General features: G+C 38.2%; 2 protein-coding genes across 7 annotated transcripts in view; one reads left to right on the top strand and one right to left on the bottom strand.

The window, feature by feature from the left end:
- Nucleotides 1-7,837, top strand: part of LOC121313113 (phosphatase and actin regulator 1-like) — a 330,299-nt gene extending 322,462 nt beyond the window's left edge. For 3 of the 4 annotated variants that reach the window (XM_041245294.1, XM_041245292.1, XM_041245293.1), the window contains exons 12-13: nt 5,192-5,268; nt 5,585-7,836. In XM_041245294.1, the coding sequence (XP_041101228.1) occupies nt 5,192-5,268; nt 5,585-5,600 (93 nt within the window). In that variant the 3' untranslated portion in view covers nt 5,601-7,836. Of the gene's footprint in view, nt 1-5,191; nt 5,269-5,584 lie in introns of all 4 variants that reach the window. The other variant, XM_041245291.1, reaches the window with a different exon arrangement.
- A 14,906-nt stretch (nt 7,838-22,743) lies between these two features.
- tbc1d7 (TBC1 domain family, member 7) lies at nt 22,744-60,153 on the bottom strand. Of its 3 annotated transcripts, none has more exons than XM_041245289.1 (8): nt 60,053-60,153; nt 58,140-58,262; nt 54,278-54,358; nt 48,291-48,481; nt 45,502-45,639; nt 41,690-41,835; nt 28,825-28,954; nt 22,746-23,498 (listed from the first exon to the last, which is right to left on the bottom strand). In XM_041245289.1, the coding sequence occupies exons 2-8, from the start codon at nt 58,249-58,251 to the stop codon at nt 23,412-23,414; spliced, it is 885 nt and encodes a 294-aa protein (XP_041101223.1). In that variant the 5' UTR covers nt 58,252-58,262; nt 60,053-60,153; the 3' UTR covers nt 22,746-23,411. The 3 variants fall into 3 exon arrangements, with proteins under 3 accessions (XP_041101224.1, XP_041101223.1, XP_041101222.1); XM_041245288.1 differs by having other exon boundaries at nt 22,747-23,498; nt 59,836-60,153; XM_041245290.1 differs by lacking the exon at nt 28,825-28,954 and having other exon boundaries at nt 22,744-23,498; nt 59,836-60,153.
- Between the last annotated feature and the right edge of the window lie 11,936 nt (nt 60,154-72,089).

The raw sequence follows: 72,089 nt of genomic DNA, 5'->3' as shown, positions 1-72,089 counted from the left end.
CCCACTGTTGAAGAATCATTGGTAAGGCTGTGAATCTGAAGGAAAATGAAGACCAAAGAGCATTCTACAGAAGTTAGAGATAAAGTAATACAAATGCATAGATTAGGGAAAGGGTACAAAATAATATCCGTGTTTGGATATCCCAGTGAGCACAGCTGGATCAATAATCAAGAAGTGGAAGCTGCATCACACCACCCAGGCACTGCCAAGAAAAGGCCATCCCTCAAAACTCAGTGCTCAAACAAGGAGGAGACTTGTGAGAGAAGCCACAGAGAGGCCAAAAATTACTTTGAAGGAGCTACAGAGTTCAATGGCTGGGAGTGGAGTAATGGTGCACCAGTCAACCATATCAAGAACACTGCATAACACTGGCCTGTATGGGAGGGTGGCAAGAAAGAAGCCGTTACTCAAAAAGTACCATCTGAAAGCACGTCTGAAGTTTGCCAGAAAGCATGAGAGCGATGTGGGAAAAGGTTTTGTGGTCAGATGAGACCAAGATAGAGCTTTTTGGCCAAAACTCAAAGTGCTATGTGTGGCGCAATCCTAACACTGCCCATGCCTCAAGACACATCATCCCTACAGTGAAGTATGGTGGTGGCAGCATCATGCTGTGGGGATGCTTCTCATCAGCAAGGAATGGGCATTTTGTTACAATTGAAGGAAGAATGGATGGAGCAAAATACAGGAAAATACTGCAAGAAAATCTGCTTCAGTCCACTAAAAAACTGAAGCTTGGGAGGAAATTCACTTTTCAGCAGGACAATGATCCCAAGCACAGGGCCAAAGCAACATTGAAGTGGCTCAAGAACAAAAAGGTGCATGTTCTACAGTGGCCCAGTCAAAGTCCTGATCTCAATCCCATTGAGAATCTGTGGCACTATTTGAAAATTGCGGTCCACAAGCGTCATCCAACCAACCTGAACAACCTGGAGCAAATCTGCCAAGAAGAATGGGCCAAAATCACTCCGACACTGTGTGCAAAGCTAGTACCTACTTACCCCAAAAGACTTAAAGCTGTTATTGCAGCAAAAGGTGGCTCTACCAAATATTAATGTGTGGGGGTTGAATACTTATGCAAGCAAGATATTTCAGTTTTTTATTTTTCTTAAAAACATTTCCCAACATAAAGCCAATGTCACCTTACAATAATTGATTCTGAGTTTAAGTGTTTTAAAATAAAATATCAAACATAACGACATTTCAATGTACCTTTTGTAATTCAGTAATATGAGAGAATTGGTCAGGGGTCTGAATACTTTTTCAAGGCACTGTATACGTGAGGCTGTGTATGCAATTCAAAAAGACAAATAATTTTGTGCATACATGAATTCAATATTAAGCCATACACTTTAATTCATGTATATGTACATACATAAATACAGATCTGTAAAGCAAAAACTATTCAATTTGCCCAAATGTTCAGACAATTCCTTCAAGGATTGTCTTCTTTTATCCCATTTGAAATATTCTTCATTTGAAGGAACCCATAAAAACCTGTGACCTGAAACAAAAGCACATTACAAATTGAAATAAATGTTTTATTTTATTTATCTATTATATGTGCACATCTATAGTTTATACACATTGTGGAAGGGTAATGGGTAATTCACTGTCATACACAGGAGACAGACAGGTGTAATTGAAACACCACACAGGTGCCCAGTTTTATTTCTTTACTGACTCTAGTCAGTGATTTGTTTTAGCCCGCAGAGGGTGCTGTTGTCTGTGGCCTGACTATCAACAATGATAGACAGGACCATGGAAATACCAATCCTGGTACTTAAGCCAGTTGCGGGCGCACTCGCATGTGCTCAAATAATAATGGAAAAACAAAAGGCGAAAATAAAACACTGTAATCAAACTACAAACAAAAGGTGCTGCACTTCGTAGCTTTACCACGGTCGTCGTTACCCGCACGACCCGAGTCACCGTCCTACACTCCCCGCTCCCTCAGCCTACTAGACACAGTACTTCAGGGTTCTGCCCAATGTTTCCCCGCTACCACTATGATTCTCTCGTTCCTGCCGGGTTGGTTTCTCCCGGCCGTTCATAGTCCCGGAACAGCGCTTCTAAAAGGGCAGACCCCACAAGTGATCAGGTGCTTGTCGCGAAGATTTCCCGGCTGACTCCCTTGTCGCAGCAGAGTGTTATTTTATAGGGCTAACAATTCCCCCAAGACCCACCTATCGGCCACTCAGAGAGAGAGAGGGAAAGCCACACCCCCTCTCTCCCACCTCCCCTTGTCACTGCCGTGACCCATAGGCGGGTGTTGGACGACTGCTGCCCTCTTCCTGCAGCCCCATGAACACGCCAGCAGAGTCAGCACAGATCTCCCCCTGTTACACATATATATATTTAGAAAAGTAAGCTCTGGTTACAGGAATTATGACAGTCTTAACTGAAGTTCTTTAAGCTTGTTTTAAATCGTTACTTTTATTTATTTATTTATTTTGTAGTCAACAAAAAATATTAATAGGCCACTGTCATCAAGTCTGATGCACTGTAACAGCTTATGTCAGAGATTTTTTAAAAAAAAATGTTTTTAAAATATTACAATATACCTTTCAATAAGCAGTCTACAGTCTTTCGTTTTATGGTTGAGTGGTTTAGTTTTGGAAACTCAATTTGGACATACTTTTACCCAACCTATAGCATTAGAATATGATGTAAATAAATTATATAAAACCTTGCATGTTGCCTTGGATAAAGGCGTCTGTTAAATGTCTAAATAATAATAATAATAATAATAATAATAATAATAATAATAATAATAATAATAATAATAATAATAATAATAAATTAAAACATTTTATTTTGTTTAATGGTTGAATACACAATAATGTATACATTTTAATGTACTACAATTAAGGCTTCTGGTTTTTGGTATTTTCGTGGTGTTTCCCTACTCACCTTACAGGTTTCTTTATTACAATTGAGAAATGTGTTCATTGTGAAATTAGTAACTGGTGTGATTCTTATTATGAATCGGTCTTTTATATCTGATTCGAATGTGATTGGAGTCAGACTACAGTTGTTTCATTAGGAACTAGTGGAGTGGCGATAAATAAGTTTTGCCAGCGCTTATGTATTTTAAACTAAATACGTCAGTGTGGCAATGTGGCCCGCCCCTGTGTGTATTTCAATGTTATATGTTGCGTGTTGTGTGTTAATGTTGGTCTATAGTAATACACAGGATATAAATGAGTCTGTGGAACACAAGTTGTTTAAAATGTATATTTGTATTTAGGCATGAGGATTTCACAGCACTTCACGTGCAGGTAAAATGTAATATGCGAGCACGGGGAATTGCACTTTATTAATTCACGTGCAGTTGTACCTAATGATTGATTAGCAATCGAGTCTCAGTACAGCTGCATAAAAGCAGCATGTTTTGTGTGTTCGGTGAGTGGACAACAGGATTGGAGACAGAGGTAATAATCATAGTAATAGTTCAAATATCAGCTCACTGAGTTTGTCTGTGTAGTCCGTTTTGTTTGTCTCTTTATTTTGGCAAAAGTACCGTGTCTTTTTTTTGTTTGTCTTTACAACCTTTATTTTCTGTCTGTTCATTATTAAATGCTGAGCAAAACCAATCGCTCAGCTCCACCCAACTCCACCTCTCTGTTGTTTATTTCCTGGTTCCTGTTTCTGGTCTGACGTCACCCAGTACAGCCGTCTTCGTGACAGTCAGTTATTAAAAAGAAGAAGCGCTACACTGTTTTCACAGGTGATAAAGAAATGTTTTAATCGTAGCGTGAGGCAACTTTAAAAGCCCATCTTATTACTTAGTAATTATTCAATATTTAGCAGACACCTTTAAACACGCCGTTTTACATGGTTTGTCAAAAATTTGAATACATTGTACTACATAAAAACATTGTGTTACATTGTACACATCCCACTTGGTGGTACAGTGACAACAGTTGCTTCTCAATTGTACCCGCTTCACTCTCCGCTAACATGGGACTCCACACATACTCTTCTCCCAGGCTTCACAGTACGGACTAGGCCTTGCCATTTTTTGAACTCTGTGAAATAATTTAACTAAACTATAACATAAATAACATGATTTAACATTTTAAATATGTATATAACTTACTTGAAAACCATTCGGTCAATGCAATCGCTTCGTTTGTTCCCACTGCGGTCTCTTTTTCGGTAGCCATGTTTTTTTTTTTCTCTCAGTTGGAGTCTAGAGGTCACACGACGTAAATCTGGATCATGACCGGTTGTTTCACTGAAGTTGCCAGAAACGTTGCAACAAAATCAAAATGATCAAGTTTTGAGCAACCTGGAGGAAATTGCTTGACAACGTCGCAGGAAACTAGTTGCTGCAACTGTTGCCTCAAACAAGGTGCTTGAAAGTTGCCTCATGTTACATCGGATTTACAGTAGTCCAATCTGGAGAGTACAAGAGCTTGAGCTTGGGTGGCATAAGTAGTGAGAAAAAGATGGATTCGATAGATGTTGCCAAGAAAGAAGTGTCAAGTGTGTGTCAGGGAAGAGATGTGTTGAAAGAAGAAGAGTGAGGGGTCAAGAATAACACCTAGGTTTTTAGCAGAAGGAGATAGAGAGAGAGAGAGCGGTAGTCAAGATATAGAGGTCAGAGGAAATAGAGGAAGCAGAAGGAAAGTAGAGGAGGTGAGATTTAGAGAGGGTGAGTTTGAGATAGTGAGAGGTATTCTGAGATGTGGGAGGAGATGTGGGAGTCAAAGGAGAGAAAGGAGAGGAAGATCTGGGCATAACTGAAGGCAGCTGCATTGCAGCAGCTCTGCAGATTACTTTTAAAATGCAAAAAACAAACCAAGATGTACTGGAATCCACAACAGAAGTGCAGTACGAAGACCATTGGACACTGAATTTATTCCTTTTCAACACGTGGCATCATGTATTTCATTTGATCTGATGTTCCCTGTACATGGATCTTTTGACAGGTCCAAAGTTAGTCATTGTTTTATTTATTGAGACAGTAAGGTAATACTATGGTATTCATTCTGGGTTTTATATATTGTATATGGAAGTCCAGAATTGTTCAAGACAAGTTTTACAGAGTACAAGAAAGCACCATGTTCTATTTGAACTCATTACAGAAAAAGTACAGTTTCCTGGGGTATATTAAATAAAAGCCTATATTTGACCTTGATAGACTTTGTACTACTTTTCTCATCCCAGAAATGTGCTTTTATTGCAGGCAGCTATCCGGAAAGAGCTCAATGAGTTCAAAAGTACTGAAATGGAGGTGCATGAGTCAAGTCGGCATTTAACAAGGTACAGATTGATCTGAGAGAGAACTTCTATTCAAAGAAAACAAAAACAAATAAAATAACAGTTCAGTTGTAAGTGCTGGTCCCTTGAAACAAGATACCTTGTGTGCTCTGTTAATTTATATGTGTTACACGAAGCAACTGAATAACTGCAAACACAAACTGGTTAAGAACCAGTAGCAGATTGACTTTGATTTATAATGAACTGTACATGCCCTGAGCAAAGCAAACAAACAATATAATGTTGCTAGTGCTAATAAGAAAATTGATTCTCAAGCTTTGATGATCATGCCTTTATGTGTAAAACTCTTTCTTTTCAGGTTTCATAGACCCTAGAAGTCTGCTATAAGAAGAAATGCCATATGGGCTTTTTATTTTCACAAAGAACCTTAAGTGCTGGAATTGTAATAGGTGCCCATGTCTACAATAAGGCCAGACGTCTTTTGAATTGCCTTTTTTTTTCTAAATACAACCAGTATATCCTTTAACATTATGTAAAAAAAAAAGACTACTGTTGGTTCTGCCACATTAAAACACATACTAATATTCAGGAGTCCCTGACAGAAGCAGGGAACAGATAATGTGCCACATCCAACAACGACTGGCTCTCTGCTGACTTCATAAATGTCTTGCTCCATCATATTAAGTATATATGTGAGTTTGTCTAATCAATCTTATCAGCGCAATGTTTGTGAAGCAAAACCTACCTTTCCTTGGAAGTGTCTGTAAGTCATCATGAGCTACATGCTTCGCCCAGCTGTGTTTAGTAACAGACCATTTGGCTCTTCACTGTCTTCCGTCAAAGGGTCAGAGCCTGTGTTTAATTTAAGGAGGGATGGCTGTGTCTTAAAACTGAGTATCATCACACAGCTCTCTTTTTTTCAATGTCGCTAGAAGGATTTCCATGCACTGTTTCAAGTCTTATCATAGATTCAATGTTCCTTACTAACATTGTTGGTGAAGTGGGATTGGCTTGAATTACACAATTCAGAAGTAATGATAATCATAACGATATTAATGCTAATAACAATAATACTAATAATACCATTTATTGCTAACTGTGAATTGAAAGTGCAGACAACTTGTTTGTTTGCCAGTGTTCCTGTATATTGTGTTCATACTACTGTCCTGTAAAGTTATCCTAACAATTTAACATATTCTTGGAGGTCTTTGGAAGGAGAACACTGCGTGCTATATTTGAAACTAAGATAAAGGAGAGTTCCCTATTTATTTAACTTTTACTCATTTGTTTTACAGTTGGTTGTTTCAAAATTACTTTTTTTATTAAAAATGTTGTTTGGTGTTCTTTTAATGAAAATAAACTCAAGCAAAGGTTTTATGAATAGAGCCCCCAGTTTGTGAAAATGATGTCATTTTATTTTATTTATTTTTTATTTTTGTCTGTGTGGTGGGGGAGGTTTGGGTGTAGAATGCCCTGCAAAATTGAAGCAGGGCGATACATGTATTTATTACACTTGCACTAAGACACTAAGATTTTGCTGAACATGAAGTTAACATTAGAAAACGAGCAAGACACTTATGCTTTTCCTGATCATTTCTACATTGGCACGAGGATTGTTATGTGGGAAATTCCTGAAAAATGTTAGCATTATTAAAAGAAAGGCATTTCTAACGGTTGTATTTAGACACTTGTTGCTGTATGAGAGTGCTTGCTTATTTTACAGCGTGACTGAATGACAAGCAGGCTTCAAGAAAGGAGAAAGTGTGCCTGCAGCTAAAACAACCTTTACAAAATGTAAAGCTGGTACCAAAAAGGTCTCTTTTTGAATAGTGTGCAAATAGTTAAAACTGAATTTTTGTAAACAGTCACCAAGTGAGTGGTGCACTGGGGTAAAAGCTTAGTACATCTGATAGTTTTCTGAAAGTGTTCAGTTCATGAAGAGAAAGGGTGTGAAATGACAAGAACTTGGCATACATATTTGAACATAGACAAGTTTATTCCCTGCACATTCACATATGTATTGTATAAAAAATTTGAAAAGTATATATATATATATTTACCACTGAAAAAAAAAAATCAAGATTTTGAAATAAATTTTTCTGTCATGTAAAATTTATTGTGGCCATCACAATCTTTTAAATTTTTGCAAAGTTGTAGTTACTTTTCTTTTTGCTTAATTACAAAGCATAGCCTAATGAACTATTTAAAATGCCCCAGAAAAAATATAAACAGAGAACCAAATGAACTGCCATCGTCACTCGATTAAGGGACACTATTTGAGCAATAACAAGTGAATTTCTTTTTTGTGCTTGTATGTGGTGCTGGTGGATGGAGTGGGTCATTTAACTGTCTTAAAATGTGTAATGACTTGTTAAATTAATGCCAGTTATAAGCTTAGAAGGTACAGATCCCAAAGGCACTGTTGCTCGTTGAAGGATCATTCAAAAGGTACAGTAAAAAGGTAATTGCACCCAGGATTCCTGCTTCAGTTAGAAATGTACAATATATTATTGGGTAAGTTGTTAAAAAGAATTGAGAAAACACTATTGGTTTGGGTGTTCTGAAGAATTCTATTTGACTAAAAGATCTGGAAACACCAAGTACAGTCATTTTAAAGCCATTTTATTTAGCTGCTCTTGCTTTCATGATGAAAATATACATCATCTACAACATTTACCAGAAACAGTACAGTGTCCTTGACCTCAAAAGGGAAGTTTGGCTGGTTTACTGCTTTAGTTTGACCTCTAAAAGGATTTACTCAATTTAAATATAGTCAAAGTCTATTTTATTTATAAAGATGAGCAATGTTATACTTTAGGTATTCTCCACTGTTTAAATGTCTACCAGTTGTGACATCCCATGCTTTCAATCCAAAACGCACGTTGGTCATGTTGGGTAGTACAGTCTGTATAATGGGAGAACAGGCCCAAACCTGAATTGTTTTGGTTAACAACCATGCTTTTGACATTGAAGCAAAGATGCTTCACATAAGATCAAGAAAAAGGTAGTGTTCTGTATTTTATTCAGATATCATGCTAGACCTGATAGCAACAGAAGTTATTCTGAAACTTCAACAGTCTTAGTGCATAGATTGTTAAGAGCATGACGTATGTGCGAGTGTATAAAGTATAGGTTTCTTGAAGTATTCAGGGCCCAGGGCAGGTACAGCAAGTCAATGTGGAATTTAGTCAATCCTATAGCCAACAGGTAGCCATCCCTAAAATGTAACCCAAAATAACTGGGACAAAGAGCCAATGTAACCTGAGACTTAGAGTTGTGCTGCAGGAAGTTTTTATATAACCATGCTTTATTTTCAGTACAGCAGCATCTCCAGGCGTCAAAGACAAATATAACTGGTTGTTAACACAGAAATGGAATCCTACTTCAAACAATAGGGATATACCCTAGAGGCAGATACCGTATTAAACAATAGCATTTGCAAACTGAAAATTTCGTCATGGAAATATAGCATTGTGTTTTGGGTAAAAGGGTTAAAGTGCCAGACATACTGTACATACTGATGGTAATCGGAGACTATCAAATACAGCACAAAGATTAGGAAGCATAAAAACAGAGATAATACAACTGAAATGGATGCTTAGTGTGGAATTGTTAATAACCAGAAGGAAACAGTCTTAGTCAAGTATTATTTCCATACTGAGAAAAAAACAAAACAATTTCACTTAGTATGAAAATTCTATGCCAAAGCACGGTGTAATGGAACTTCAGGGTGGAGGATTAAGACCTTTAAAAATAAAGCAATATACAAACAAACATATTCCAAGAATAGAGGATTGACGTACAGCAGCACTATTCAAGAGAAACTTTGGAACTTGGATTTTAAAAGACAATAAGGGTTGGGTAAATTCTCCCAAAATGATAGGTGGATCCACTGTGCTTTTAAGAGGGTTTAAACAGACAGCTATTCAAAATCTGCCAGCCTTGCAATGCACAGAGTAGTATATGCTTTGGTATGGTTATCATTTCTTTGTTATCCAGAAGGGGAAAGTGGTTGATTTCCAGTATGTAGTACAGGGCCCAAGATCAGATTTCAGATAACATGTTCCTTGTGCTGCTTTGTTTAGGGACCCCTGGGGATCAAAATGAGGTAGGGTGTCAGTGACAGATCAGTGACAGGGCTAAGATGTAACATGATTTGTAGAAGCATGGCATGAACAATATTTTCAGAATTCCAGTAATTTAATAAAGGGATTAGGGCTTATTTTGTTTTATAAAATGTGTTGAAAATGGTCCCTTTGCTAATAAAAGTGGAACCAAGGTCAAAACAAATGTATGTTTTAGTTATTAGCTCCATTAATTAGTTTTTAGCGCTGTGACTAATATGTATTGTATTAAACTACTGCTTCACAGAAATATTGATTCTAAATGTGAAATATGGTAAACATAATCACCATGGCATGCAATTGTCAAAATACAGGTTCTGACCACTTTATTAGAAACACCTCTCTGAACTGGAACTGCTCCAGTTTTAGAACAAATAAGGATGCAACAAGAGAGGCAGATTTCACATGGTTCCTGTAAACAAGTTATATTATGCTATGAAGTTTTGACAAGATGATATTTCAGAGAAGCTGAACATTGACCTTGGCAAATATATGGTAGTTTTTTAGCATGAAAAATGTTACACGATATACATTTACAGACAGAACACTTCTTCCCCTAGTTTTCTAAGCCAAGTAGAATCCCAGAGTCATAGCTGGTGGAGATAAAAAGGAGGTCTGCCTGTGAACCATATATATAACCTGCCGATGTGGTTTCATAGAACAGCAGGGTTTAATAAAATGTATTACTGCCTTATAAATACAGCCACTGATGTTAAGAAACAGGTCCTGTAAACAAAAATTCTTAGGATTAATGATCTAGAGTAGATCCCTGCGCGCTCCCATCCCACACGTAGTAGCCACTCCCACCCGCTCGATCTCAGAGTGTTTCTTGCATTTTTATCCTGCACCCATTCGCAAAAACCTTAGGTCTGGCAAAAAAGGTTGGTTAATATATTATATATAAAAACGGAATTCAGACATTTAGAACACAAAGAATAAAACAAATCTTGTCCCCCTATACGTTGCACTGGGCACTGGGCATGAATATCTCAGGCACCATAATAGCCAGCTTCCTGGTTCAATTGCCTAAAAGTACAGATTTAGAGCTTTCATATGTCCGTATCAGACGTTCCAAAGCACAGCTACAGCAAACCAAAATTTATGCTCGAGTCATGTGACATGAGTCAGACGCCTAGGTTTCGTTTCTTGCCTATTACTCGGAGCTTCAAAAGATGCCATTCCACTTTTAACGTCATTTAAAAGCACATGCTTTGCGCTTTCCATTGATGTAAGGGATGGCACTATGTATATTTCTTACAAGAAACAGCCTTCCCCTACATTCAATATATAAATATGGATTCAGTGCTGTAACGCGCGTCCATTTCCCAGAAAACAGCAACGAATGTGTCGTCACATAACAACAAAACCTTAGAGTGTGATTCTCTGACCTGACTTGAGCCAGTGTACTACACCGGATTCAGAGCGAGGGAAACAAACATGTATAGGAAAGAGAAGTTCAAACTAAATAATTAACAATTTCCCGAATAGGCTACTTTTGGTAAACTGACGAGAGATTTTGTTTTTTCTCACAAGTTACTGCAGTCTGTTTCTTTTTGCCCACCCAATCCTGACCGCAACAAAGTACATTTTGCTCCTGTGGGCCCCGCGGGATCCCAGTTCTCCTGCAAGACTCTAATCTAAAGCATCCCGAGGCCAGCCTAGTAGGGGATTGGAATATGATTGCATATCTTTAACAGATGTTAAAGATATGTAAGAATACAGGCTTATGAAGGGATGTAGTAAAGCAATTAAAACTGTTTAGCATGTACCTTCACTCCTTGAAATTGTTTTCTTTTTTAGAAAGGTTTACTGCACTTGTGGCTCTTATATTTTAGTGTTTAATTGGTGTTTCAGTAAATCTTTCAATTTAAGTGACATTTAACAGAAGCTTAAAACTGCAGATGCCAACTGCACTCTTTACACTGTTAAATCAGGCCTGAGTTAATTAAGCGACAGTGTCTGTCGATGAAGGGTGTACTGTATGTTAGATGACTGAAGTTATGTGTCCCAAGTCAATGGCGAGGATACTAATGAAGGTCAAGGTCAACTACCACACAGTAAAGCCTTCATCGAGAGGGCACTATCGCTATAAGAAAAAAAATTAAAAACACTTAAAACCTTGAACTTGTAATGATTTGTTGGGCTACATTTCTGCTGAGTTTTAGGAAATAGTCCCAAAAATGTTCATAAAGGATCACATACATAATTAGAGAAATAAACAAATAAACTATACACAGCTGCCAGTCATCTGAATGGAGCAATATTACTGAATTGTCTGTGTCTCGGTTTGTTGTTGTTGAAAGATGCTGAGCTCCATTCAAGCTGACAGGCTGGGATTGGCTGATTTGTCAGTTGCGGGTACAGGACTTGTTGCTTTCGTCTGTGCATGTATGTATTGGTTGGTTTTGGTGGATAATAAAATTAATTTGGACCAATTCTGTCTTTGTTTAGTATTTTCTGTCCAATATATGTGGACTGAGCTTTTAATGCAGCAAGTCAAAATGAAAAGAAAGGGCACTGGCACGGATTGATTTTAAGTTTGATACACACTTAATGCGACAACGTTCCAGGGGGCATCTACTGTCTAGAAGCCCACTAGAGCAGGAAGCCAATTGGCTGATGCTGCTGAATCGTTTTCTAATATAGATACATGTATTAAAGCCACCTAATAGTCACAGCAGTGGATGTGAATATGTAAGCTAGCAGTAGATCCACTGCATCAAAAAACTTCAAACTCTTATCTGTACAGAATTTGTGTTTGTATAGGAGTGAATGTTCTGACAGTCTCCCTGTGCTCTTCCAGTATTGTAATGTAAAGAGAAAAAAAACCTGTGTGAAATCTGTAAATAACTGAAGCTAACTGGGTCTCAAAATATGTTCTAGATTTTTCTTTTTTTGTACAGACTGAAGCTGCATGTACTTGTTTAACTTATTGTTTGTCTCTAAAGATGTATGCAGTTTGTTATAAAGAAACCATATTTTTTAAAAAAAGTGTATTTTGTTTTTAATCAGTTCGCTTTCTATCTGTCTTTATAACCCAGTTTCTGCGGCATATCACTTTTTAAGCCCCTGTAATGGAATATCGAATGCATTAACACAGAAAGATTGTGTAAACTCAAACTTTTCAAAAATCTTGCACCAGCACCTTCGCATTTATTTTGATCAAAATATTTTGGTTTCTTATATTTCATTTGTGTTGTCACTACTGAATGTGTAGTAGTCTTAGTAAAATTAGTACTAATCAGGGTTTGTAAAACCAACTGCGAGCGATTCAGTCATAATACATCCAAGCCCAATGTAGCGTGTCCACATTGTTAAACACTTCTTTAATTTCAATGAGTATTATTATTGTAAACTTCATTACTGCTTTGACCCACTGAGATTAAATGACCCAGTGAAACAGAATACAAAAAAAAGACAAAGGTGATCTACAGTAACATTTGATAGAGTGGTGTCTTGTTAATATTGTACATCGGTCACAATCATATTGTGCTGTGCCAACCTGATAGATCCATGTGCTGAGAGTTTCACTTTGTTCATTAAATATAGAAACAAAAGCGGAAGAAATAAACCAAAGGAAAAACATCCTACAAAATCAAACAATTCTGAATGGAATATTAAGGAAAGAAAGGGTCTAAGACCAATATTTCAGGGAACAGGAACTGAAGACCAAATTGGGGAAAATCCTCAGATAACTGTAACATTCATCATAAATTGGTTCTAAATAAGTATTTAAAAACAACCCAAAACCAGCAATCAACCCAAGTCATAAAACCATATATGAACACACACAACCAAAATAAAACTAAAACAAAACACAAACCACAGGAACGACTACAGTGTGCAACACCATTGTCCACAACTGTACAAAAATATTACCTTGGAATTAATTCAAGTATAAATCACAGCAGAGTGAAAGAAACATTTGACCGGAGGTCTCGTCCGTGGGTGCCTGATGGCTATCTGTGCAAGGCCAGCTGAAAATACATGAACAATTACATGTACACCAGTGCCACAGATAGGAAGTGGCTATGGACCACCTCCCCCCAAAAAGATGAGGCCGCCAATCCATGAATGAATAATAATAAACAATTAACACGCTCCACAGTGGCACTTTGCCACCTATCCCCCAAATATTGAATTTAAAGACACTCCCATTCTCCAGAGCATGACTGCGCCGGGGGATAGAGCTCAGCCTCTCCAACCCGACCACGCACCCCGCAGAACTAAATACGAACCTCTCAGCACTCAGGTAAGAAAAACCCCCTACTCACATATTTTTATTTTTATTTTTTAGGGAGAAACCTCAGGAAATCCATGGCTGAGGGCAGGCCTTCCTCCAGGCTCTAAGCCAGGGGTGTCAAACTGAAGGCCCGTGGACCAAATACGGCCCTTGGAGGTACTTTATCTAGCCCCAAGCAAAGTTCATTCATTAGGGTTTAATTTGGCCCGGCCCAGTTTGAGTCTGTTGGGTTATTACACATAAGAACTCCAAATCCCATCAGCCATCAGAAAAGTAGCGGGAAGATCAGAGCTAAAGAAACAGAAGACAGCGAGAGACAGCCAATCATATCTTGTGCTTGGTGCTTAAGACATGTTTTCTGTTAGACACTGTAGCCTACTGGCCATCAAAAACAGTAATAAAACTAAAAATGTCCAAGAAAAGAAAGATCGATAAGGAAGGCAGATTTTTTCAGGAAAGGTGGGAGTCTGAATATTTATTTGCAGAGCAGCAAGAAAACCCCATTTGCTTGGTATGAAAGGGAAGTATTGCGGTGATGAAATAATTCAATTTAGGGCATCACTATGAAACGAAACAAAGAAAAATATGGTGAGTTTGAAGGAAAGCAAAGGCAAGAAAAGCTGGCCCAATTAAAAAGAACCCTTGATTTACAGCAGAACATGTTTAAAAAGGCAAGTTACTTTGTGTCAGAGCTAATTGCAAAGTTGTCAAAGCTCTTTTCTGAGGGTGCTTTTGTAAAAGACCGCATGCTTAAAGTCACAGAAATAGTCTGTCCTGAGAAAAAGCATGTGATACCAATGTCAGTCTTTCAAGAAATACTGTGGCTGAAAGTATGGATGACCTGGCTACCGATCTTCAAGAGAGCTCACTGAAAAAGCAAGCGATTTCGTAGCCTTTACTCTTGGACGAGAGCACAGGATTATTAGTGATATCGCTGCGTTATATATTTTTATCCGGGGTGTTGATGCAGACTTCACTATTACTCAAGAGCTTTTGGATGTTGCAGCTGTGCACCTCACTACCACAGCAAACAATATATTTGAACAGCTTGAGAAGTGTGCGCTCAACATGAAATTACAGTGGGAGAAATTTGTTGGATTGATAACAACAGACGGAGCGCCTCCCATGTGTGGTGAAAAAAATGGGCTTGTTGCTTTGGTGTGCAAAAAAAACTACAGGAGGTGAATTGTCCAATGACACTTATAACTTACCGTTGTATTCTACACCAGCATGCGCTGTGTGGGAAGGTGCTGAAAATGGATCGCATAATGGTCACGGTTGTGAAAACGATAAATTTCAAAATGATTGAATCACCGGCAATTCCAAAAGTTGCTTGATGACCTTAATGCTCAATATGGTTATTTGCCACACCACATCAAAGTTAGCTGGCTTGAATGCATTAACACAGAAAGATTGTGTAAATTCAAACTTTTCAAAAATCTTGCACCAGCACCTTTGCATTTATTTTGATCAAAATATTTTGGTTTCTTATATTTCATTTAAAAAAAATTCATTTTTCATGTAAAGCCACGGTGCATTACTTACAAGATTCTTTGAATTGCGTCGTTGGAATTTTCATGCACAATAAAGGGAAAGAAATTAGCCAGCTTTCAGATGCAAAGTGGTTGTGTGATTTGGGATTTCTATATAACCAAACAGCTCAACAATTTAAATGTGAAACTGCAAGGCTGTAAACAAGTCATAACTGAAATGTATGACGGTGTTAAGACTCTTCAGCTAAAGTTACACGTGTGGGAAAAACACATGCAGCAAGGAAACCTTTCCCATTTCCTAACGTGCCAAGCTGTATGTGATTCTATGGTGGATTTTACTTTTCCTGGTAGTGCATTTGCTGCAAAACTAAGCATGTTGTGCGTGGTATTTGAGCACCGTTTCTCAGATTTTCGCAAGTAGCAGTTCCAGTTCCAGCTTTTTTCAAACCCATTTGGCATAGATGTGGAAACTGCAATAGATAGAATTTATTGAATTGCAGTGCAACAGCGCACTGAAGGCTAAGTTTGATTCTGTCTCGGCTGAGCAGTTTTATCCGTTCCTTCCAGCCACTTTCCCATAGCTCCACATTCAGGCTGCATGCGTCATGTCAATGTTTGGCAGTACGTACTTCTGCGAACAGATGAAGATTAATAAATCTGCTCAAAGATCTGGTCTGAAAGACAAGCATCTACACTCTGTAATATAGATCGTTTCAGCACAGAACAAAATATCCCGATATTGACAAGCTTGTCTCACGAGAAAGGTGCCAGATTTCTTCAGTAAATGAGAACGCACAGGGCAGCAACTAGGTAAGACAGATAACATGTGTTTTAAATGAATAAGTCATATATAAAATACACATGTATTAAAAACTGTGAATATAAACATCCATTTTCTACATCACCTATTAAAATGCATGTGTATATGTAAAAGGTGTGTATTTTGTGGCCCGCGAATCAAACGTTAAATTAAGATATGGCCCTTTTGGTAAAATTGAGTTTGACACCCCTGCTCTAAGCGGTCAACTCTTGTTTCAGCTTCCCAGCGTTTGACTGAGCAGCCGAAACAAAAAGAAGCAACAAGAAAGAATAACACACAGCTTTAATGCGCTTGCTGATGACGTTTTTGTTAGGGGCGGATTCTCTTTCCATAAAAGCAACCAAGTTTACAATGAAAGAATAGCAACGATACAAAAAAACACACAACAGCACTCTATTACAATTTCATTGCACGCTAGGCATTTTGTCTAGAGTATCCACCCTTTTAATTAAATAATTGAATTATATATTTCTATATTTCCCCAAAACACACATACTGCATGATTTAACAAATAATTGGATAATATCCCTTCACATTTTAACCTGTACTGCCTAAACATCATTAAAGTTATTCAATAATAACAATAAAAACCCAGGGGAATGCCAACCCGCAATAACATCAATCTAGTTTACACAATGTTATAGTAAATCAGGATTCTTCAAATTGTATTATCAAGTAATACTAGTATATTGTAGAAACAATTCAATAATTGATCATTTCACGAGGTATGAGCTGGGGGTAGAGATAGGGCAGAAGAAGCATAAAGGAGCTGTTAGTAGGACAGAGTGCCGGCTAGAAAATACCGGACCTAGGATAGAAGAGCAGGCGAGGCCCACTCTAGTAGCAGACCAGCAAAGCTGGACATGGAAGCTAGGATAGAAAGTGGTCACTGACTGAGGGCAGTGATGCCGACACAAGCCCAGGGACGAAGGACCCAGCAACCGAAGACAGGATACAGAAAGTGGTTACTGACTGAGGGCGGCGATGCCGACACGAGCCCAGGGCCGAAGGCCTAGCAACCGAAGACAGGAAACAGAAGTGGTGACTGACTAAGGGCGGCGATGCCGACAATAGCTCAGGGCTGACGGACCTAGCAACCGAAAACATATATGGGGGTTATGACTCGTGGAGCCGCCCTTCAGAGGAAGATGGTCCCGGAAAACTGGGACACGAAAGGAGATAGAGAGGGAGAGGTACCCAGCATCTGAGACTTCTGTAAAGGGGCGCTCGTTAGACCCCCAATTGGCTGAGACTTAGAGGTATAGAGGTTAGTATGGGACTCAAGCATGAGTAGCCACGTCCCGAACTGAGACAGTATAGAACAGCCTTGAGTGAGGCAAGATAAGTGCAGGAGCTGCGAAAGAACAGGGTGTGGCCGGGGGTCCGCTTTGACTCACACGGTGAGAACCCCCCTGAAGGTCAAGGGAGGCTGAAGCCTGCCCTGAGGTCGGGGAAGTGATGATCACTTGCCCCCCAGAGACGACCGATGCGAAGGCATGTATGAGAAGGTGGAGGAGGGGAGGAGGAAGAAAACGAAACGCTAGACAGCAAAGGTGCAAGTGATCAGGGCTTAAATATTAAATAGGTACTAATTGACAGGAAATTGGAAACCCCCCTTGCTGCATGCCTCCTGAACTACGCAGGCTAACATTTAATGTTTATCTGGGTTGATTATCGAGGATTTACTATGAACACACATTTATGCGCAGACACAAGGAATATTTAATCAGTAGTATTTTATTAAGTACACAAATAATAAACAGAAATCAGAAAAGTCAGAAAGTAAATCTCTCAGTATCTAAGCACAAAACACAATTAAAAACTCTCACTGCACTCATGCTGGCTAGCAGGCAATTGAAATATGACACCGCTTATCTCCTCACACACAAGGCATCAACTACCTAGTACGTTGCGCGCACACACACATATGCATGCACCCAGCCTATCTGAAATGATGCAGACAATCTTAGAATATATCACATTAAGTTTCCTAATGGTATATAGATTAAGTTGAGCTGCATGTGCTGGAGGGTCCAGGTCCGCTGACAGCGTCGCCTTACTTCCATGGAGATCCGGGGCCGCCTCAACCAAAGAAGGCTTGGGGGCTCCGACATCAACCCCGCCCACCAGGGGGAGGGGGGGGAGGGTTTATGGGGGGGGGGGGGGGGGGGGGGGGTTGGCTAATTTGTGGGGACGCTACGAATGAAAAAAGGAACCTTCCTTGGGGGAGGTATGGGGCAGTGAAGAGCTCTGCCCTTTATAGATTGGCAGGGATGGGGTTAAATTCCCCTACCTGCTTGGGTTTATAGTAATTAACAATCAATCGGCACCCAGGGAGAGGAGGAAGCAAGCTGGTGTTTGTGCTTGCTGTTTTTTGGTTTGGTGTTTTGTGATTTTTTAAATTTCTGATCCAGTGAAGTCATCGCCCAACCTGGAAACCTTCATTTTGTAAGTTTTGCGTTTTTATGCTTAAATACCTTTGTTTTGGCCCTTGTACCCTTTTATTTTGTGTTTATAATAAAAGTATTATTCTTTTGAACTGCAGTCTGTCTCTGGGCCTCTATCCACTCGCCAGCCTGTCACAGCCCCCTTCTCAAGACACAGCAGTTTGCCCTGTTTCTCAAGACACACAGTTTCATTAATGAATCCAGTTACATTTCTAACACACGTTCATGTATTATTATCATATTCAGGGAATATGTCCCGCAATATACCTTATGGTGTTTAAAAAATCTAAGTATTTTCCTTGACAATCTTTCACCACAGTAGCACAAGGGAAAACATTTCCAGAGCCACCACCAGCATAGTTGTAACCTTTTTAAGAACAAAAACCTACCAGAAAATACTATGCTGTAAAAGTAGTATAGACAGGAGTACAGTCGGACAAACTGAAAAACCTACTACTACTGTAAGCTCAGGAATAGTTCATTGTTAACCTTGCATGAGAGTGAGTGAGACTTAATGGTAAAGCTTGCAGATTAGAGTAAAAATCTATTTGCTGACATTGCAGACCACATGTCAGCTTTTAATATTCACTAGGTCCACCATGACAAAGCTGACCTTGAAGATGATGCATCAGCAACTTCTTACATTTTCTTGACACCCTGGGATCTGTCAAAGTGCAGTTAAATCTAGGACACCAGAGCTTAAAACACGAATTCCAAGTCGTACACACAGCTATCTACCCAGTTATCCTTGGCTGGGACTTTCTTTCAATGCATCATGTCTGCAAGGACTTGGCACACGGACATTTAAAGTTCTATCAGGACATTATTCCTCTTTTACAGCCAGAGAACATAAGGACATAAGAAAGTTTACAAAGGAGAGGAGGCCATTCGGCCCATCTTGCATGTTTGGATGTTAGTAGCATATTGATCCTAGAACCTCATCGAGAAGCTTCTTGAAGAATCCCAGGGTGTCAGCTTCAACAACATTACTGGGAAGTTGGTTCCAGACCCTCACAATTCTATGTAAATAAGTGCCTCCTATTTTCTGAATGCCCGTTTGTCTAATCTCCATTTGTGACCCTTGGTCTTTGTTTAATTTTTCAGGTCGAAAAAGTCCCTTGGGTTGACATTATCAATACCTTTTAGAATTCTGAATGTTTGAATCAGGTAGTCTTTTTTGTTAAAGACTGAATAGATTCAATTCTTTTAGCCTGTCTGCATATGATATGCCTTTAAAACCCAGAATAATTCTGGTTGCTCCTCTTTGCACTCTTTCTAGAGCAGCAATATCCTTTTTGTAGCGAGGTGACCAGAACTGAACAAAATATTCTAGATGAGGTCTTACTAATGCATTGTACAGTTTAAACATTATTTCCCTTGATTTAAATTCAATACTTTTCACAATATATCCAAGCATCTTGTTGGCCTTTTTAATAGTTTCCCCACATTGGCTAGATGAAGAGTCAACATCCTAGGTCTTTTTCATAGATTCCTTCTGCAATCTCCAATATGATATTAATCATGCACATTTTTATTGCCTGCACTATCTTACACTTTTCTCTATTAAATGTCATTTGCTATGTTTCTGCCCAGTTCTGAATCTTGTCTAGATCATTTTGAATGACCTTTGGTGCTGCAAAGGTGTTTGCCACTCCCCCTATTTTTGTGTCATCTGCAAATTTATCAAGTTTGCTTACTGTACCAGAATCTAAGTCATTAATGTAGATTAGGAATAGCAGAGGACCTAATACTGATCCCTGTGGTACACCGCTGGTTACCACACTCCATTTTGAGGTTTCACCTCTAATCAGTATTTTCTGTTTTCTACATGTTAACCACTGCCTAAGCCATGTACATGCATTTCCTCGAATCCCTACTGCGTTGTCTGAGAATTAATCTTTTATGTGGGACATTGTCAAAAGCTTTCTGGAAATCTAAATAAACCATGTCATATGCTTTGCAATTATCCATTGTTGATGTTGCATCCTCTTTGAGTATTATTTGAGCCTCATCCCATTTCAGTGCAAAGTTGTTATGATTTCAACTGTAACTGTTCCACCATGTTCTGAAATTACTTATCACAAGAACCTGTCTACCTTTCAAAAAGAGATCAGCTTGGACAGTTATATTCACTGGCCACCGACTGGAAGTGTTGGAAATTGTTGATGTCATTATTGCTGCTTTGTCATTAACACAGACTAAACCTTCAGTTGATCTGGCTGCTTCGTGTCTTAATTCTGCAGTCAAAGCCCGTCTGGAACAGCTTTTGCCTTAATTTGCTGATATATTTAGTGCTCAGTCATGACTACGGAAAGACTGATCCTGTAGTCCTGGTGTGGAAAAAGAATGGCACATGTCGTTTCTGTGTGGACTACAGGCAGCTCAATGCCATCACCATAAAGGATTCATATCCTCTCCATGTGTATAGCCCAAAGGACAATGAAAAGTCTGCTTTCTCAACAGGCTCTGGATTGTTTCAATTCCATGTGATGCCCATGGACATACGTAATGTACCAACAAGCTGATGGAGTTGATTCTTCGCAGTTATCATTGGTCAGTATTCCTCATATACTTGGATGATATTATTGTCTCTAGTCAAAGTTTCGAGCAACACCTTCCACATCTCAGGGATGTCCTTCTGTACAGCGGGGCTGAAACTAAAAACCCTCCAAATGTCAGCTGGCAAGACCAACAGTGATCTTCTAATCATCTAATTTCCAGCCAGGTTTTCAGCGTGACCCAGCTAACACTTCAAAAACTAAGACCTGGCCAACACCAGAATTCCCAACTGAAGTCTGAGCTTTCTTGGGCCTCCGCTCATACTATAGGCATTTTATTAAGAATGACTTGTAATACCAACCAAGTTTCAAATACTGCCGGGCCTTCCTGTGGCCATTATGGTCCTGATAAACCTCACGACTGCATTTTAACCAATAAATCTAAATTATTAGACAGACCACAGTGTCAAGGAGAGTACAGCAAAAAGGCTTGGTGGTCCAGTGGTTAAAGAAAGTGGCTTGTTATCAAGAGGTTCCTGGTTCAATCCCAGCTCAGCTATAATTTACTGTGTGTGACCATGAGCAAGTCATTTAACTCTGTGCTGTCATTCAGATGAGATGTAAGTTGCTTATGATAAAAGTGACAGCTAAATGATAATAATAAGGCATTAATAGCAAGCAGAATATGGGAAATGTCAATGATTGTATAAATGTTCACAGTACATAATTGCAAAAAAAAAAAAAAGGAAATTGCTACGTCTGCATAACACAGTGCAACAATTTTTTTTTTTGTTCCTGGGTAGTAAGTGTTATTTCTTAATTGCTTATGCCTCAAAAGTATAGAAAATGGCTATTATTCCCCACAAACTTTGCTTTTGTGACCAGGACAATGATATTTCAAAATATGTTGACTTTATGTGAATGAAAAGACACACATTTGCCCGTTTTCCCATTGGAAATAGTGATATTTTGAAATATCACTGTCCTGGTCATAAAAGCAAAGTTTGTGGGGAATAATAGCCATGTTCTATACTTCTGAGGCATAAGCAATTAGGAAATAACACTTACTACCCAGGAACAAAAATTGTGTTACATAGTGTAATAGTGCAGAAAGTTTGAAAAATGTAACTTGTTTGTGTGAATATTAGAGGAAGGGATAAATAACAGACATCGTTTTCTTCCCTCTACTTGTTAATTGTTCAAGGATAGCAATTAGGACAGCTAGTATAAATATATGCCATGTGGTGAAGGCAAGTCTCTAGCTTTGAACTCCAGGTAATTTTTTTTTTCTTAAAAAAAAAAAAAGAAACAGCCTTCCTTTCACTGGTAGAAACTTGTTAACAAAGGCACATTAATTAAATGCAGCTGTATTTTAACTGAGTGGTTGCCACGTTTGTGTTTCAGCCTACTTAACAGTTTCAACAATATGCTATTTTTCGTGTGCCCTATTTTAAAATAATTCTCAGACAAATGGTGGTACATTATACTATCACATGTGAGCAGTTATTCAGGACTATTAATAGTCTAGAAGCTAGTCTATTGATTCTAGACCATTTTAATTTAGAATGCCACATTGTATCAAACATGTACTTTTAGATAAAAACCAAATACGTTATTTATTTATTTATTTTTTGGGGGGCCAATTATGTTAGCCCTTATTTTCTTCCCAATTTGTAATGTCCAATAACTTTTTCCACTCTAGGGCATTTTCTTTTAAATGATCTTGCAAAGAAAACATACCCATAGGCATGAATGTGATAGACATACGAACATACAGAGAGCACATGTATTATTACACAAATTAGTGTTTTCCAACAATGTATTGCTCTATATGAATTCATTGTGTACTGCCATCTTCTGGGTTACAGTGAAATTGACGAAAGGAAACGCCAATATTTATTTATTTATTTATTTATTATCACTTGTTAAGACTGTTTTTACCAAGGTTATTTAAGTGATGCATGTGGATGACAATTTAGAATTGCATATCAACTAAAATGCACAATTCACAATGCATGAAAATGCAAAAAAATAAAGTATTCCTGACAAGCAAAAGACAGCTGGTATATGGGGTATATAACTTGGTTATGTATGCTGAATAAGGGGTTATATCTTGTACACACAATTGTTGTTTGATGGAATACACACCATGCAATGGTGTGAACAAATCATTTATTATTTAATGAACTGGTATGCATAAAAGTAAATCTACAGTGATTAAAAAGGGGCAGCAAACAAACTGTTTTAAAATTGTAAACACATCAACAGAACACTTATTATGCACAGCTGGTACATTGTACATGCTGACTTGAGAGCTCTGGTTCTTATGGAGTTTTCCCCATTTGTAGAGAGGGTTTTAAAATGGCAAAAAATATGACAGTATCTAATATACAAGAATAACTATAGTTTGAAAATGGTGTTGTAACAGATGTACAGTAGATTATTTGAAGCATTTTTTTTTTATTTTTTTTTTATTTTTGTTAATTACAACACAGAAACAAGCTTCAATATTTACAGTTGATTCTCTCAGTTAAGTGACTGTCTGTGCCTGGTGCCAGTGCTACACAGAGTGCATTGGGGTCCCGCAGTGTTTATGCCATAGATCAATGGCTTTGCTGACAATGGCATCTGTGTTCTCTTGAGGCATCTGAAAAAAAAAAAAAAAAAGATAAAGTATGCAATTTGCTTGAACTACTGAGAAAGATGAATGCCACTTGGAGATAAGGGATTAAAGGAAATGCAAGTACAAAGCAGAAAGTACTGATTAGAGGAGAAACCTCAAAATGGAGCAAGGTAACCAGTGGAGTACCACAGGAATCAGTATTAGGTCCTCTGCTATTTCTAATCTACATTAATAGTAAGCAAAATTGTTAAATTTGCAGATGACACAAAAATAGAAGTGGCAAACACTGTCACAGCAGCAAAGGTCATTCAAAATGAACTAGACAGTACTCAGAACTGGGCAGACACATGGCAAATTGCCATTCAATAGAGAAAAGTGTAAGGTACTGCACACAGGCAACAAAAATGTGCATTATAAATACAACACTGAAATTGAAGATGGACTCTATAAAAAAGACCTACGAGTTTATATTACTCAGAAATGTCTTCATCTAGACAATGTGAGGAAGCTATAAAACAGGCCAACAAGATGCTCGGATATATAGTGAAAAGTGTTGTATTTAACTTTTTGCGGGTTCGACATTATAATTTTCCCTTTCCAGTCCAATGTCGGACCCTGTCCGACATCATCAAAAATACGTCAAGCACAGGTCTCTAGTCGTTTTTTCTCCAGAAAAAGCAGAGAGAACCTTTCAATGGCTGTCTGAGACCGATAGGAGCCGAAAAAAATAAAAAAGGGACGTATCTGAGCAAAACACATTGCCCCTGCACCACAGAGATAACACAGACAAAAACAAAGGATGCTTCTGCATCCAGCACTCAAAGATAACACTGTGTAACACAACTTTTGTTCCTGGGTAGTAAGTGTTATTTCGTAATTGCTTATGCCTCAGAAGTATAGAACATGGCTATTATTCCCCACAAACTTTGCTTTTGTGACCAGGACAGTGATATTTCAAAATATCACTATTTCCAATGGGAAAACGGGCAAATGTGTGTCTTTTCGTTCCCATAAAGTCAGAAAAAAACAACATATGAATCCAAATTAACATGTATTCATACTAAAGTAATACAAAGATGACTACAAAAGATTTAGAAGTGAGTAGTTTTTCGAGATTTACAATTATACTGTATTTACATGTATTAGTAAGACCTCATCACAAAAACCTTATGAAATTAAAAAAAAAGTAAAATACCTTGGGAAATACACAGTACTGTGCAAAAGTTTTAGGCAGGTGTGAAAAAATGCTGTAAAATAAGAATGCTTTCAAAAATAGACATGTTAATAGATTATATTTATCAATTAACTAAATACAAAGTGAGTGAACAGAAAAATCTAAATCAAATCCATATTTGGTGTGACTGCCCTTTGCCTTCAAAACAGCATCAATTCTTCTAGGTACACTTGCACAACGTCAGGGATTTTGTAGGCATATAGTCAGGTGTATGATTAAACAATTATACCAAACAGGTGCTAATGATCATCAATTCAATTATGTAGGTTGAACCACAACCATTAACTGAAACAGAAACAGCTGTGTAGGAGGAATAAAACTGGGTGAGGAACAGCCAAACTCAGCTAACAAGGTGAGGTTGCTGAAGACAGTTTACTGTCAAAAGTCATACACCATGGTAAGACTGAGCACAGCAACAAGACACAAGGTAGTTATACTGCATCTGAGAACGGTCTCTCCCAGGCAGAAATTTCAAGGCAGACAGGGGTTTCCAGATGTGCTATCCAAGCTCTTTTGAAGAAGCACAAAGAAACGGGCAACGTTGAGGACCATAGACGCAGTGGTCGGCCAAGGAAACTTACTGCAGCAGATGAAAGACACATCATCCCTTCGCAATCGGAAGATGTCCAGCAATGCCATCAGCTCAGAATTGGCAGAAAACAGTGGGACCCTGGTACACCCATCTACTGTCTGGAGAAGTCTGGTTAGAAGTGGCCTTCATGGAAGACTTGCAGACAAAAAGCCATACCTCCGACGTGGAAACAAGGCCGAGCAACTATGCAAGAAAACACAGGAACTGGGGTGCAGAAAACTGGCAGCAGGTGCTCTGGACTGATGAGTCAAAATGTTAAATATTTGGCTATAGCAGAAGGCAGTTTGATCGCCGAAGGGCTGGAGAGCGGTACACGAATGAGTGTCTGCAGGCAACAGTGAAGCACGGTGGAGGTTCCTTGCAAGTTTGGGGCTGCACTTCTGCAAATGGAGTTGGGGATTTGGTCAGAATTAATGGTCTCCTCAATGCTGAGAAGTACAGGCAGATGATTGGCCCCAGACTTATTCTGCAGCATGACAACGACCCCAAACATACAGCAAACGTCAGTAAGAACTATCTTCAGCGTAAAGAAGAACAAGGAGTCCTGGAAGTGACGGTGTGGCCCCCATAGAGCCCTGATCTCAACAGCATCGAGTCTGTATGGGATTACATGAAGAGAGAGAAGCAATTGAGGCTGCCTAAATCCACAGAAGAACTGTGGTTAGTTCTCCAAGATGTTTGGGCCAACCTACCTGCTGAGTTCCTTCCAAAACTGTGTGCAAGTGTACCTAGAAGAATTGATGCTGTTTTGAAGGTAAAGGGTGGTCACACCAAATATTGATTTGATGTAGATTTTTCTTCTGTTCACTCACTTTGCATTTTGTTAATTGATATATATAAACTATTAACATGTCTATTTTTGAAAGCATTCTTTACAGCATTTTTACACACCTGCCTAAAACTTTTGCACAGTACTGTATGTATAATGAAAATAATCTACCTTCATGAAAACAATCAATAGCCCTAAACCTGCCATTATTATAATGCTGCTTCCCTTAATATCCTGTATTGAGTCATACCCTAGACTTTTGAAGGACGCAACAAGTTGTTCATTTTTATTTTTCTAAGGTTACTGCCAGGTGGGTATTTTTGACTGAATCCTGCATGCACCGTTGTAAGATATTGTGGCAGAGCAAAGCTCTGCCCTTTTTAAATTGGCAGGGATGGGGTTAATTTCCCCTACCTGCCTGGGTTTATTATGTTCAGGTGGCTGGGGTTGATTAGTTGATTAAATGATTAACAATCAATCAGTGCCCAGCCACCTGACATAAAAGGAGGCCTCTACTGCTCATTTGGGAGGAGGGAGCTGAGGAAGCAGGTTGGTGTTTGTTCAATTTTCTAAATCCAGTGAAGGCATTGCCCAGCCTGGAAATCTTTATTTTTGTAAGTTTTGTGTTTTGTTATTTGTGTTTAAATCTTTATTTTGCCCTTGTACACTTTCATTTTTGTGTTTATTTATAATAAAACTGTTATTTTTTTAAACTGCAGTCTGTCTCTGAGCCTCTATCCACTTGCCAGCCTGCCACATTTGGTGTCAGAAGTGGGAGATAGTGCCTCCAGGAGGCTCGGAGCAGTACTGGAATGTTTTTTTTGGGGGACAATTTTTTTTTTTTTATAATAAAAAAAATAAACAAACATGGGAAAGAAGAGCGGACAGCGGCAAAGGCAGAAGGAAATGCAGCAGCTGAAGAAATGTAAGCTGCTGCAGCCACCGCTGGAGGACCCGGCCAGCCTCTTCCTCTGGTGTTCCTGGTGCGGGAAGGAGGACCACCGCTGGCGGTCCTGCCCAGACGTGCCACCGGCAAACTGGTGTGCCTGGTGTGAGGAGGACGGCCACAACTTGGCAGGATGCCCCTACAATCAGGCCCAGGAAGAGGTGAAGTATTCACCCCAGGCATCAGGGGCCATCGCACTACTAGGAGATCTGGGACTGGTTGATGCACCCTGAGGCAGACCTCGTCCACGATCTCCCCATAGTTATCAACACGCTGTGGCGTCGAGATGGGGAGAGGTGGGAACAGTGGGAGGAACACCACCACCCGGCGTCCTTCCCAGGGGTTGCCCTCATGGTGGTTAATTACCTGGCGGTAGACATGGGAGATGCCCCAGTCACTCCAACAAAGAGGGTGGAGATGCCTTCCCGAGAGCCAGGGAGGGGTGAGCCGCCGCTCCCAAGAGCCAGGGAGGGGTGAGCCGCCGCTCCCGAGAGCCAGGGAGGGAGGAGCTATGGCCCAAGGATACCTGCCTTGCACTGCTCAGGGATGCCACGCCCGCTCCGCTCAGGGATGACGCATTTGGATCGCCTGGGGTTGCATGCTGCTCCGCATCGCTTGGGACTGCTGGTGTCTCCTTTTTGTTTTCTAGGGTTGCCGAGGGTCCGCTGCCACCGCCACCTCCGTCGCTAGAGGGAGTCAGGCCGCCTCCGTCGCCAGAGGGAGCCGGGCCGCCGTCGCCTCCGCCACCAGAGGGAGCCGGACCGCCGTCGCCGTACTACCTTGGAGATCCGGGGGCCCCTCAACCAAAGAAGGCTTGGGGGCTCCGACATCAACCCCGCCCACCACTACCCACCAAAACAGCCCAACCAAGGGACATAATTGGACTCGAGGGGGGAGTTGGCCGATTGCGGACGGTGTACGTTGTACATGGGGGGGGGGGGGGGGGAGCAAAGCTCTGCCCTTTTTAAATTGGCAGGGATGGGGTTAATTTCCCCTACCTGCCTGGGTTTATTATGTTCAGGTGGCTGGGGTTGATTAGTTGATTAAATGATTAACTTAATGATCAATCAGCGCCCAGCCACCTGACATAAAAGGAGGCCTCTACTTCTCATTTGGGAGGAGGGAGCTGAGGAAGCAGGTTGGTGTTTGTGGTTGTTGGTTTGGTGAATTTTCTAAATCCAGTGAAGGCATTGCCCAGCCTGGAAATCTTTATTGTGTCTTTTTAATGGAATTAACGGAAAACGGCATATTCTTCCACAACTTCGGTGCGTAGTAACAGAAGTGCCTTTTTTATTTTTACCTCATTTTGAAATATGCGTATGTGTTACTGTTGTTAAATTTTGTGTGATTACTGTTTTAAATTATTCATTTCTCACTGCCATGATTTAAATGTGAAGTCATCAAAACAGTATAACGAGAAATCATAACATAAAAATAACTTAAGTGAATCTAGTACAATCATTTATAAGATGAGACCTTCAGGTCTGCAGGGACCGCCACTGGCTCGCGGGCCGTGCAATGAAGAACAGTGCACTAGGGAATGAGGGTGAGATTATTTCTGTAATTTTCTGCTGTTTTACGTCAAACATGTCTCAAGGGGAAACATTCTTTATTGCTATGTATAGTGTTATCATTAACCTAAAAAAACTCAATCATAAATTGCATTCAATAGTGTTCAGAGTTCAACAGTTTCCTTGTGGTATTATGACTTATCTAGTCTATGAAGACTACCAGCAATTCACTGTAATGAATTATAATATATACTGTAGCAATGGCAGATAGTTCACAAGTGTATGCAAAGGAACTTACATTTTCCAAAAATTGTGCAATGGTCTCAGCTTTATTCAATCCCATAAGAATGATTTTATAAGTTAATAAAATCTCCATGGCGACAAACACAAGAATCTTGCAGGAGCCACTAATCACTTTATCCCAAACTCTGTAAGAAAAAAAAAAAAAAGACAAAGAGTTGGAGTGAATTTAATAGTTCAGGGAAACTATCAAAGTCCACCCAGTGTGCCTATTATAAGAGAAGTGTTTTGTTCTTCTTTTAATTTATAAGTCACTTCAATTGCCTAATTCATCAGGCTCAGCAGTAAATGTTCTCTTTGTGATATTTGTTTATCCAAACTGAACAGTGTTTTGTTACTGCAGACAGCATGATTTGGAATCACAATGAAATGTAATCGCAGAGACATTCCACTTGTCATATTATTACAAGTACTACTTGTTTTTATAGATAAGAAAAATATAAAAAATCATGATAAACCTATTTACCACAATATAGTAATCTGTTGGTAAGATTTTATATTTAGTAGCACAGATCACTCATGAAAATTACCTTGCCATTATGCATATCAAAGTAACTGCATTACATGTCAGTTCTTTCTGTGCACTGCATGATTGATTTATTAACGTCTTACAATGCATTAAATGTAAATATAAGGATCCTGAGGGTACAATATGTTAGCTCAAACACCTACTTAGTTATAAACTGCCTTACCCGAGGATTACATTTGAATTATGGCACTTCTACCCTTACATCAGTTTTTTAAAAGTATATAAAATAAAATAAGACTATGATAAAATGTGTGCAATTATTTAATGTTAACACTTCATATCTTGAGTTGTTTTTTGTTTTGTTATTTGGTACATTTTAAGAAGAATAGTGGTGCCTTAATTAAAATTGAATCCCAAAACCCACTTCTAAGCAGACACTATTTTATTTATATATATATATATATATATATATATATATATATATATATATATATATAGTAACAATTTGTCCCTAGTGGTTTTCTGAGGGTAATACCTCCCTCAGTGCTATGAATCAATGCAGGTGAAAGAGGCAGATGAAGGACACCAGGATTTTTCTGAGAACTTGCTGGATTTATTGCACACAGTGTGAAAGTAAATTTACCAAAAGTATGGGAAAACATTTTTCCTAATAGTGGACAGGGAAATCCTTACCCTGTCACAATATATTATAACTATAAAAGGTGCACATTACATTACATTACCTCTTAGTAGCATTATCCCTGCACCACTTTTAGAGTGATAGAGATTTTATAGTAGATTTTCATATGCATCAATAAAGAATAGAAAACTAATAAGGTACCATTGTCTGTGCTATAGTCACACTAGGGTTGCTACGATTAAATCGAAAATCGATTTTTTCACTCAATTCCATTCCTCATTATATACATCGAGATAAATACTGGATAATCGATTAAATAATTACATTTATGTAACACTGTGGCAAGGTGCTTGCCCCTTTTATTGTTTATTGTTTGAGACTGCTGCCTCCTTACTGGCCGGGGGCTCCCCTCCTACTGTTGCCTCCCGAGGGTCCGGAGCTCTCGCTGTCTCTCCTTTTTTTTATTTCAGGAGGACCCAGAGCTGTCTCTGCCTGGGGGTCTACAGCCGTCACCTCCTGAGGACATGCTCCTACCCTGTCCTGTACCACCCAGGGCTACCGAGTGTTTCACCTGGGGTCGCCAGGTCCCCTTCGCCTGGAGTTGCCAGAACTGCTTCGCCTGGGGTCGCTAGCTCGCCATAGCCTACGGCCCAAGTTACCAGTGGGAGGCCAGGGGAAGCCTCCACTCCCACCCCAGAATGTAGACTTTTGGAGTTTTCAGGGGGGAGGTGGCCGTTGAGACAATGTGTGCTCCGCACAAAGGGGGGCGTATGTGGCAAGGTGCCTGTCCCTTTTATTATTTATGTATGATTATTATTTATTTTGATTATTATGATGTATTAGTCCAGCAGATATGTGACATTTTTGGGTGGAATTGTGCACTTTTTGCTACAAGCATAAAACTTGGTACAGTTCTCAATTAGGAACCCCTGAATGATTTAGGACATGGAGGCACCCAAGAAAAGTATTTTTTACAAGTTATAGGTTGTTGTTTTTTTTTTTTTTTTAGGCAGAACCCAGATGCGATTTTCTGCCATTTCAGACATATTCCTTATTACAACTAATTAAGCATATATTAAATATTTCTGAAACATTAGTGAAACATCAATAAACAGCACCTTTATATAAAGTGTTACCGACTTTTGAATCTGTTATTTGGTAACTATACACCATATTTAGCAAGAAGTCAGGGATTAGGAACCCATTACCAGTCTCCAGTATTTCAGAGGACCCATTCTCATGGGGCACACCCCAGACGGGGACGGGAAGCAGTGGAGTGTCTGTGAGTTTGCCAGACAGCCAGCCAGAGTGACAGCAGACTCACAGAGTTCCACATATGTACCAGGAAAGAAAACTGATTCTCCCTAAATTGTTGTTGTTTCAGGTAGCACAATATTATGGATGTTATATTTTACCTACTTGGAATTGTATTTGTTTTATGTATTAAAGAAAAGTGCTAGCGATCGCTTACGTATACAACGTTTGTATGCAATTGCAAAGCAAATTCAATGGCAATGGCCTGATACTCATGGTGAGCGGAAGTTTGTCATCCAGCTGTGGGGCTGCACATTGAGAAGACTTTCCTAAAAGCTCTTGGAGATTGGCTGAAAGACAGTGGATGGACAGAGTCCCTTGTGGAAACAAAAGTAGCATCACCAGGTACTGCAGACTCATTCCTCAAAGCTGGTCACGTTACAAGGGCCTGCCACGCTCACTAAATTTATGTATGTTCTCTCTACAGCCTAATGCAGAAAGCACATACACATTTCACCGCATTAGTACCAGAAAATACAGAGCCTCTCACTTGATGATTGATGGACTACAACAGCTGATACAAGCCCCCCCTTTCACTTCTGGTGGATTACCTTTCACTTGGAGCTTTTGTTGCTGATCTTTGTCAGGTCCCTACATGAAGACAAATTCACACTGTATGTGTAGGCACTAGCTGCAATGGCTCTTTGGTTCTTTGCCTTTGACCATCCAAATTATTCAGATGGCTGTATGTACATTCGAGATACGAGCATTTTACCTGAAACACACCCAGAAATTGCAGTGGAGTTTGAAAATTGAGACTTTGTTATTCACAAAACTAGTCGGAAATGTTCTAGGATCCCCGTAGACCAAGCTCATGAATAGAACAATGCCTCTATTAAGGGGGAGGGACATTTGGACTCACTGAAAACACTGCAGCACTTCATAGGTGGCCCAGGTAGCTAGAGTGATTCAGGAGTTAGATGTGGCCCTTAATATTATACAACAGGTATAGATGGAGATCATTCACAGCAACATGAACAGAAGAATGGGGTGCAAGCTACTTTTGCCAAGGATGGGCATTCTCTGGTGCAGGTCATTCAAGGCAATGGGAATCCTTTTTTGGAGTAGTGATCTCCTTGTGCCCAAACCATGGATATCGTTAATCCATCAGTGAAAGAGACACTTAAAACAGTGGAAAAGCTAGGCAGGGATCAGTATGAAAGCTTCATCAAAAAGAGGCTTGTACATCCCACAACACCCCTGTCTGATCCAATCAAGCAAAATAAATTGCCCCTGATGCGTTGTCCACAGGTGAAGAGACCATCAAAATATAATTTGCAAGTGACAACCCTAAGGAGTTACTGCAATCTTTTCTCCAGACTTTATACTGAATGTCAGACATGACCACCTTCAATTTCGCATCTAGGGAATGTGCGTCCTTGTGCCAAATCAAGCTTTCTGCAATGTTTAAAAGATCTAACCATGCCTTCAGACAGCAGGCCAACTGGTTACAGCACAAATATGGATGGTGAAGCCATTACTAACATGCTCAAAATGTGCTTCATATGCTCAGATCGTGTCCTTGTCCTACCTTCAGAGGCTACTTGAGCATGCTGCTAAATGTTTAGTCCTTGTTTGAGATGATTACAGGGGTGATTCACTGAAAACCACTGCCAGAAGAAGAGGAAAGGAAATAATACGAGTGGAAGCCAATATGTCTGTATCAAACTGGAAAGACTTTCTTCAAATTGATGAGAATAAGGTAGAACTTTTCAGCTTTTTAGAGTCATAATTGAGTGACAAGAAAATCATCACAGCACATGACCAAAATGTTCTGTGCAAGCAACCCTGTGACACATCTGTGAGCTTGCTAAATACTGAGTCTAAGTGACATTTGGAACAAGAAAGAATTTCCAGTACTTTTCTGCCCATGAGATTGCTGTTGCAATTGGACCCTAGAAGTCCAGATGTCTACCCATGTTTCGCAGTTTCACTGGGTTTGACACAGCATCTTCCTTTAACACTTTGCGGTCCTACATCGGACCTGGTCCGACATTACGATTTTCCCTTTCCAGTCCAATGTCGGACTTTGTCCTACATCATCAAAAAGACGTAAAGCACAGGTCTCTAGTCGTTTTTTTTCTCCGGGAAAAGCAGAGAAAACCTTTCAATAGCCAAGTGAGACCAACAAGAGCCGAATGAAGCCGAAAAAAAGGCATACCTGATAGCCCCATGCATCACATAGATAACACGGACATAAACAAAGAGCTGCTTCTGGATCCAGCGCTCAAAGAATATCACAGATTGCAGATCTTTTAGAGATGTTAGAGTAATAAAATAATGACTTGGAACGCATTATTGTGGAGTTTGACTATAAAATGAGTACTCAGGAGAGGATTTATCAGTATACATGTCTATAAAGAGGTATGTGAGAAATACAGCGAACAAGGCGTGGGGCTTGGCTGGAGATACAGTACAGTCCTTTTGCTAGTCAGTGCCTTTTAAACCTGTTTTAATTTTAAACAACGCATGTAAAATAAACAGCACGTATGAAAATAAATTGGACCTGACATGTCTGACAAGCGCTGAATAAATGGACTGTAAAGGGTTAATGGCATTGGGAAGAAGACAGAATGGCAAGTCTGGCAAAATTATGATGAGTTAACAGGCACCTTCTTTAACCTCTTTAGAGATTTAGAGGAAAGCTGTACAAAATACATGATTTCTAAAAGTATCATTTTTTCACTTTGTGTATTAAACACATGGCATTGCATTTTCGTAAAAATTATTTAAAGATGCATCTTTTTAGAATGCATGACCTTTCAATAGACCCTTTGAGCAAATATAACATTATTTTGGTCTATTTTTGTCATTTTAAGTGCCTAAATGAATAGTTTGACTTCTTCATTGAAATGCGCTATATGTACACCAAACACATGGCGGCCAAAAAACCTATCTATGCATATTTTTTCATAATGCCTCCACATCAATTTCTTATTAGTGTGTGTGTGTGTGTGTGTGTGTGTATATAATTCTACCATGTTTCATGCTTGTAACAAAAAGTGCACAACTGTTTCAAGGTAATTGTCTAATTAAGGCTCCAGCCACAGTATAAAAAGACCCACTCCGGGCTTACAGAGACAGTTGTTGTGAGGAGGAATAAGGATAAAGAGTGAATGCTACCAAGCCAGTGAGCAAAGGTACTCTTTATATAGAGGAATTATATGTAACTTACCTGTTGTTTGGCTAACATGCCCTTTTCTTTGTGTTTTGTTAAGCAGTTTGTTTTATTTAATAATAAACAACCTGAGCACAACCATAGCGTACGTTCTGTTGTTTGTTTTAATTTCCTGGTCAGATGTAACCAATCACACACACCACTCTAGACAAAAACTCATAGTTAATAACATTATTTAAGTTTATCAATGAAACAGCATAGAACGCCCTGCCTTGCTATTTACAGTACTTCTGCAAAGGCAAGCAGTGGGTGTGTTCTTCTTTTCCTGCTTAAGTGTTAACTAGCGTCTGATTTGCTGATCCCATCCTGACTACCAGCGAATAGGTTTCGAAAATTTGTAAGTACGCGCCGTTTGATGTAAACAAAAAGCGAGCCACCTTGGATCCAGGTAGACAAGCTTTTATTCCTGGCAAACAACATGTAAATAAATTGTGCACGTTGAAAAAAACTGACTGTATACAGTTTGCGTTTCTTTGGAATTTCAAAATGTTCAACTTGGCAATAATACTGTTTTTTTAATGTTTTTAGGCTTTTTACAATCAACCAGGCAATGTGCTCCATCTGGGTTTCCTGATTGATGACCACATCTAGTCAATGTAAGTACAGTGCCTCCCACAGCTGATAAAACACTTTTATGCCGGTACTCCTACAGCACCACGCACAAAGCTATATTACAGTTAACTACCCCTCACATTCCATGCACAAGCTTTTACTGAACAGCAATGATCTTAAAATAATCACGTCGGTGGGAGGACAGCGAAAATTTCTGTGGGCGGTACAGTCATCTGTATTTTTTCTAATAATTATATTGTGTGCCCAATTAATCAACTGTTTTTTGGAAGCTTAACTGACAGCCCTAAGTCATGTGGTCTCATTACAGCTTGGCCATTGGAGTGGTGTAACAGGTTTAAAGTCAACGGGCCCAATATTCGAAAGGTTTGCGCATCGTGCAGAGGGGTATGCGCGTCACAAATGGCCATTGTACCGTCCTTTTGCGCGTCACAATTCATTCTGCGCTGTGCAGAAATAAAATGTATGCATCGCACAATATGGAGGGAGTGGCTGACACTATACATGATCCTGGTATATTCAAAGGTGTTGTCGCAAATAACGCTGAATCAGCTAGGCTGGTCAGTAAAACATTGAGTCCTTTTGTATGGAAAATCTCAGTAGCTAAGGCTCATGGTTCATCAACTGATTCAGATTCAGTTGTATTGTGTCTGCTAACTGATGATGTGAGGCAGAACAGTAATTGGATACCAGAAATTATGAATAACAGTGAGTTTTGGCCCCCTACTGTACTCTGGATGAATGGCATCCCTTCTAAAGTACCTTGTGTGAGAAGAAAGAAGTATATAGTAACAATGTGTACAGATCCAGAACTATTGTACATGGTGCAGAAGTAACCCTGACACAAATTAAAACATAATCCTCTTGTTAATTGTGCATGTAATATGTGCCAATGCAAGTCATCAGTGACCGGGCCCAGACTTTGTCCGGCATGCAGTCATTTGGCTAAAAACTGTAGAATCTTGTTTGAATGCAATGATTCTGTAGGTGTTTCTTTCTCTCATTTAAATGTAAACCCAAAAAGATATTAAGAGGATTGAATGCATAAGTTGTGAAAGGGTCACTTAGTAAAATGGGATCTGGGAAAATTAGAATGTGAGGAAGGTGTCCCTACTAAGCGTGTACAAGTGTCTTGTAGGTACGAAGTCAAGGCCATGGCGACTCACACCTGTGATGCGAGACGATGGATTCGAGAGCCTATGTTGTGTTCGCTGAGCCAACCCGAGTCGAACCAGAGACCAAAGTGGAGTCTTGCTGGGAGCGAGCTGAAATCCTGGACATGTATTGGAGAATTTAAAATGAAATGTATTAATGCAATAATATTTGTTATAATCTTTTGTAGTGTTTGTGTAATCTTTAGTTTGGAAAATTATGTAAATGTGTAATCAAATGTAATGTTTAATGCTGCTGTAATCAATAATTGTGAAAATCATGCGTTCTTTATGTATAAAATGATGCAGTAAGAAACTGGTATAATTTGATACATAGCTAGCTTTTGGGCAGTGGCCAGTTTTAGGTGCTTTCTTATCAAGATGGGCTTGATTCCCAGAACTGAATGCTAAGTTTCTACAGCACCCTTTTTAGCCTAAGAAAATGTTGTTAAATGTTGAAATAAGGTTTAATATGCTTGCTTTTTACTATAAACTATTTGTGCGTGTAAGACCATATACTTAACACTGCCTGTTACAATATACATGAAATTGTTTCTCATCAAGATAAGTTTACCTTTAAAATAGTTAGTAATCGTGCGCCATAGGGAATAAACTGTTTGGTTTGACTCTAAGTTAAAAGATGATGCAGCAGAAAGAAATGCTGTTTGAAATATAAAATAAGAAGCTTAAACAAATAATAAAAAGTAATTTTAAAAGTAGAGGACAGGTTTTGAAGAAGGTAAAACTTTATAACTTGTTGTGACCCTGTCTTAAAGTCGTGCCAGAAAGTGAAAGGATAGTTGGCACGAAGAGCGGAGTTCTCTTATCAAACAACGTCAAGGTTACAGTGTCTTCTCACCATAGAAAAGTTGGAAAAAACTAAGTGCACAGCTAGCAAACTGGTGCAGCTAAAAAAAATAGGAGGTCGTTCGCAGTTCAGCTGAGTTCGTGCTGTTAGGAAACTCATAGGACAGAGACATTACAATCTTAACTCTATATTAGAAAAAACATAAGATGAAAGTTCCCTATAATATCTGTTAAGCACACGCCTGTAAAGAGAGAAGGAAAACTAATTTGAAGAATAGAATGGCATGAGGGAATATATTATTAGACATTAATACATATAATCAATATAATCATAACTAATAGTGTTGTATATATTTCAAACAACACTTATACATTCAACAATAACATTAGTGTTGTATATACTTCAACTCATATATTCAAAATAATATTATTTTCTTTGTTTCACCTAACTTTTTAGATAAAGGAGGGGTCGAGAAATGAGCGGGTGAGATCATGATCGGATGTGTGGACCAGGTGTCAGATCTTAAAGTTGCTGACACAAGGCTCTACATTTTTAGGCTGTTGTGTGCCAGAGAGATAAGAATTGGACTTGATAAAGTCTCTCCATGTATTTTGATGGAGAAAAAAATCTATAAAACCTCATGTCTTTTACAATGAGGTACCACAATCAAGACCTTTGCTTGACTGGGTGAAGTGGTCCATCACTTGCAGATCTCTACAAGACAATTCTGATTCCTTTGTTCACGCTACTTTTCCTTATAATAGGAGGTAAGCATATTACTAACATTGTTATATCTTACATGTATTGGTTGTATTGCTATAAAGTTTTGAAACTATGTTTTGGTTTTAAGAGAGTGTTATATTGAATGAAACTGAAATGTAGAAGTGGGTGCTTGTAGACCGCGTGTATTGGAATTTGGTGGTCTGATCAACCTACCTTTCCAATATTAAAAGCATTTTAATAAAGCGAAAGAGCATTGCTCGGATTCGTAAAACTTCAAATGAACAAGTCTTGAGTGCCTTTCTTTCTGATTAAATAGAGGTTATATGGACATACATACAGCTCATCCAGTGCTCGAACATAAACCACTACGAGTTTATAACATCTCTGTCCTCCTAACGTCTCCCCCGAGTTAAGAGTGTGCAGAGTAAATAGAAAATAAATACGACCGAATAAAAAGAGTACGTGAAAATCTGTGAAACGCAGCAGACGTGATAGTGCGTACCAAGCATAAAATCAGGTTTGGGACGTGCAGAATAAGGATTGCAAAAGGACTGCGTTAACTCTGCGCACACTACCATTCCAGCACTGACTACAAACAGGCAACAATGGGAAACGTGGTTAACATGCAGCATGTCCGTCGACATGTGGATGTGAATGATGCAAGGCACACCCAGCAACAGCAACCCCAACATAGGCGAAGATATGCTGAAAGGGTGTACCGGTCTCGACACACATATGAGGAGCTCAGCAATGAGCAAATCGTGTCCAGGTATCGTCTCGACTCATATATGCCACATGCTGCGTGATGACCTGGCCAGAACAAACCTGCGCAGTCATGCCTTGTCTGAGCAATTGGTAGTGTCTGTCTGTATGTGTATCCTGGCTACCGGGACCTTCCAGAAGGTAGCAGCTGATAGAGTGGGGATCACCCCTTCAGCCATGTCCCGCCACCTCGACCGGTTCATTACCGTGTTGTTGCGACTGGATACCAGTATTCTGGATACCAGTATTCCGAAAACGTGATACCTAATATCCACTTAGTATTAGGATACTACCGGAATACTAGCCCTTCTAGACACCTTATTCAGAAAAACTTTTTTTTTTTCTAGACACGTCATTTTATAATCTATTATATATAAGATGATGGCTTGTGTGCCCAACAAAGCCTTTGCAAAAACTGTGCACAAATATATTAGTACTTGTATGACCCCAAACTGGTTGCAAACTATACATTGTCTTCCTAATTTTGTTAATTTTTTTTAGTAGATGAACAGTCAATACCAGGATATTTTTATATTATATATAAAACATTTATTTCTTTTATTTATTATCTTTGTAGTCACATTGAGATTAAAACTTTTTATGAGTGAGACCTAGCCAAGCAGGTAGCAGCAAGTCAATCGGACAAAAGAACAAGTACACAATAAAATAGAACATTTAAAACAATAATTAAAATACACAAAAAGTAGTCAACTATTTAAAACAATTACAACTCTCAGTCACGAAATCATGAAGCTTGCTCTTAAACTGCAATAAAGATATCTGGGTCTGCAGCTTTAGTTTGGACTGGAACTCATTCCAGGACCATGAGGCATAATAAGCAAAGGATCCTTTACCAGCCTCAGTACGCACATTTGGTATTTTAAAATGCAAAAAAGAATAAGATCTGAGGCTATGGTTACTATGGGAAGCTATAATGTATTCATTTAAATAAGTATACTCATATAATTTACACTGAATAACCTTATATACCAGAATATACCAGTGCTTCAACCTGCGTGAAGCCAAAGAAGTCCAGCCTACCAAATCGTATAATATACAATGAGTATTAAATCTTGTATTTGTATTGTACCTCAATGCTGCATGATATAGCGAGTATAGTTTACCTAAAGTTGATGGTGATGCAAACATATACACTGCAACACCATAGTCAATTTGCGGCAAAAACATACAAGCAATAAGCCTTTTTTGTTTCCATAACATATATAACATGTTCATATCATAGTGACGTTTATAGCGTATTCCCATGCCCAACAGACGAGTGTGGAAACATGCACTCACCTCTGTCCAGCACACTGCCTTCCTTCTGTTCCTTTAATACGGTCCTATTAGCATATGGTAATGCATCGGTAAATTGAAACATGTGATGCAAATGTATTCTAGGTGGACATTCAATATGCACATAGCGCAGTCAAATTTGAATTGGGTGAAAGCCCTAATTCGTCTGAATATACCAATATCTGTGCGATAACTGCGATGCGCTAGTCCCAATAACTTCGCACTGCTAGTTCCAATAACTGCGCTCAAATAGTATCAGGGTAACAGTCCACTCTGGAGTTGAGTAAAATAGTACAAACGTACAATAGTACAGAACCCCCCCCCCCCCATCTGCACACACCAGATGGGCAGAACAGTTATGTGTTTTATCACTGTATTGATATGATGGACAGCGATAGTGTGTTTACATATACAGTTATATGTGTTCTTCACTGCTCCACAGGCATATCGGCATACCACGTGTACCATCAAAGTATGGAAATGTAGATTGAGAGAAGGATGAAGAGGGGAGGGGGGTCTTGCATGTTATCTTTGCTGTGTGTTGTCACACGTCTGTAAATTAATTGCATAAATACGTCATTTTGTGGCCCATTGCTTTATTTGGCTATTCCATAGGTTGCTGTGCATTACGTGTGAGGGGTGGGCAGCTGCAGTTAACCTTTTCCTAAAATCAGACTGGTGATATGATTAACTAATCAAAGACCTGTATTTTCTCTGCAGCAGTCCAATCATAAGGGACATTTCTGGCTGTTTTTATGCAGCTGTCCAGTCTCCTGAATGTCGGTGTTGCTAATTGTACAGAGACTGTTCATTTATTGAGAAATCATAGTAAGCTATAATTAACATTTTAGGAGCATATTTAGAATTATTATTCTTACAAAAAAATATGTCATAACGAAAAAAATCCATTCTGGCGACACTCAAAACTTTACAAACTGGGCTTAATCATGATGTTGAAATGGGTGAGTAGAATGAATAACATAACACATTTCTGTGCACTGTGTATATAAAAAAGCTTGATCGATGTTTACTTTGCAGTTGAATGACCTTGTTACATTTACAAATCAGAGAGTGTGCTACCATAGTAGACTTTGGCACGAAAAAAAACAAAAACATTCAGGAAAACAAAAAAACGGATCCAAAGCCTTTTTAAAAAAATTTTACTTTAAAAAACACAGCTATGTTGGATGAGCTGGCCTTTAAAGAAACCTATATAGTATTTCCTCGTGATACAATACTGTCCGTGTTCAATAAAACAGTGGCGTTATCAGTACATTAATTTGAAAACTCGGCACCTAGCTATGGAGCCAATTGTGTATTTGAATGGTCCGTATGTACGCGTGCACGATATATTGTGTGGTCTCGTCTGCTATCATATCGGTACATACTGTGGCAAAACCAATGATAGAAGCTTGTCGAGGTAATGCCATTACTAATGGTGACTGTCCATCATTCTGCATTCTCGCTTGGCTGTTGTGTGGAGTTCGTATATTGGTAGTGAATGCGCAGACGGTTTTGCGAGGCACAAACAGATTTGCGAATTGCTCAAAAAACTGCTATATTCCAATGTCCAGCAACTGCTTTGTGCCATTTTGGAATATCTCCCATTTTGTGCCAAAGCTCTATTTTTTTGCAAGGGGATTTTTAAAGGCCCAAATTTTGCAAGGGGATTTCGAGAAGATCAAAGATCGGGCCCAATATCTCAAAATATTGGGTCCTTACCATCCAGAAACCAAAAAGTCACATGACCACAATATTAGGCCACAGATCAAAATGAAAGTGTTAAAATCAAGCCTGATGAACACTGAAAACATGAAATCAGCATTTAATGAATGTTACATAAGCTGCATTTAATGAATGTTACATAAGCTGCAGCTAATTTACAAAAACATAAATATTATTTTGTATAGGGTGCTTGAGAAGCAGGCTTTAGGAAAGGAAAGTGCCCCTACCTTTGCAAACTTGATTCAGGTAAACATCCAGAAAAACATTTTTTAAACCAAAGGTTATAGGGAAGTTTACTCATTGCACTGCAAGACTTAAGGTGGTTCAGAAGTCTGCTGTCTTCAAGGTTTAGGTAGTGTTCTAGACTCTTGGGCTGTCAAGAAAATTCAAACAATAATTAACATTTAAAATCATGTTGTATAACATTAAAAACATATTCTTAAAAACTACCATGTTACAAACATTATTATTCACAGCATAGTGTGGTGATTATGTGGTAAATAAACAATGCATAGATAGTAATGTTACATTATGTAATCACATTGTTGTTAAAGTATTTTATTTATTCCAACGAAAAATATATATATATATATATATATATATATATATATATATATATATATATATATATATATATATATATATATTTTATATGTTTTAGAAGACAAAACAATATATTTACATTTCTAACGTGTTTAACTGCCTGCACAGGATTTTTTTTTTTTTTTAGATAATTTTCAAAGTGAAACTGCACTGCTTACCTTTAAATTTTAACATACATTCCTTGTCTGATGTAAAAAAAAAAAAAAAAAAAAAAAGCGCCTTTTACCTTTCTCCTTTAGTATATACAGCCCACCCATTAGTTTCTAAAATTGCATTGTACTGTATCGTTTTGGAATTCTTTAAAACAACCCGCCTCTTTAATATGACACGCGTATTCAACATATGCAGTCTGCATTGTATGAGTGATATTACCATTAAGCCAACCACAGCTCACAGAGGTAGTAAAATAGCCAATCAAATAGTACACTGGATCTATTTCCTCATGCATACAGCACACATCATTTTGATTACAATAGCGAAACGAAAGCTTGTTAAATTATTTATTTACTTTACGTAAAATTTTAAATCGGTGGCAAAAAAGTAGTTGAAAATGTCACGGAAGCAAAAAGGGGAGGCAGAACACAGAAGATTCCAAAATCGTTAGCCAAATGATTACTTGTTCAATTAAGAATTTTGACGGCAAGACAATATGTCTGATTTGCTGTGCCAAGGTTGCAGTTATGAAAGATTATAACATACAACGTCACTATGACACGCTGCACAAAGCAATGTATTTTGAGTTTACTGGAAATGAAAGAAGTTATGGCGTCAAAGAAAGGTTTTTCTGAAAAGTGCTGTGGATGCCAAACTGGTACTATTTAATATTTCGTATTTTCACAGCTTGTCAGTATCTTTTTTTTCCCAGTGCTGTTAAAAAGTTACATTTTGGAATATAAGTTAAATGTTGAGACTTAGCAATATATCATCTTATTTACGACATCTTATTTTTTTTTTCTGTTTCAGATTTCCTTGAAATAAAATACTTTTCTCTTTCCCATTAAATTACATTAGTGATGTTGATTTTTTGTCAGTGTTCTAGGAAAGCTGCTTCTAGTTATATCTGCCTATTTTAAGTATTATAAAATACACTAAGTTATTGTTGATCAATTGATTGAAACAGTGTCTGAATACTTATTGATGACGAAGAATCATGCAGCGGGGGTAATGTGTTTTGATTAGTATATTTGAGTACATTGGCATACATATGATTTGTATGTATGTATGTGTGTGTATATATATATATATATATATATATATATATATATATATATATAGTACTGTGCAAAAGTTTTAGGCAGGTGTGAAAAAATGCTGTAAAGTAAGAATGCTTTCAAAAGTAGACATGTTAATAGATTATATTTATCAATTAACAAAATGCAAAGTGAGTGAACAGAAGAAAAATCAACATCAAATCAATATTTGGTGTGACCACCCTTTGCCTTCAAAACAAAACAGTCAGGTGTATGATTAAACAATTATACCAAACAGGTGCTAATGATCATCAATTCAATATGTAGGTTGAACCACAACCATTAACTGAAACAGAAACAGCTGTGTAGGAGGAATAACACTGGGTGAGGAACAGCCAAACTCAGCTAACAAGGTGAGGTTGCTGAAGACAGTTTACTGTCAAAAGTCATACACCATGGCAAGACTGAGCACAGCAACAAGACACAAGGTAGTTATACTGCATCAGCAATGTCTCTCTCAGGCAGAAATTTCAAGGCAAACAGGGGTTTCCAGATGTGCTATCCAAGCTCTTTTGAAGAAGCACAAAGAAACGGGCAACGTTGAGGACCGTAGACGCAGTGGTCGGCCAAGGAAACTTACTACAACAGATGAAAGACACATCATGCTTACTTCCCTTCGCAATCGGAAGATGTCCAGCAATGCCATCAGCTCAGAATTGGCAGAAAACGGTGGGATCCTGGTACACCCATCTATTGTCCGGAGAAGTCTGGTCAGAAGTGGCCTTCATGGAAGATTTGCGGCCAAAAAGCCATACCTCCGACGTGGAAACAAGGCCAAGCGACTCAACTATGCACGAAAACACAGGAACTGGGGTGCAGAAAAATGGCAGCAGGTGCTCTGGAATGATGAGTCAAAATTTTAAATATTTGGCTGTAGCAGAAGGCAGTTTGTTCGCCGAAGGGCTGGACAGCGGTACACGAATGAGTGTCTGCAGGCAACAGTGAAGCATGGTGGAGGTTCCTTGCAAGTTTGGGGCTGCATTTCTGCAAATGGAGTTGGGAATTTGGTCAGAATTAATGGTCTCCTCAATGCTGAGAAGTACAGGCAGATACTTATCCATCATGCAATACCATCAGGGAGGCATCTGATTGGCCCCAAATTTATTCTGCAGCATGACAACAACCGCAAACATACAGCGAAAGTCATTAAGAACTATCTTCAGTGTAAAGAAGAACAAGAAGTACTGGAAGTGACGGTATGGCCCCCACAGAGCCCTGATCTCAACATCATAGAGTCTGTCTGGGATTACATGAAGAGAGAGAAGCAACTGAGGCTGCCTAAATCCACAGAAGATCTGTGGTTAGTTCTCCAAGATGTTGATGCCAACCTACCTGCTGAGTTCCTTCAAAAACTGTGTGCAAGTGTACCTAGAAGAATTGATGATGTTTTGAAGGCAAAGGGTGGTCATACCAAATATGGATTTGATGTAGATTTTTCTTCTGTTCACTCACTTTGCATTTAGTTAATTGATAAATATAAACTATTAACATGTCTATTTTTGAAAGCATTCTTACTTTACAGCATTTTTTCACACCTGCCTAAAAATTTTGCACAGTACTGGGAAAAAAAAAAAAAAAAATTATATATATATATATATATATATATATATATATATATATATATATATATATATATATATATATATATATGTGGCCCACCAAGTGACCAGTTTAACTTGTGGCCCACCAAGTGAACATTCTTAACTTAAATGTCCCAGATTATTCCGCTCAAACAAGTTTTCATAACTAAGTAATTCAACAGGGTGTACTTATTTCATGTCAGTGAATCAGTCAATCAAACGAACAAATTTGTTGGACTGATTCACTAAACTGAATGAACCAAACGCATCGAGCCACTAAAAAGAATCAAAGTGCACATCACTAGTTTTCAGGCCAGAAAAGTACCCCGCCTCTCAGTGGTTAAAGTCTGGTTCCCATACACAGTGATAAATTATCACTTTAATGTCTGCATTAAAATTAACGTCCTTCAGTAAATACCATGTGAATACAGATTATCTCCTTATTCTGAGCTGGATGCTCGTGTGTGCGTGTATGTAACGTACATATGTATAGGTACGTAATTTAAACAGCAACATGTGGGGACATAAAATGCTATATTTTTTGGAACCCGCTACTCTTACACCTTCAAATAAATAGTGCTGGAATTTAACAAAACAAAAACTCACCAGGTGAGGCACAGAATCCCCGTACTTGGTATTAAACTGATTCACAAAGCACTTGATCAGCCAGTAACAGTCGAGAGCTCCTTCCACAATCTCTTCCATGGCCTTTGCAATGGCGAGGAACTCTTCATCTTCTGGCTCCTATGGAAAAGAAAACACAATGCAGAGTCTTCAAAAAAAAAAAAAAAAAAAAAAAAAAAAAAAAAAAAAAACAGCCACAAGAAACATTCTGTATTATAATGCGTTGCTGAAAAATATGAAATCAACACAAAGCTACCACGGGTACTATAATGGGTATGTACAGCATAAACATTTAGAAGTGATGTACAGCTATGACCAACAGTTTTGCATTTCCTAGAATTTTAGGATTTAGACAATTAAAAAAAAAAGACAACTGAATGAACATAATTTAGATATTTTATTTAACATCATAGAAAATCCTATTGGCAAACTTTAACAATCTAGAATGCATGGCTCCTCAAGGGGTCATGGAAGGGTTAATAGAGTCATAGTAAATGGAAAAGGTATTTAGAAAAATTAAAAGATTTCAGACGAAATAAGTCGTAAGGAAGGTCCATCAAAATTAAGACAAGACTGAGGCTAAATAATCATAGCCTGAATCAAACAAATCAGTAATAAATATCATTAAGAATAACTAAAATTCACTCAATTAAAGCCCTAATCCACCTTTATTGAACCAAGACATGTCCTATACCAAAATAAAGGTACATTTTACAGAAATACTGAAATAAGATTCAATACAAACTAGAAATGGCATGGCAAGTTTTATTTCCTTAAAGTTATTCTGATATTCATACAGACAGAAAGGAAGCAGTGCTTGACACCTTTAACACTAGGAGGTGTCAATCTGATGAACATAAAATTCCTCTAGACCCCTTTGTTCCAGACCACATAAGATCAAGAGCTATAGGCATGCTTCAAAATGGCTTCCAAGCTGTTAGTGTTGCACCATGGCCTTCAAACTGCTCCTGGGGAGACCCAGTCTTGTGGCATGAAGAAGACTGGCAGCAGGCCTGACTTCTAGCTTTAGATTTTTGCTGACATAAATCTAAACTATTTCATCAGAAACTATTTTAAAATGCTGCCAAACAACAATTTCAAATTTCAAAAACCATGAGCTGCAGATTGTCACTTCCAACTGACCATGGGGTGCTACCAGCAAAATAACAAATACAAAAGTGTAATGCCTATTAATACAATATTTTATTCTTTCTACATTGTGTCTAATTGTGTAATACATTGGTATGAGTGATGCAATAACACTGTAGTTAGCTTCTGTGTGTAATAATGGTAAGTCCTGTTCCTAGGCTGAACAAATTCAGTCTGGTTTTCCAGTTTTAAACTTCCACTGACATTTTACCAAAAACATCTGCAAGAGTTGATAAAAAACAGAGCATACCTAATGAATATGTTTAACTTATTTGTAATAATTATTCCTTGTCTGATCTAAAAAATAATCTCACCACTGAAATAAATAAATAAATCTCTCTCTCTCTCTCTCTCTCTCTCTCTCTCTCTCTCTCTCTCTCTCTCTCTCTCTCTCTCTCTCTCTCTCTCTCTCTCTCCTCTCTCTCTCTCTTATAATAGATATCTATATATATATTATATAGATATAGATATATAGATATTATCTATACACAACCTAGAAAAAAAATTACACAACCTAGATTTGACTCTTAAAATGTTGTTGTAAGGAACAATCAGATTACAACAACATTCCTTTGTTAGTCTTTTTAAACACAGCTGTAGTTTAGGTATTACAAGACGTATATTAAAAGTGCATTTTTGAAGCTCCTTCTGTCATCCCTGAGCACACTGTTAAAAGATTAGAAGGATTGTTCTGCATCTACACAGGCATATATTTTTTAAATTTTAATTTAGTGTGCCCAATTATTTTACCCCTTATTTTCTCCCTTCACCGCAGCAATTCCCCACAGCTCAGGTTCAGTGGTCGTCCTCCAATCCCACAACCAAGCCACTTTCCTTTTACACCCAGGAACTCGAGGCTTTGGTTTATTTGAAAAGTTTGCTTCTCTTTTAATGCTACTTCCTCTAATTTAATGAAATTGTTTGGGATATTGCTCTGCTAGTTGCTTAGAAATTAATTTAATCACTTTTTTGTAGTTATGTATAAATATTCACTTTTATTAAACTTTGCACTTCCACCAATTCAAAAGACATATACTGCACACTGCCTATTTTCACAGGGAGTGGAAACAAATGGCAACAACTATTTTAAACTAGCAAGAGGGGGATGAGGTATTTAAGTAGTTTATTTATTTATTTATTTATTTATTATTTATTTATTATTTAGAAGTTATTTAAAAAGTAAATGTTTATTATTGAGGTCAATGTTGCTCTCCAAGTGATATCCCTGCTACTTGTATGTTCCTTACAGATTTCCAGACTTCATTTTCACGCACTGACATTATACCTTTATCAGAAGTACTTGTTTTCTCCTCCCTATTCCCATCTTTTATTATATAAATATGACTCCATGTGAAACTTTTAACAAGATAGTAAAGCTCAGACAGAGCTGTACCAGGGACTGCATCACACGATTTGAACAAAAGGCTGGAACACAAATTAATCAACAGCAAACAAATAAGGTAGTTGTGAAAAATTGTATGCTGCTTATGAAAGGTAAGGAAATTACTTTTAAAGCCTTGTTATTTTACACCTTTCTTCACCGCCGCAGTAAGCCTGCATCCCATGAAGCACTCCTGGTATGGTAGCAGCCACAGCTTATAACTTTTTGCCTGAACACATACCAGCTGATTTATTGCTGTTCGCCGAGGAAGCTTCCCAGACTCCAGCTGATACATCCTGAGGAACACCTCCACCTGGGGCGTGTTCTCTTGAACAAAACGCATGACTTGGAGGGCATGGAGCACATCCTGGTACTGCTCCTCTCTGAAGCTCATTACAAGGCAATGGGACTCACTGTGAGGAGGAAGGATCCCTGCACAAACATTGAAATGATTACTACAACAGGGCTTCAAATTAAATCTAGTACAGAAATACCATTTAAAAAAATAACAAGAGTATTCAAGTGTAATGGATATCAAATAAAATACATGGTTTGCAATTTGAATACCCCAACTAAAACGTAAAAGGATGGCATTGCAGCTGCTGTTTCACAAACAAAAAAAATTCCCCAGCAGCACAAAAAAAACCCTATGTAACTGATGTAATAATTGATCCGTACATCCACTTTGAGGAAATCCACAGATCACTTCTTAAAAGTACATTAAAACAATGCAGATCCGTCCTCAACCTTCTTAAATCTGGTAATGTTGTTTGTTTGTGCTCATATCCAAAATCCTGGTCTGGTCTTCCCCATTTTTGTTGTTATGTATTTATTATCATAAAGAGCCAAAGTTTCTAATCAAACTAACACTAAAACATGATGTATAAAACACAAAAACACCTATATTAACTCAGTAACACAGCTAAATTAGTTACTTAATACATTTGCCGTTTGGCAGCTAATCTTTTCCCCATAATAAATCCAAACATTACTTAAAATCTAAAGTTTGTACAAAAGCAAACTACAGCATCTTTCAGATTTCTTCCACTGTTTCCTTTTATGTATACAAGGTTAATCTCGAAAAACGAAAGATATTTAATATCGATACAAATACCTTCAGACCCAATTTTCATCTATGGTAGTTAATACCCTATATTAAGGTAGTCGACACAGTTTGCCTACCGAACCACCATTACAGCCTGGTCCTTTATCTGTCTGAGTCATGGTACCCATACTTCGCGACTACCTTATAAATAATTTATGTTTATGTTCCAAACTTTTTTTTGTGATTTGTGTTTGGTTTTTGCCGAACTAACGGTTTTGTTTTGTCTGTTATTAATTTTGTTCATAGTACACCACAATTCGGTCGTACTCATCGTTAACACAAATCAAAATATCGAGAATGACAGAGAGGTAGAGGAAAGAGGTTTTGAGAGAGGTTGTAGAGTAGTTGTTTTGTCCTCACCTACGAAGCGCAAATATATACACCGGTAGAGGTTGACCATTAATGAACCAATTAAACCCTCTACCGGTGTAATGTGTGTCCAAAATCGGACTACCCCCTAAAATTGGGGGTAGGTCCTACATGTTTTTATTATTGTGCGTAACACAAATTTTGTGTTTTGTTATATAAATTTAGTATTATCTTCTTTATGTTTATGCGTGTCCCCACCCCACATGGGGCAATGTTTTGACACTAATTTTTTATTTTTTGTTAAGAATTATAGTATAACAACCTAATAATCTTTTTTGTTCCTCTTTTTTTTTTTTGTCTACTAACCGTGAAGCTACATGCCACCATGGCCATTAATTTTCGTTATAGGACAAGACAAACGAAAAATGAAATAATCCACCTACGTACATGTCAACATAACTGTTGAATTTATGTTTTTTATGTCCACATCTTGATATGTTCATTACGTCGCCGCTTTTTCTTCAGGGATGAGGTTTTTACTCAATATATATATATATATATATATATATATATATATAATATATATATATATATATATATATATATATATATATATAGATATATAGATATATATATATATATATAGTAATACGGCAGGGAGGGGGTTAAAATCCTTCCCTGCAGAAAACATGTGAGAATGCACATTTGGGTGTTTAATGGTTTTATTGTTTAATTATTAGTTATCCCCTGCACCTGGTGTGTATTGTAAATTAGAGCCAGGTGCAGGGTATTTAAAGAAAGCAGCCAGTCTGTTCAGGGCTGCTGGTGTGTGAGGAGCCCGGTTGAGGGTGATTTCAACTGAAACAAAAAGGTAGTGTGAAAAAGCCTTTTTTGTGTGTTCTGTTTTGTTAGTGTGTGTTACAGGTAAACAGCTTCGACAGGTTCCTGTGTGAAATCACTCCAAGGACACACATCAATCAATCACGAGTTCCTTTCTCGATCCACAAAAGTGCGCGTAAGCGCTAGAACAATCAATTTTCACGCGCATCCGCGAATCCTTTATTTCTTGACACAGAACGTAGGACTTAATTTAATGTTTTCTTAACTCTCACAATATTTTATATAATATATATGGTGTGTCTATAAAACGATATCTTTATAGTCTACACACTTTCAAAATGTTCACCTTTTGTTGCCTTATAGCCTGGAATTAAAATGCATTAAAATGCATTTTGTTTTGTTTTTTTTTTTTTCATTTATCTACACATCCTACCACACAACTTCCAAGTGAAAAAAATATTCTAGAAATTTGTAGAAAATTTATTAAAAATAAAAACTGAAATAGGGATAAGTGTCCAACCCTTGTAATAGCAATCCTAAATTACCTCAGGTGTAACCAATTGCCTTCAAAATCACACAGCAAGTTAAGTGACCTCCACTTGTGTTAAATTGTAGTGATTCACATGATGTCAGGATAAATTCAGCAGTTCCTGTAGGTTCCCTCTGCTGGGTGGTGCATTTCAAAGCAAAGACTCAACCATGAGCACCAAGGGGCTTTCAAAAGAACTCTGGGACAAAGTTGTTGAAAGGCACAGACCAGAGAATGGGTATAAAAAAAAAAATATCAAAGGTCTTGAATATCCCTTGGAGCACGGTCAAGACGATTATTAAGAAGTGGCAGGTGTATGGAACCACCAAGACACTGCCTAGATCAGGCCGTGCCTCCAAACTGGATGACCGAGCAAGGAGACTGATCAGAGAGGCTACCAAGTAGCCAATGGCTACTTTGCAAGAGCTACAGGCCTTTATGGCTGACTGGTCAAAGTGTGCATGTGTCAACAATATCCCAAGCACTCCACAAATCTGGCCTGTATGGTAGGGTGGCAAGGAAGCCATTACTCAAGAAAGTCCACCTAGAATCCCATTTGAAGTATGCAAAAAAACACTCAGGAGATTCTATAGCCATGTGACAAAAAGTTCTGTGGTCTGACTAAACTAAAATTGATCTTTTTGGCCTAAAAGAAAAGCGTTATATTTGGTGCAAACCCAACACAGTGCATCACCCATAGAGCACCATCCCTACTGTGAAGCTTTGTGGTGGCAGCATCATGTTATGGGGATATTTCTCATCAGCGGGGACTGGGGCACTTGTCAGGTTAGTAGGGAAAATGAATAGAGCAAAGTACAGAGGTCCTTGAGGAAAACCTGCTGCCCTCTGCAAGAAAGCTGAAATTGGGACGGAAGTTCACCTTTCAGCATGACAAAGACCCAAAGCACACAGTCAAAGCTGCACTGGAGTGGCTAAGGCACAAAAAGGTAAATGTCCTTGATTGGCCCAGTCAGAGCCCCGACCCAAATCCAATCGCAAATTTGTGGCATGACAAATTTGTCCATCAACACTCCCCAAGGAACTTGACAGAGTTTTAACAGTTTTGTAAAGAAAAATGGTCAAATATTGCCAAATCTAGGTGTGTAAAGTTAGTAGCGACTTATCCCAACAGACCCACAGCTGTAATTGCTGCCAGTGTGCTTCCACCAAGTATTAACTCAGGGGGGTGGAGACTTATCCAATTATGATCTTTCAGTTTTGTAGTTTTATATATATATATATATATATATATATATATATATATATATATATATATATATATATATATATATATATATATATATATCATGAGGTTCTTAAATGCTTGATTAATTTTGTTGTTTACCTTGGCAAGCAAGAACTGGCATTCAGAGGGCACGACGAAGGCACCAATTCCTCAAATAGAGGTAATTATAATTACTTTCTCTGATTTCTGACTACACAGCATGTTAAGCAAATCGCTTGTCAATAGCCGCAGTATTCTCGGGTACCTCTAACAAGATTAAGAACGAATAAAAGCAGAAGTGCAGGCAGCCAAGTACGAAGCTGTAATGGTGGATTAAACAACTGACGATGGAAACGCAGCTCAGCTGTCTTGTGTTTTCAGATATGTGACTGACAGTGGCCCAAAAGAGTGGTTCTTCTGTAAAAATGTGTCACATTTACTAAAATAAAAATAATAATAAAAAGACCAAATTCCCATCTAGCTTTTTTTTTTTTTTAGATTCTATAGATTTTTTTAGTATTTCTATGCAGGACAGCCACTATAAAATTGTTACCTTTATTAAAGGATTTAATCAACCGATTAATAAACTAATCAATTAAACGATGACATTTTTTAATCGAGTGACAGCCATAATATTTATACTGATTCACACTGAAAATGAAACAGTCTAAGTTTTACATCAATAGCTCATTGAGCACATACATAATTGATAAGTTGATTGTTTAAGTAGTATTGTTCCTTAGGACAACAAAAAACTGAGCTCAAGTCATGTGATTTCATAAAATCGCCAGGTGCTCAGTGTTTGGTATTTGAGTTGAGTTAAAATTGCCAAAATGACTTGATTAAGAATCTGTATAAACAGCCATTCGAAATGACATGATTTTAATTAACACAAGAAAAGTGAAAGATACGACCATGCCCCGCTTGAGTAATGAAGATCGTCTGGGTGCTATCGGCATGATTGAAGGCAACCTGTAGGTGAGAGAAGTTGCCCGGAGAATGAGATGTTCTACTTCAGCAATCAGTGAAATAGCCTGGACTTCGACCTCCAAGCTACAGGGCACATCCTGCACTCCAAGCGGAGTCCCTTTACTGGATGCGTCACTCGGGAGCCCCAAGAATGCCTTTGGTGCAGATTGAGGGCCACCTTCCTGCTCAGCGATACAGTGACAAAGTCCTTGAGGCAACATTTTTTCTGTCCCTGCAATCCAATCCCTTTAAGAAAATAATTTCAAGGTCTTGCCATGACTAGCTTCTTCTCCTGACCCGAGACCAAAAAAACATCTGTGGGACCAAATCGCCAGTGCCATCCACAGGAGACAACCGTGACCAGCCAACCTTCACCAGCTGGCTGCAGCTCCACAGAAAGAGTGGTGGAACACCCCACAGCAGTCTATCCAGAGGCTCATCAGGTCTATGCGTCAATGCTTGCAAGATTGTGTTAATGCTCAGGGAGGTCATACCCGATAATAACATGAGTGTGCAATGTTAGAGTGGAAAATCTTTTTCACATTGACTCCATAGATTCTAATACAAACATCTGCACTGAGCTGTACTGAGGCCTTGTCCAAAGATAGTTTAAATGTTGTGCTTATATGATTGTATTGGAGGTATACCTTTCTTGTACATAAAGTGTTTTTGAATCAAAAACCATTTGTCAGCTAAATGTTTTCACTACAGAAGCATGTGTGAAAGCGACTGTAAGTGTAAATCACGGTCAGCACATACTAGCATAGAAACAAAAATCATATCCCTCTTCCCAAAGTATATAATGAGTAAAAGTTAAATACATTAATGTTTTCTTTTTATATTTGCTTTTGTAATTTCTAAATATTGTGTATATAAAATCAGTGGTTTGGTCACAAACCCAAAATAAATTGTACTTTTCTTAACTTTAATATCATATATTAACTAAAAATAATTTAAAAAAAAAGTCTTCATGAATTTATATAACAACAATGCACATACTGTACGATCCGCACAGTTATTGTCTTTTCCAATGAGTATGCACAGAGGTTAACCGAGTCTAACCACACTCAGCGTGAGTCTCAACGTCCAGAATGAGGCGATGCCAATATTCTTTGATGCATTTTCACATGTGTGTGGTCAAATTGAAAAATAGTTTGCTTGAATAGATTTCTGTTTATTTTTGAAAAGGTTTCAAAAAGTGTGGGAACTAAAAAATAAAATGTGCGTTTGCTTCACACACAGTCGACTTACCAAGGATCACCTTCCACACAAGAATGCGATACATCGAAGGAAGAGGAAATCTCTGACTGAACGTGCAAAGCTTTTCAACATCTGCCAAAAACAAAAACAAAAGATTTTAAAATAACTCACATTTTTCATCAGCTTTGGCTGAAGCACTTTCTGGTTTCACAGAGACTCAATAAGATCACATTTTATTTATTTTACATATAAGCAGTAGTTAAAAGTGTGTGCTGCCTGACTAAACCAACAACAGTGTGAAAGCAGAGCCCTGTTAAATATCCCAAGCACTTGTACTGTATGCACTCAGTACGTTTATTGGGGAAGCTTTCAAGTGCTATAATAACATACTGTGTAAATAGCCAATATTAATTTGCTCCAATTAAATCACACATGAATGCTGAATAACACCCCATTCAGACACCAAAACAATACAAGATAATCACATCCAAGTCCATTTCAGGTTTTTTATTTATTTTTCCTGATGGGAACAACAGTCCTTACACACAGTGGCTCTCAAAAGTATTCACCCGCCCTTGGACTTTTCCACATTTTATTGTGTTACAACATGGAATCAAAATGGATTTATTTAGGAGTTTTTGCCACTGACCAACACAAAAAAAGTCCATAATGTCAAAGTGAAAAATAAAATCTACAAATTGTTCTAAATTAATTGTTGTTCTAAAGTACAAAGCAGAAAAGAATTGATTGCATAAGTATTCGCCCCCTTTGCTATGACACATCTAAATAAGCTCTGGTGCAACCAATTGTCTTTAGAAGTCACATAATTAGTTGAATGGAGTCCACTTGTGTGCAATTTAGGTGCTTCACATGATTTCTGGTTAAATACACCTGTCTCTCGGAGGTCCCACAGTTGGTTAGTACATTTCTTAACAAAAACTACATCATGATAATCAAGGAACATTCAAAGCAAATCCGGAATAAGGTTGTTCAAAAGTACAAATCAGGGGTAGGATATAAGAACTTTTCCAAGGCACTGAATATCCCCCGGAGCACAGAAAAGTCCATTATTAAGAAATGGAGAGACTATGGCACAACTGTGAATCTGTCTAGAACAGGCCGTCTTCAAAAACTGAGTATCCGGGCGAGAAGGGCACTAGTCATGGAGGCTACCAAGAGGTCTATGGCAACTCTAAAGGAGTTACAGTCCATGAATGAGCTGGGAGACACTGCATACAGCAACAATAGCTTGGATGCTTCACAAAACTAGCCTTTATAGGAGAGTGGCAAAAAGAAAGCCATTGTTGAAAAAAACTCACATCAAATTTCTGCTAGAGTTTGCCAGAAGGCATGTGGGAGACTCTGAGACAAGTGGAAGAAGATTCTACGGTCTGATGAAACCAAAATAGAGCTTTTTGGCCTCAACGCTAAGTGCTATGTTTGGCGCAAGCCTAACAATGCACATCATCCTGAGAACACCATCCCTACCGTGAAGTATGGTGGTGGCAGCATCATGCTATGGGGATGCTTCTCTGCATCAGGGCTTGGAAAGCTTGTGAAGATAGAGGGCAAAATGGATGCAGCAAAGTACAGAGAAATCCTGAAGGAAAACCTGCTGAAGTCTGCAAGAGACATGGGACTTGGGAGAAGATTCATCTTCCAGCAGGACAATGACCCCAAACATACAGCCAAAGCCACACTACAGTGGCTTAAAAACAAAAAGGTCAATGTCCTGGAGTGGCCCAGTCAAAGCCCAGACCTCAATCCAATTGAGAATATGTGGAAAGAGTTGAAAATTGCTGTTCACCAAAGGTCCCCATCCAACTTGATGGAGCTTGAGCAATTTTGCAAAGAAGAATGGGCAAAAACTGCAGTGTCCAGATGTGCAAAGCTGGTAGAGACTTATCCAAACAGACTCATGGCTGTAATTATGCAATCAGTTAGTTTCTATTTTGTATTCGTAATTAATTTAGAACAATTTGTAGATTTTATTTTTCACTTTGACATTATGGACTTTTTTTGTGTGTTGATCAGTGGCAAAAACTCCTAATTAAATCCATTCTGATTCCATTTTGTAACACAATAAAATGTGGAAAAGTCCAAGGGGGAGTGAATACTTTTGAGAGCCACTGTAGTTACAAAAGTGTGTGACCACATTTACGCTGCTGCATGTTACTCTACACAGCTAGGTAAGATTTTATCTCTCTCTCTATATATATTTAAATTAATATAGTAGCATAAATGTATGCTTTTTGAATGCTTACCATGTGTAATGGTGTAATAGTATTTTAAATTGAAAATGTTTCTGCTAGGATGAGTGTTACTTTATGTATTTATTTCCAGTATTATTGGGCCTTTGTGTTAGTTGTACTATGTTATAATTCACCTCACAGGTCTTATTTCTTTTTATTCCATTATCTTACAGATGCAATATTATTTACATTTGATGATGTTTGGCCTAACTGTGTTTAACAACAGTATATTTTTTAAACAGTTTAGTTTTTAAACTATTATTTGGTCCAATGTGTGTGTCTTTGTATTGTAGTGTGGGCTTACACAGTGTATACTGTATTTAGCTCCACGTGTACAGCTTGTTCGGATTTCTTATTATTTTATTTTATAGGAGACAGGGCTGGAGCAAGCACAGCTGATGCTGCTGAGTTTTTATTTGTTTTGTTTTTTTTAAACATGCTGGCATGTTTTTCTTCCCCTTCCCCCTTTTCTTTATAGAATTTTAATTTTGACAGTAACAGAATGTAAAACGAGATAAAGATTCCGATCCGTTTCACCTATCACATGTATCGGATTGAAACTGTATTATTGCATTATAATTTATGTTTTTATTTTACTGTTGCAAATGCTTTTATTTTAAAACATATTAGTAACATTCTGTTAATATATAAACTTTAGCTGGCTCAATGTAAGATTGTAATAATTATTTGTATGCATAATCCTAATAAAGTAATAACCAGCCAGCCAATAATGTAATAACTGCCATGCCACCATTGCAAACCTGCCTCTATCAGTCAAATGCAGAATTTAGCTTGGTTTATTTGTACATATAATTAGCTTAGTGAATAGAGGGGCTGCTGTTTCATTTTTGCGTGTGGTGTGGCACGTGGTGTGGTCATCTACCATCGTTTAATGAATGAGGTCCTGAATCTTAAACAAAATCCAGCTGTTAAGAACCTCAAAGGACAGATAAGAGTCAGCTACTATTTTATATTGCAGGAGTCACTGGAGCTTTGCTATTCTATAGATTAAACTATAAATGAATTATACATCCTGGTAGGGCACAATGTAAGGTGCATGGCACAACTAATGGAATAATTGATCAAAATAAGTTATGGATAGTATGGAACTTGTGAAAGAATCATAGAAAACAGTGTGTACCATTCAGAGTGTACATAACCCTGAGGTTATTGCCACAAAAGGTACATTTTTCTTGTACAATAACCATATTCAAGCTTGACCTATATAATAAAAAAAAAATACAGTTGTGTGATTGTATACCAAGTATGAAGCCAATATCTCAAAACGTTTTTATCATCTACATGTAACATAACAAAGTTACTGTAGCAGTAAAGTTAGATTTTACCTAAGGAGTTTCCATAATTCTGAAAATATGAAGTCAGCATCTGAAATGATTAATTGGATATTGGAAGCTGAAACAGCATCAATGGCGAAGCCGTCAGATTGACAATTATACAGAGCTCTCCTCACTAGGATGTTAAATAAAGATTTTCACCCTTACGTCAGAATCCTATTACTGTACACACACATTGAGGTAACTTTCTCCTACGTAGCTACAGCCAGAAGCAAAGTTTAAATACAACTACAAGCTATACTGTGAAAGCAAAATACAGGTTAAGATCGTTTCTAATTTGTAATGCTATATGATTACATCTCTTACCTAATGGAACATCCTTAAGTAAAATTTCAAGGGATTTCTTCTCCTCCACTCCACGAAAGCCCACCTTTTCGTAATAGATGGAGCGGAAGTTTCTCTGTGGGTCGTCAGCCATGTCTACTTACACTGCAAAACAGTAAGCACATCTCAAAAATGTTCCATTCTTAAGCAAAACAACTTGCCTAACCTCATCTTTGTATTAAAGTGATTTTCATCAAAAAGTGTGATAACAACAAAACATCTACATAGTTTAATAGGTACAATAACAGCATTAAAAAACAAAATTACTCAATTTTAAACCTGCTCAATTGTCTACACTGCTGTAGCATTCTGGCTGGCTTCCTGGCGTGTACTTTACCAACCACATTCAATCTACTATAAGAAAAACATGACTTCTTATCTGAACTTATTAAAGATACTGTGCTGTTTTTTATGAAAAGGCTTAATTTAAAACTGGAATATGAGGAAACCAACATCTTACCTGCAGTTCTAAAGTAGTTATTTTTTTAATACAGTTTAGGTTAACACTAAATGAATGACATGAAGTGTTTAATGTTGCAATTTCATCTGAGATCTGGTTGAAATTAAAAAAAAAAAAAGTTTATATTGTCTAGGCCTATCAGTTTATTACAGCATTATTATATACTCCTTATCATCTATATTTTCTCTGTATATGTTCTTTATAATGTAAGTTATTGAAATAACAGAGAGGTGCAGGCTGTCTGGTTAGGTAATTTTGTGGATAGTTGACCCACAAGCTAAGTAACAAAGATGCCTTGCAAGAGTAAAAACTACTGTAAGTGCATTGCTTTGTGTGCTTAAGCTAAGAACTTGCAGTAGTTTTTGGTTTTGCAAGGCTGCCAGATACTCAAATAAACATATACCACATGTACTTTGCCAGAGGGTGGTGTACCATCACAATGAAAAACAACTATGCAACCCTACTGTATGTATACAGTAGGTAATGATAATGGGTAAGAGACATGCATTCCAAGAGGTAAATTAGTTTTCTCTGTCCATCTCCAAATGTGGTTTAATTATTTCTCATGGGACATTCCTAAAAGTGCTGACTAATAAAAAATAAAAAAAAAATAAAACAAAAAAAAAAACATTTAAATCAACATTATCAAGTTTTGTACCACTTCCTGGCCCTACACGCCTACTGCAAGCAATAGGTGTTGGGTGCCTCCACACAACTGTTTGACACTTCAAACAAAAATGCCGTCTTGGGTGAATCATTTGGAAATTACAAGCCAAAAAGTTATTTAATACGTTCCCCTTTAAAATGAGTATTTGCCAGTTTACCATGCAGGAAAATCTGTAAATAAAACTATAGGCCAAAAAAAAAAAAAAGCTTTATATTTTAAAAAAACAAATTATTATATATATATATATATATATATATATATATATATATATATATATATATAGACACACACACACTTTATGAAACATGTATGCGCAATTGTGATCCTAATGTAACTCGCTTAACAGTTATGGGTTTGCTGACAATATATACTGTTGTATTCTAAACACTTATAGTTTTGACTTGAAATTCAAATGAATGACATTAACGATGTTTCCGTTAAAAACGAGGTCGAATACGTTTACTGCCATATCAACTGCATTTAAACATATCTATAGTATGTGCTAGCTTTAAATAGATAACATATAAATGCAGAAAAACTAATATCCATACCTGTTTATACTAGGCCTTACTTCAATCCCCGAACTGTCTCAATCTTTGCAAACCTACAAAACGGCACTGTGCTTGAGCCTTTAGGCGGAATCTCTTCCTGGTTCTGTGGGTAAGCAGCGTTGACTACTACAGCTCCATGCTGGTAATTTCATCGACACGTTTCACCAGATAATGTAAAACAGCATAGTTAGATATTATGTATATTTAAGTTCAGTACCCTCGTGTTGTTGTTTTCATAACACCCTCTGATAAATTATTGCAACCGAGAAGTTGTATTTTCTTTGGTCATTTCAGAATGCAGCAGGCTACAACTGTATTATTTTTATGACCACCTGGTGGAGCTCGATCCCAAATATTTCGTACATAATTATTTTTAGTATGTAATTGGTTAATCTTTGCACAGCATGTATAGGCTTACACAACTGTTACTGGACTGTACACAAAAACGCAATTATGTGAATGTAATACAAAACAAACAAACAAACAAAAAAATGCATTTTTGTTTTGCTTACCTTACAGGCAAATTTAGTAAACAGTCATCTGTGTGTCATATTTTAATATTATGACAACCTTCACAGTTATGGGGACTTGGTATAATTCAGATTTTGTTATGTTATTTAAAACATGCAACAATTAATATTATTGACAAGTGACTATAAAATAGTAAACCCAATTTAATCTGAATATAGCATAAACGATTTTTATACAGGATAAAGTTCAATTTACTTTGCCTGCTGGATGGACTTAGTAATATTCTGGAGGAGTTATAATTATATAACATTTGTATATACATTTCCAGCTTAAAAAATAATCACAATATGTTGCACTGATGCATTTAAATGCATGAACTAAAAAGTATTACACTTTTAAACTCTGCCGCTAATTGTTGTTGTACGTCTGTCCTTGTGAACTGCATAACGTTAGCAAATTTAAGACTTGTTTTCGCTTCAAAGATGATACATGAAAGAGTAAAGCTGTTAACCAAATAAAAAGGAATTTAATCTTTACTTATATAGACTTTTAACTAGCAAATGTATTAATACAATTGACATTATGTGCTTTACAGCTGTTGCTAACATTATGCACCTTTGGTTCTGTCCTATATACAGTATGTGTCACACTAGCAACATGTAATGTGCGCTTTCTATGAAGTTTCAAACAAAAAAGATGGGTGACAATAAAAGTAGGAAAACACACAGGGTGCGATCATCTAATTAAAATTATTAATCATTTGGTAGAACGCTACTTTTTGGCTGTTTATGTCAGTTAGCAACAATAATCATTAGTAACACAAAGTTTAGGATTTTAATCTAGAACTTAAACACACTTTTAGAAATGATATCCTGCTGCAAAGGTTCAATGTCAATAAATAGCTGGAGCCCCAACAGGTGCCACCTGATCTTGCTGCTCTTTCAGTGTTACAATGAAGTGCTATTTTAGGTGTCTAATGTTACATTAAGGGCAGGAAGGGAGTTGTTATATAACAGACAGAGAGAGACTGTGCTAATGTTACTAACCGAACAGACAAGATATGTTAATTTTATTAAGAGGACAGCATTTTATCAGTATTTTATGGAAAAACAGCAATGTAACAAAAACATTACACTTCAAGATGCATAATTTAACAAGGAATGCTGACGTTATACACTGACTGGCCAAACAATAACAGAAAGCACCTAATAGGAAATTGGACCACCTCTGGCCTCAATGACTATAGCAATTGGACGTTGCATTGATTCCACAAGATGACAGCAGACATCCAGCGATCTTTATCACCATTCCTCCAAGATGATGGAGCGTAGTTGCGTCAAGGGTGGAAGATGTGAACGAGCCCTGAAGCAAAGTTTTAACACATGCCAAAGATGATCAATTGGGTTGAGATCTGCAAACTGTGATGACCTGGGAAGATGTATGAAGTGCAGGATATGTTCCCAATACCAGTCCTATACACAGGCCCATTGGATGGTGGTATTGCTATCCTGAAACAGCCCATCAGTGTCTGGACACATGAACAGCATTCCTGGGGGTAGCTGGTCAGCCAAGATCCCTAGATAGTCTCTGGATGTCACCAGGCCCTGCAAGAGGATGAGAGGTCCTAAATCAGACAGCTGAAAATTCAGTTTTGATTACTATTTTGTAAACGTAGAAAGCTTTTATTTTTATTCTGTTTCTGACAGATTCTTAATATTTATTGTCTCTTATATTGTGGTCTTTGATTGCAGAATAATTTGGTTTGTTTTGGTTGTTTTTTTGTGTTTTGTTGGTAAAACTTGCTTCTCGTCTACTTTAGTCTGTTTAATGATATATTAATTGACTAGCTTTTCAGGGCTATAGAATACTAAGTTAAACACTTTTTAATGCTTATGAATCTAATTCTGAAGAAAGTTCAGTGACAGTGGAACTGGTGACAGTCATACATGGTGCCAACAGGTGCTATGAGTGCTGGCCCTTACTCTCAAGTAGATTGGCCATTATATTTGATCAATTATCTGTTGCTTAAAATTGAAAACCTTGTATTGTGTGTGTTCTGAAAGATAAATAAAACAGTTATGCCAAGCTTTGCCTTATAGATTTCCCCCGTATTAATTTGACTGCACTAAAAATGTACATGTTTAAAGTAATTTTTGAACAACAGTATTGTACTGTAGCCTTCATTGGTAATGGTAATTTTTACCTGCCCACCTGGTGGCACTCTTCTTCTGCACCTTATCTACTGTATGTCTTATGCTGCATATTTACTGAAGTGTCTGAATGTACATTGCATAACAAACACAAGTGGCAAACATATAAAAAGTGGTAGAAGATGCAAGTGATTTATATAAAAACATTTCGTTTGTAGCCCCGTTGTTACTGCTGTGGGTTACTTGACTGTTGCATTGCAAGACAGGAAACTACCAAAATGTCACAATAACCAGTTTTGAATGTAGCATTGGTTTGCTTTGCACATGTTCAACCCTTTTATATTGCTAGCTGATACACGTTCCAGCATTTCCCTCCCAAGTGAAGAATTCAAGCAGCATCATCAAAACATTTCTGATTTGTGTCAAACTTAGTGGTATATTCAACTTGTCAATCAAAAGGTACCTCATGTTTCATGACATTTACAGGCACAGGCTTAGAAATACAGTTTCTCATTATTGCCAGGTCACTATAGCCATACACAAACAATTAAACTACTTTCATTGTCCTGTCAAGTAATTTAGTTCTGTCCTATATATGTGAGCACCATTCTCTTGATACTCAGTAATACTGCCTTGTAATCATTTCCACCCGCAACATTGGTAGTGACCATTTTGAGGAGCAATGGAAACCGGCCCAGTTCAGCCCTGCACGCATTGTTGGGTACATTTATGTGTACATTCTGATATTTTTTAAAATTTCCAGGTTTTTGTCCCATTTGTTGTAGTCAGGGTTTGTGAGTGGTCCCCACACTACACTGCCATAGAGAAGAATCGGTTCAATAATACTGTAATAAGTCAAATTTTTTATTGTGGTTTAATTTTGTAAATTTGATTCATTATGGCATAGAAAGCCATTTGTGCCTTGTCTTTTAATGCTTTTATAGTCAGGTTAAAACTCCCTGATGATGGTCATTCCCAGGTATGTATAACTGGTGCTATGCTCCAGTGTGGTGTTGCCTAGAGTGAAGCAGTAGCTGTTTCACTGAGAACTGGCTTTTTTCTGCTAGACCACAACTTTAGTCTTGTCCCGGTTTACTTATTGTGCCCAGTTCTGACACAACTGCTCTAGCAGTGACAGGCTCTGCTGAAGATGTTCTGTGGGTGACAGCAGGACCAGATCATCTGCATGGAACAGGAATTTAATTTTTGTGTCATGTAGAGTGAGACCAGGGATTGCAGACTGTTCCAGCATCGTAGCCAACTCATTGATATAGATGTTGAACACTGCTGGCCTCAGACTGCAACCCTGTCTCACTCCACACCCCTGTGTAAAGAATTCTGTTCTTTTGTTATCACTTTATGATGTCATATCATATACTTTACCCCCTACACCATTTTGGAGAAGTAAAGCGCTTTGTGATGGTGGTCTACTACAAAATGCGCTATATAAAAATAAAATATTATTATTATTTATTATTATTATTATTATAATAATAATAATAATAATAATAAATAATAATAATAATAATAATAAAGAACACCTTCCTGGCTGTACACAGGTCACAGCAGCAATCAAATTCCTCCACGTCGCGGCACTTACGACTTCAGTAATAACTTTCCTTTTGATCCCGTTGCTCTCTCTTTAAACAGTAGTGGCAGCCTTCAAGTGTGCAGGGGCGACGAGACAATGCATTTGCGTTGGAGTGTCGCTTCCCTGCTCAGTGCTGGATTTGGAAGTCAAACACCTGTAATTGTTCCAGCCAGTGTGCCAGTTGCCCCCCTGGCTCCTTAAAGCTGACCATCCACTGGAGGGAAGCATGGTCTGTGCAAAAGATGAAGTGTCTACCAGTGAGGCATGCATGGAACTGTCTCAGGGCAGCGACAACAGCTAAAAGTTCTCTCCTGGTGACACAATACCTGCTGTCTGGTTTGCTGACGGCACGGCTGTAATTGGCAATGACCCTCTCTCCTCCCGGTAGCAGCTGAGAGAGGACGGCACCCAGTCCCTGATCACTGGCATCAGTGTCGAGGATGAAGGAGGCATCGAGAACAGGGGGCACCAAGATAGAGGCGATGATGACAGTGAGGTGTGCCATGGCCTGGTCTAGAAACACTGCTTCGATGGCGGTAGCACGGTCAATCGCCTTGTCCAGAGATGTTGGTGTTGCTAGCCAGACTTGGTAATGCAGTTCTGGAGGTTCAATGCTGCAGGCTCTGGCTGTGTTCAATTAACAGCTGCTCGAACTGTTTCAGCAGGGTCCAAAGTGAACTTGGGCAGCCAGAGGTGAGGGTCTTGGTTGGTCGGCTGACTCAATGAAGGACAGTGGTAGTTTTGAGGGCCGGGAGGCTGTTGCATTGGCATGGGTCTGTTCTCTCTAAGGCTGCAGAACCAGTTCCAGATCCAGCTTTTGGTAAACTCCTTCTCAGTATACTGGTGGGCATGGGGAAAGGCGATATCGGTCTGCTTTTTTTCTGCCTTCCAGAGCGCTCCCGCTTCCTGCTTCATCTTCAGCCAGGCTGCTACCCATTTTCTGTTCCCTGCTTTTATGGTGTTTAAATCTGAGGTCTCCATATTCCGCTGTTATTTTCTGACACCAGTGAGCGCAAGTGTGTAATTCTTAGCGGTGGAAATGAAGACGCTACCAGGATATTTATTTTGCTTTAAAAAGTGCTGTTTAATATTTGGTCTTTCAGAAAAAAAATAGATTTAAATGTTAACTTTAGTGAAGTTTGAGGGCCGTGAGCCAGGGCTTTGCCCCTTCTTAATTTCACTTGCCTATCATCATTGACTCCCTATTTAAACCCAGTCACAGCTCAGCTCTTTCTCTTGTATGTTGCTTTTTGTCCATGTAGAGAGAGAGAGAGAATGTTAAATTGATTATCGTGAATGAAACCTTGCCTGTCTGACTTTCCTTATTCCATTTTCAACTTTGTCGTACGACTTCCCGAATTGGCTTCAACCTTGCAGCACGACTACCGCGACTGATTATTGAACCAAGACCGGACCTATCACTGAACATGGATTTACCTACTTGTTCTTCTTCTGACCTGAGAATCCATGGAACATCCCAAAACCTCCAGCGCCATTTTGTTCCTTTGTTTCAGCCCCTGACCCAGAACTTTCCCAGACATGCAAATCATGCAGGGTATGTGTAACCACCTGAATGTATGTGTTTCTGACCTGAAACAGCCACATCCACATCAACTGCTAAACGCCCACCCCCAGATTTAGCAACCGCATCTTACCTCCAATTCCTGCCCTCCTTCCCCCCTACCGAGCCATAACTAACGATAAATATGGCCATCCCATCAAATTTTCTACAACCAGGCAAGTTTGCCATAATTTCAATGTTTCACTATGTTCCACACGATTCTGCAGATCCCTGCATGTTTGCAGCTTCTGTGGGGATGCGCATTCTAAGATCATCTGCCCAGCCACTTTTCCAGTGTCCATCACCATCAACATTCCAGCTCTAGCCAACGCACTCCAACACCACCCAGATAGGCAATTCATTACTTATGTAACTGATGGCCTGCAGTCTTGCTTCTCCACCGACCTTTGTAATCTGCCCTCTGTTCCATTCATATGCAAAAATCTTTGTTTTGCTTCATCCGAGTCCAGAATCACCAAGTCTCTAATTCAAGCCGAGGTGGTCAAAGGATTAATGGCCAGCCCCTATCCTGATATCACTGCAACTCACCAGTCTATAGCTAGCATGCCCGGAGTGGGAGCGTCCTCTCTGCCAGGGCCACCTAATAGAAGGGTTTTTTTCCTCTCTGTTGAGCAGATGGCCAACACATAGCTTGTTCCACTAACCATCTATTTAGTTATGTTGTTTGTCATTGTTTGTATCTTCTTGCTTTTATGTTATACGTTGACACGCAGTCTTTGTCTTCACAGGTGCTGGTTCAGTGGGAAGCCAATGGTCCATCTTTTGGGAGGATAGTGAGTCTCACTTCCCCGACCAAGAGTTCCAGTTACTCCACAGGTTCTTCATGTGGTCAGAGGGGACCACCGGCCAATATAAGCTTAATATAAGCTTATCCTCACTGCTCATTGGTCAGGCTACAGTAAGTGATTTGCATAACTGCAAGCCAGCAGGGGGAGGTGCACACCCACAACAAGGGCAGGCAGAGACACACACAAAAGAAAACAACAGGCAGCAACTCATACACAGACAGCAATAAAGTAACAGTGATAATCACAACCCCCCCCCCCCCCCTCCAAGTTCATTGCAGAACACACAAAGTCCCAATTCTCAGTCTCAGTTGAACCTGCGCTACATTATCATGACTTGTTAATGCGGCACCATGATCTATTTTGTGTTAACTGACTAGGATACTAAGTAGGCCAAAATAATAATAATAATAATAATAATATTATTATTATTATTATTATTATTATTATTATTATTATTATTATATTATTATTATTATTATAATACAACGCTAAAATAATTTAGTTTCAATTTAAAATGTTATTTTATTCGGCATGATTTCTTGTGTTACCAGTAGCCTACAGGCTAAAGTGAAAAGAAAATGTGCTAGGAATTAATTTGATTTTACTACTGTACTGTATACTGTACATGCCTAATGTATAGATTTATACTTTTTAATAATGTAATGTGTAGCCTGCCCAAAACCCATGTTGCACAATGATTAATACACTGAGCACTATAATTGTGTGTCTGTGCATGCGATTTTATTGTATTTTTTTAAACCCGACAAAGGTGGGAGCCCCACTATAGAATTTGATGGGATTAAACTGCCTTTCATTACTTATTCAAAAAAATGACACAAGGCTGTCGCAATGCTAGATATCTCGCTAACAAATATTTAAATTAGTATATTGCGGCTCTCTTCATTAACTTTCTCTTAGCACATACAACAAAATGTATACTTTGCAAAGTGTTGCAACAGAAATGCAAATTGCGGTATGTTTGAGCTGCAACTGGCCCATCTTAGTACATCTACCCCTGAGTGTTTTTCCTGATTATGTTAAAATCTTGGTTCCATTACAGATTGTTACTGCAACTGCCACACCCTGAACATGTGTTTCATGTCACATTAAACTAGGTTAATTAATTATCTTTTGACTTCTGGAGGCCTGGGTTTGATTGAGTTTGCTGATCTCAACCTAGACCCAGTGGCCATGGTCCCATTCGTAAGGCCACCACACAGTGTGGTATTATCTGCTTGGGACTTAGCGTTTCTCTAAGTATTACTTTCTAGTCAGAAAGGCCACTTCAGGTCAGATCTTATAGTGCATAACATTATGAAAATATCTACTTGTTTATTAAGAACATAAGAACATAAGAAAGTTTACAAACGAGAGGAGGCCATTCGGCCCATCTTGCTCGTTTGGTTGTTAGTAGCTTATTGATCCCAAAATCTCATCAAGCAGCTTCTTGAAGGATCCCAGGGTGTCAGCTTCAACAACATTACTGGGGAGTTGATTCCAGACCCTCACAATTCTCTGTGTAAAAAAGTGTCTCCTATTTCTGTTCTGAATGCCCCTTTTTCTAAACTCCATTTGTGACCCCTGGTCCTTGTTTCTTTTTTCAGGCTGAAAAAGTCCCTTGCATCGACACTGTCAATACCTTTTAGAATTTTGAATGCTTGAATTAGGTCACCACGTAGTCTTCTTTGTTCAAGACTGAACAGATTCAATTCTTTTAGCCTGTCTGCATATGACATGCCTTTTAAGCCCGGAATAATTCTGGTCGCTCTTCTTTGCACTCTTTCTAGAGCAGCAATATCTTTTTTATAGCGAGGTGACCAGAACTGCACACAATATTCAAGATGAGGTCTTACAAGTGCATTGTACAGTTTTAACATTACTTCCCTTGATTTAAATTCAACACTTTTCACAATGTATCCGAGTATCTTGTTAGCCTTTTTTATAGCTTCCCCACATTGCCTAGATGAAGACATTTCTGAGTCAACAAAAACTCCTAGGTCTTTTTCATAGATTCCTTCTCCAATTTCAATATCTCCCATATGATATTTATAATGTACATTTTTATTTCCTGCGTGCAGTACCTTACACTTTTCTCTATTAAATGTCATTTGCCATGTATCTGCCCAGTTCTGAATCTTGTCTAGATCATTTTGAATGACCTTTGCTGCTGCAACAGTGTTTGCCACTCCTCCTACTTTTGTGTCGTCTGCAAATTTAACAAGTTTGCTTACTATACCAGAATCTAAATCATTAATGTAGATTAGGAATAGCAGAGGACCTAATACTGATCCCTGTGGTACACCGCTGGTTACCACACTCCATTCTGAGGTTTTTCCTCTAATCAGTACTTTCTGTTTTCTACATGTTAACCACTCCCTAATCCATGTACATGTGTTTCCTTGAATCCCAACTGCGTTCAGTTTGAGAATTAATCTTTTGTGCGGGACTTTGTCAAAAGCTTTCTGGAAATCTAAATAAACCATGTCATATGCTTTGCAATTATCCATTATCGATGTTGCATCCTCAAAAAAATCAAGCAAGTTAGTTAGGCACGATCTCCCTTTCCTAAAACCATGTTGACTGTCTCCCAGTACCCTGTTACCATATAGGTAATTTTCCATTTTGGATCTTATTATAGTTTCCATAAGTTTGCATATAATAGAAGTCAGGCTTACTGGTCTGTAGTTACCTGGTTCAGTTTTGTTTCCCTTTTTGTGGATCGGTATTACGTTTGCAATTTTCCAGTCTGTCGGTACCACCCCTGTGTCAAGAGACTGCTGCATGATCTTGGTTAGCGGTTTGTAAATTACTTCTTTCATTTCTTTGAGTACTACTGGGAGGATCTCATCCGGCCCAGGGGATTTGTTTATTTTAAGAGCTCCTAGTCCCTTTAACACTTCTGCCTCAGTTATGCTAAAGTTATTTAAAACTGGATAGGAACTGGATGACATGTGGGGCATGTTGTCAGTATCTTCCTTTGTAAAAACTTGTGAAAAGTAATCATTTAACATATTTGCTATTTTTTTTTTTTTTTTTTTTTTTTTTTTTTTTTTCTTCCTCTACGATTTTGCCATTTGTATCTCTTAAACATTTAATATCCTCTTTGAATGTTCTCTTGCTGTTGTAATATTGGAAAAACATTTTGGAATTGGTTTTAGCTCCCTTAGCAATGTTCATTTCTATTTCTCTCTTGGCCTTTCTAACTTCCTTTTTGACTTGCATTTGCAGTTCTGTGTACTCTTTCTGTGTACTTTCTTTTTGGTCCTTTTTTAATGCTCTGTAAAGTGCCTTTTTTCGCTGAATATTTTTTTTTAATTGATCTATTAAACCATTTTGGCAATTTAGTTTTACATTTAGATTTGTCTACTTTAGGGATATAATTGTTTTGCGCCTCTAGTACTACGTTTTTGAAGAACAACCATCCTTCTTTAAGGTACAGTAACATTGTTAGTAGCCTGAGCTATTATTGTTAATAGCCATCCTTTACTTTTAACATTAACTATACTGACCTGTGAATGTTGGGCGCTTGGTGGGCTCGGTATCCCAGCAGAGCTTATTTAAGTTTGTAATCTCCTCTGATAGAGAAAGGAATGTCTTTGATGTTTGGACGATCAAAGACACCATGGTCAACATGATCTTCCTTGTGTGCATCTGGAATAAGGAAAACGGGAGGACTATTAGAAGTTGATGACTTTCTTTTATGGCTAACTTTATATGAGGAATCCATATAAAAAAGAATATACCATGCTAATATGTTATGTTAATATATTTGAAGTGACTCTGATTCTATATTTAGCAAAGCATCAAAAGGGGTAAATGTGGCAAAACAAGCTGGTACTATTTGGGGTACTGCCAGGCCTGACGTTTCGGGTCTTAGGGGGCCTGTCCTGTCCAGTTTAGATCCAGCACCTCTCACCCTCCTCCAAATTTCAGTACTGTCAGCCAATCAGCTTCCAGTTCTAGTGATCTCTAATAGACGGTAGACACTCGCTGGAAAGTCTCAGCACCATAACTGTGAATGAAATATAAAATCAATCCGCGCAAGTGATGGCTTTTTCTTTTTGACTTGCTGTATTTTTAAGCGTAGTGCACATCTTTTGGACACTAAATACTAAACAAAGACACAATTGGTCCAAATTAATTTTATTAGCCACAAAAATCAGCCAATCAATACTTTGCATTGACGAAAGCAACCAACCGTGTACCTGCAAATACCAAGAGCCAATCACAGGCTGTCAGCTCGACTGGAACTCAGTCACACAGCATCTTTCAACAACAACAAAGCGAGACTTGGACAGTTCAGTAATATTGCTCAATTCATATATAGATTCAGGAGAGAAAGATGGGGACTATCGCTTAAATAAAAAATATATGAGAGCTCATTATCAAATCAAGTTAAAGTTAAGCACAACAATAATAATAATAATAATAATAATAATAATAATAATAATAATAAAATAATAATAATAATAATAATAACAACAACACATGTGTAGTTGCTTCTGGTGTTTGGAAACCCTTTCATAGGGTCGCCTTGTCAGATTGTTTACAAAAGTGTGTGCTTTTTATATTCACTATTGAATAGTCAGGTGAAAGTATTACAGGGGTGGCCAATTCGTATCGCCTGACGCCCGGGACAATAAGATTTGTAGGATGGAAAACAAATTTTGCCGTCATACTTTGCCCATCGGACAAGTAGTTTTTATTTATTTATTTTTTCTATGTTCTCTCTGTTGATAGAAAGGCACTCTGGGTATATTTGTAGAGAGCCATGCAAGTTTCTGAAAAATGAATTGTGGAAGTCTAGCACATCCAGCATACTACAATACTCTCTCGGATCATCCCTGGGGGCACCATGCTGCTTTTCGTCACTCACCAGTTCCACCCCTTCTCTCTGACCCCTCCCCCTTAATTAGAATATTTCCTCTCAGTAATTGGGATCTTTCGCAGGCGGTTTTGCAATATCGTTATTCAGAACTGCAGCAGTAAAAATGCTGTTTAATTCCAAAGTTAAGGTTAGTTTAAATTGTAGAATGTTATTGTCTTTTATATTCAAAACTTTCTCCAGTCTAAAATACACGTTTAACAACTTGATATTTGAAAAGTAGTAGTACAGCCCCTGAAGTGGTAATACAGCCCCCAGGGCCCCTGTAGTGGTAATACAGCCCCCAGGGCCCCTGTAGTGGTAATACAGCTCCTGGGGCTCCTGTAGCAGTAATACAGCCCCTGGGGCCCCTGTAGTGGTAATACAGCTCCTGGGGCTCCTGTAGCAGTAATACAGCCCCTGGGGCTGCAGTGGTAATACAGCTCCTGGTGCTCCTGTAGCAGTAATACAGCCCCTGGGGTCCCTGTAGTGGTAATACATATTTTTTTTTTATAAAGACTAGTAGATTTATCACCAGAACTCATTGTATTTCTGTCACACTACCTAATTGGGTAGTACTTAAAGGAAGATAGGGAAGATGGGATAATTGTCTACAATAAGTCCCCCCTTATGCAATGCTTAGTTTCTGTCACATACAAAAGAACCCTACAAATCACTGATTTCTAACTGTATCTAGATTACACCTGGTATTACAAAAAGATTTATTAGGGAAGATGGGCAATAAACATTGTCTAGTGTTCACTGTTTTAAAACTGTTTTTACTGAGAAGATAGTTGTTGCATTAGTT

Source organism: Polyodon spathula, chromosome 3 (genome assembly GCF_017654505.1).
Source record: "Polyodon spathula isolate WHYD16114869_AA chromosome 3, ASM1765450v1, whole genome shotgun sequence".
Classification (NCBI taxonomy): Eukaryota; Metazoa; Chordata; class Actinopteri; order Acipenseriformes; family Polyodontidae; genus Polyodon; species Polyodon spathula.
Note: the sequence above shows the minus strand (reverse complement) of the source record. Positions and strands in the feature narration are given on the sequence as shown.

Excerpts from the sequence above, each read along its gene's own strand:
- tbc1d7 (XM_041245289.1), bottom strand. The coding sequence starts at position 58,251 with ATGGCTGACGACCCACAGAGAAACTTCCGCTCCATCTATTACGAAAAG. Across the intron at positions 45,640-48,290 it reads GAACAGCAATAAATCAGCTG|GAGCCAGAAGATGAAGAGTT; the intron begins GTATGTGTTCAG and ends TCTTTTCCATAG. Across the intron at positions 23,499-28,824 it reads TTGCACAATTTTTGGAAAAT|ATGCCTCAAGAGAACACAGA; the intron begins GTAAGTTCCTTT and ends TTTTTTTTTCAG.